Source organism: Ambystoma mexicanum, chromosome 7p (genome assembly GCF_040938575.1).
Source record: "Ambystoma mexicanum isolate Mex_15411 chromosome 7p, UKY_AmexF1_1, whole genome shotgun sequence".
In the NCBI taxonomy this organism is placed as follows: Eukaryota; Metazoa; Chordata; class Amphibia; order Caudata; family Ambystomatidae; genus Ambystoma; species Ambystoma mexicanum.
The window spans coordinates 271,418,190-271,490,278 of record NC_090939.1 but is presented as its reverse complement, the minus strand read 5'-3'; the positions used below and the strand labels follow the sequence as shown (position 1 = coordinate 271,490,278).

Below are 72,089 nucleotides of genomic sequence, written 5' to 3'. Positions count from 1 at the left end.
TGATGTATTCTCTGATTGTATGTGTGTCACTGGTACTAAAAGTCAAAGTCTTGGTCGTTGTAGTACAGAAGATTCTGAAGAGACATTGGCATATCTTATCAATGGATGAAGATATCAAGGCATGGATCCCATACAAGCCAATCCTAACCTATACCAAGGCCAGAACACTCAAAAACATCCTTAGCCCATCATTCATGGTGCCTATTCCAAAAACTGATGGTAACTGGCTCACCAGCAACAAACCAGTGGGCTTCTACAAGTGTGGAAACTGCTCCATGTGCAAATTCGCTACAACGACCAAGACTTTGACTTTTAGTACCAGTGACACACATACAATCAGAGAATACATCAACTGTAGATCCAAATTTGCGGTTTATGCTATTAACTTTGTATGTAATCTCAAATATATTGGGAGTACTAAAAGAGAACTCAGAACAAGGATCAGGGAACATCTCAATTCCCTACATTCCCAGGACACCAGATAGCCACTGGCATTACACTGGGAGGAAGAACACCAGTGGGACAACAAGGAAGACATCACCTTCGTGGGACTGGAGAAAATATCAACCAACATAAGGGGCGGAGATAGAGAACTACAACTACGCCAGAAAGAAGCAAAGCTGATATGCAAATATCCGCCGTTACTTTTGGATTAAATAGTGACCATGATTTCCATGTTTTCCTGTAATCAGTCGTACATAAACCTGTGAGAGTTTCTGCCTACACATGCATTATGGACGCAACTGTCGTAACTTCATTCCATGTACCAATCCTGATCAGGCTCGTTCTGGGCAATTCCCCTATAGTTCTAAACTTCGCCCCTGTGACGCAAACCATGACAGGTTCCCAACCCGCGGGGCGGCCTTCTCAGACCAATCACACCGCTCGATGAACCAACCAATCCGCGCCATGCTCTTATAAATTCCCGAACGTAGGGCTGATCCACAGCACACGGATTTCCGAGAACGCTCGCACGCAACGAACTCGCCGGACCCGGCCAATGGTAAGCCTCCCATCAGACGTCCCCTCATAGACGTCCCTCCCCGGCCTCCTGCCCAATTGCTACACCCTAGCACCCTTACCTCTCTCGCTTAATATCTATTTAACATCGGCCACTCGTCCATGGGTCCCATCCCTGCTGAGAACCCTTTCTATCTACTTTTCAGATCGGCTATCCAGCCCCCCTGGTGCCCTTATCTGTGAGGACCAGCTTACAGCATTTTGAAGTCCACCCCTTAACTCAATTGGGTAAGACTCTGCCTCTTCTACATTCCTTCAACAGGCTGTCATACCAAATTCTTTTGGCCCTTGACTCAACTAATTGACTCTCCTTTTCCTTTGTCTCCCTTGGTACATTGTCTCTTACTCTGTCTCAATTTTACTTCAACTGTAACTATACATCTCGTCATGCCTAAATGTAACTATCAATTGTTATATGCTCTGCACTGTTATTCACCCCGTCACCACCACTAACGATCACAGGTTTTGCTAATTACCAATCTGTTGCCACAATGTGCTTCCGTTCCTCATTACTGAAACTATTTATTAAATACATGCATATTGAATGGAATATATATGTTATAAATGACAATGGGTATCACTATGTCACTTCACGGTGCACATCACAACATCACCAAATTACAGCCTTGAAAAAGACTTAGGTTGAAACGCGCGTCGGCTGTGTAGCGAGTTACCATGTCAAAAAATTGTCATTCATTTCTACAATGATGTTTTCTTTGGTGCTAACTAACCAAAAATAAACAAATTAATGACTATGACCTGACTGGACCATATAATTGATCAAATCGCTCAACAGCGACCATTGGACCACCATATCCTACCAGCGCCCAACTGATCCAGAGTTTGTCATCCCCACAATTCTTACGTCCCATTGCGTGTTTGTTGTAGTATTTTTCTCCTGGGGAATGTTATGTAATTCAAACGCAAAGGAACCGAAACGTGTTGAGAAGAGATCAAGCAACATACTATAGATTTACAGACCACATTTGCTTCAATGCCGCTATATTGAAATCCTTGGAACAAAAATATGCACTTTTGAACCTTCCTGAGATAGTGATGGGGGATACAAGGCAGGAAAATAATGTGACATCTTCCACAGCACACTTTACAAGTGCACTGGAAGGCCTGACACCTGAATCTGAATGTTTCCGCCACTCTAGCCAACTTGGCTCATTTAATGATGCTGCAGAGGGCCCCCTGTATTTATTTGGACAATGTGGATTCTGAGACCTCTTTTCCTGGGATACTCTATACGTATCTTTCACTTCAGTGATATTTTCCATTTTCCTCCTTTCAGCCTTGTCACGCGGGCTCTCTCTTATCAGGCACCTGCAATCAATATAAAGGAATCACATCGCTCAACTCCTCCAGTCACACACCCTCACACCAGTAAACATTAATTTACTCCAGACTGTGGTACAGACAGTAGGTCAGCGAAAACATCTAAAAACCCAGACGATTTGGAAGGAAAATCAGAGAGATTAAGGAGGGACATTACCCCAAGGTGAGGGGGAGGTTAAGAGGGGGAAGTGTGTGGGAAGGGAAGAGTGAAAAAGGGGACACAAGATTTTCAGTGACAGCCCGTACTATACTGTCACATTCCCAGCTACATTCGTCCTGCCACCTCCCTGCTACAACTCAGGAAACTCCTTAAGATCTGGCTATTTAAATCCATATTGAGGAATTTGCCTGCTAGACCTATCTCTACACATGACTTTTTCCTCTTGCCTAGGTCCTGGTTTAAAATATTGTTATTTATTTATCGGTCCTTTATAATGCGCTAAATACTAGCAAGTGATTTCTAAGCGCAGGATCGGGATTCGAACCAGTGTTGCACCACATTGTCTTGCTTCCAAGACAAACGCGTTGCTCCTGAGCTATCCTTCCTCCCCAGGCACAGAAAGATAGCATCCTTCCTCTTTGAAAGATAGGTGATGAGCTGGCACAACGCAGTGAGTATCAAAATAGTTAGGTCTATTGATACAGGAGCCAGAGAGCAGCAGGCCCTCCTGCCCAGGCTATCCTTCAACTACTCTGTGTTGCAGAACCCTCTCCGGATCTTAAGGAGATCAGGCTCAAGACGAAAGGGTGGCAGGGAGGCTGTTCCAGAGAGATGCACCTGCTGAGGATAAGGATCTCCCTCCAAATCTCTGCTTGGAGAACCGGCTCACTTGCAGAAGGTTGTAGGTCGATGAGCGGCTTGTGAGGGACAGTATTAAGGGAAGCAGCATTGCAAGTAAGTAGATCCCGAGCCTCAGAAAGCCTTGTGGACAATGCAGAGGGTCTTGAACTTGATCCTTGCAGCCACGGGAGCCAGTGAAGGGATTTCAGTGCTGGAGAGATGCAGTCCCTGGGCTTGAGGCCAAGGATAAGTCTTACGGTTCTGTTCTGGGTGAGTTGCAAAGGGTGCAGGGTAGGAGCAGGGAGGTTGAGGAAGAGACTGTTGCAGTAATCCAGCCTAGAGAGAACCAGGGCTCTAATGACAGTGAGCCACTGGGGGAAGGTGAGAAAAGGTAGAGTACCCGTATGGAGGTGTAGCTGATAGTTAGACTTTTTAGAGATGTCCGAAATGTGAGAGGAGAAGGAGAGAGTGGAGTCAAAGATGACCCCAAGGATTTTATCCTCGCAGGTGGGTCGGGCGCAGGGCCAAGGGAGGCCGGCCAGAGTGAGAGTGGGGAAAGCGGGAGCAGTGGTCCCAATGTGAACAATCTCATTCTTACTGGCGCTGAGGCAGAGGTCGTTTGCAGCACACCATGAATGAACAGCGGACAGACAGTCAGATATGAGCGTGGAGGAGGAAACGGCTGAGGGTAGCCTGAAAGATAGTTGGGTGTCATCCACGTAGCACTGGATGTTAGAGGTGAAGTGGCAATCACACGTGCCAAGGCAGCCATATAGACATTGAAGAACCAGGGGGATAGGTTAGATCCCTGGGGAACGCCGCAGGTTGATTTGAGCGATAGTCGAGAGAAAGGCTCTGAGTTCCACCTGGGATGGGCGATAAAAGATAAAGGAGGTTAGCCATGCCAGAGCCTGACCTGTGATTCCCAGGGTGTCACAGAGATGTGCAATCAGGATGTAGTGGTTGACCGTGTGAAAGGCAGAGGAGAGGTCGAGGAGAATGAGGACAGAGGGAGTGTTAGTGTCATGGTTTCAGAGCAGGTCTTCACAGGTGTTCAGGAGAGCAGTTTCCATACCTCTGGATGCTCTAAAGCCAGACTATTGGTCGTGGAAGCAACCAATAGATTCAGTGTGGAGGATCAGCTGAGCGATAACCAACTTTTCCAGGAGTTTGCCCAGGAAAGGAGTGATAGAAATAGGGTGGTAGTTTGCCGGAAAGAAGGAGTCGGCAGAGGGTTTCTTGAGCAGAGGGTGCACAAGGGAGTGTTTAAGAGCAGTTGGGAAAATTCCAGTGGAAAAGGAGAGATTGCAGAGATCCGCCAGGTCTGGGGCGAGAGAGTCAATATTGTCCTAAATGGTTTTGGAGGTACAGCGGTCCACCTGTTTGGATGAAACCTTCATAGACCGGACCTGTCTACAGACCTCATCGGGTGCGATGGGTGAGAGAGAAGAGAAGAGGGGTGGTGGGGGGCCGAGGGAGGCTCCGGTGTTGGTGTGTGCTGTGGTGTGGAAGAGAGGGAGGAGAGAGGGTGTCTTTGGTTTTTGTGGTGAAATGTGCAGGCAGGGCCGTGCAAAGGTCCTGGGTGGGTGTGATAGAAGAAGAGGCTGCTGTAGGAGTGGCCAGTTCCTTACAGACTTTGAAATGTTTGGCCGTGTTGCTTGATGGCGTGGAAATGCAGGCTTGAATATAGACTCTTTTTTGGAGCGGATGCAGAGTCGGTATTGCCTTTGAAGGAGGCGGCAGGCCAGTTTGTCAGATGGTTCACCTGACAAATTCCATTTCCACTAAGCTGCCCTATATTTGCGTTTAAAGGCAGCCAGATCGGAGTCGTACCAAGAGTTGCACTTTTTGGAAGGCATCAGACACACCCTCATGACAGGGGCAAGAGTGTTGAGGATGTTGAACAGATTGAGGTTAGCGGCGGCTGTGTCAGGGTGGGAGTCAGTCGCAGGAGTGGGAGGAGGAGAGAGTAGGTGGAGGCAAAGGCAGCCACTGTCACTTTTTTCACTGGTCTGGTGACTTTGAAGCCGAGTGGCCGTGCAGGGTGTGCCACTGCAAGAAGAGAGGAGAGCTTCAGGTGTGTTGAGAGAAGAGAGTGGTCAGTCCAAGAGAGAGAGGTAGTGAGAGGGATAGAGAGAGGGATGTCAGTAGAGATGAGAGCATCCAAAGTGTGGCCCGCGGTGTGCGTGGAGCCAGAGAGTAAGCTAGAGAGGGAGAGAGAGAGTTGCAAAGGTTGCGGAAAGTATCTGAGGAGACAGGGCAGTTAGGATGTATGTTGAGATCACCCGTCAGGATGAGTTGAGAGGAGGAGGAGAGTAGAGAGGAGGCCAGGTCAGCCCATTCCGAGAGGAAGAGAGTCGAGTGTCCTGATAATGAGAGAAGATTTAGGGGAGAATGAGAGTCTGCAAACTAGGCACTCGAAGGAGGAGTAGGCATGAGTAGGGATGACACAGGTATCCATTCTGAGAAAATAAGTGCCACTCCCCCACCTGTCATCTTAGGCCTGGGCACAGAGAGGATTTTGTAGCCTTCAGGGAGGAATGTGTCAAAGCTTGTGATGGAGTTCTCCTTGAACCATGTCTATGTGATGGCGAGCACATCAAGATCCATGGGTTCAAGGGGGTTGCAGATGTCAGATGAGTGTTTGCTCAATGTGGAGCAGCTTGCCATCTTTGAAGGTCTTCCTCGGGGGGTGGGGGGAGTACAGGGGACAGTGGTCCCACCCAAGGGTAGCAAGAGGCCAGAGGGATAGTGGAGGATGGCGAAAGGAGCCCAGGCCGACAAGGGAGCCAGGACAGTACAACAAGGCGAGTGTGCCTGTACAGAGGAGGAGGAAGGCACAGTGGGCAAGGGAGCCTGTGCAGAGGAGGAGGAAGGCACAGTGGGAAAGGGAGCCTGTGCAGATGAGGGGGAAGGCACAGACAGCAAGGGAGCTTGTGCAGAGGAGGAGGAGGGCACAGTGGGCAAGGGGGCCTGTGCAGAAGAGGATGAAGGCACAGTGGGCAAGGGGGCCTGTGCAGAGGAGGAGGAAGGCACAGAGGGGCAAGGGGGCCTGTGCAGAGGAAGAGGAAGGCACAGTGGGCAAGGGGCCTGTGCAGAGGAGGAGGAACACACTGAGGGCAAGGGAACCTGGCCGGAGGGAGAGGTGAGGAGAGGAAGGCACAGATGGGCAAGGGGGCCTTTGCAGAGGAGGAGGAAGGCACAGAGAGGCAAGGGGGTTTGTGCAGAGGAAGAGGAAGGCACAGTGGGCAAGGGGGCCTGTGCAGAGGAGGAGGAACGCACTGAGGGCAAGGGAACCTGGACAGAGGGAGAGGTGAGGTTAGAGAGGCGAGGGAGGAGCCGGTCAAAGAGAAGAAGGTTAGGTTGAGGAACCTGAACCATGATGTTTCCATTGAAATAGATTTGATGTCTTCACCCAGAGCCAGGATGGGACCCATTAAGTCCACTGCTAACTTCTGCCACTGCTCTTCAGGTACTCGCACTGGATGAAGTGGCATCTCCCTCACTACCACTACTTAACTCTTATCGCTCGCTAGACAAACATCACACTCTCTTATTTTCCTATCCACTCTGCTATCCATAGCTAGCCACCAGTAACTGTGCCTTAACATCCTTTTTGTACTGTCCATTCCACAATGCCGTTGATGGGCAATATCTATTAGTTTGTCCCTAATACCTTCAGGGGGAATTATCTTCTGCCCCCCATGAGCCTTCCTCCAGACAAAGATAAACACGATTTATTCCTCACCTCATAAAATCAATCACATTCTTGTTCTACTTCCTGCCTACAAGGCCGACCTTCAACAGTCCACTCCTTCACTTTGCCAAGTACTGTGTCATCTCCCTCAGCTACCTTCCATGCCTCCTCGTTCAAGGCACCTTGCTCAATATTGGCAACAATCAATTCATCTTCCTGTTCCTTCCCTACAACTTCACTTTCACTGTCCACTGGAAGCCTCGAGAGATAATCCGCCACCACATTCTCTTTGCCAGGGACATAACACATGTGAAATTCATAGTTCTGCAATCCTAAGACCCATTTTGAAATCCTGAGCGCCCCTTTGGGCCAAACCCCTTCAGCTAACATCTGCACAAATGGGCTGTGGTCCGTCCTTACTATAAATCGTTGGCCCCACAAGAAAAATGTAAAATGCATGACAGCCCAAAACACAGCTAATGCTTCTTTCTCCACAACTGAATAATTCTTCTCTGCACCCCTTAATGGTCTAGATGCAAATGCAATCACATGCTCCTCCATCCCACAGTCCAATTGCGACAAAGATGCCCCCAGACGCAACAGGCTAGCATCGACCGTCAACAATGTCCTTCTTCCGCTTACAAACCCCCCCTAAACAAGGTGCATTGGAGATTCCTTCATTTATCTCCTGAAAAGCTTCCCTACACTCATCTGACCACAGGAAGGTCACTCCCTTCTTTAACAACGCTCTTAACGGTGTTGAAATTACAGCAAAATTGTTGACAAACTTGTGATAGAACTCAGCCATTCCCATGAATTACCTCAATTGACCCTTATCTTGTGGTGCTGGGGCCTTAATAATACTTTCTACCAGACTGTGCTTGGGAGAAATTCCTTGAGCCGAGATCTTGTGCCTTAAATACTCCACCTCACGCACTCCAATTTTACACTGACTGCACTGTACTGTCAAACCAGCCTCACATAATTTCTCCAACACACACCTGTTGTTCCATGCAATTAGTGAAAATGAGGATGTCGTCCTGGAACACAATCACATTATTGACACCCTAACACCTTTTCCATCACCCGCTGAAAAACCACTAGACCCGATGACAAGCCGAAAGGCATCCTAAGGTATTTGAAAGTTCCTTCCGGCGTGATAAATGCTGTGACATCTTGACACTCTTGAGACAACGGTACTTGGTGATAAACTGCTGACAGACCAAGGAACGTGAACCAACTTGAGTCTTCCACCACAGACATTACTTCCGATATGACTGGTAAGGGATGCTTTTCCACCAAGATGTTTTTATTAAGCTCTCTCAAGTCAACACGCAAACAAATCTTCCCATTATTCTTTGTAACTAGGACCACTGGAGATAGCCTTTCCGTACCATGCACTCGCTCTATCACACCTCTCTGTAGTAACCCATCCAATTCCTCATGCAATTGTTTCTTCATATTGTGGGGGACTGGTCGCACCTTTTGCATCACAGGCCGAGAACTTCTCTTCACTTTGATACAATGGTCAAAGTCCTTTAACTTTCCCAGATTCTCAAGAAAGACCTTGGGAAATTTTGCAGCCCATTTATCGTCCACTTCCACTATTGTTACTGGAATGGGTGCATTAGCTTGAATGCGAACCCCTACGTTTCTTTGCTCTTCCCATCCCAGCAAGGATGATCCTTTCTTTGCCACTAGGATGTTCACTAGACATTCGCTGCCTTTGTAGCCGATGAGCCCTTGAAACTTCACTAGCAACTCGATTTCACTCTCACCGTAGCCACATGATTGAACTTGAGACAGCAATAATTCCTGTAGATTTCTCGACAAGGTGCTTGTGAAGGTGTCCTCCGATACAATAGTCCAGGGAGAGGCGCTGTCTACCTTCATAGTTAACCTTCAACCATCAATTTGAAACATGTCCACAGGACCTTCCATTCCCACAGACACTGAAGATATTTCAAATATATGTGGAGGCTTCATTTCCCCACTTTGGGGAGATGGGACACTTTCTTGTTCACAGTGGTTTTGCTTGTGCTCCACAGCATTAATGGTAGTTTCCTTGCACATGCGTGCAAAATGCCCCTTGCGTCTGCATTTGATGCACTCTGCATTTCTAGCTGGGTAGAACACACTGGTTGCTGAATGTTTAGGGTTGCCACATCTGAAACATTTGTGTCCCATCCACTTATTCCTTGTTCCAAATGATCTTCTTTGGCTCATTGTGTGCACTTCTTGACAATTTCTTTCTATTTTAATTTCTTTCATGAATTGTGTCGTTTGCTCAATGCTCCTCGTTTGATCCACTGCCTGTTCCAGAGTCATGTCCTTTGCCAGTAGTTTTCTTGCACCCTGGGATTGTGGGTGCATCTCAACAGTTGATCATGAATCAATGAGTTTGTTAGGGCACCAAACTCACAAGTATGGCGCAACGTTCTCAACACAGCCACGTAACCTTCTACTGAAGCCAACAAGTCTTGAGTACTTTGAAAAAATGTGTATCTTTTTCGAAGGTCACATTTTTCCTAGGTTCAAAGTGCTCCTCTATTCTTTTTACAGCCAAAGTGAACTCATGTAGGTCACCTGCCCCTTCGCCTTGTGGTTCTGGGAGACCATCAAAAACATTGTGCCCCTCTGGGCCCAGATTGTGCAGCAAAAGTGCTTGTTTCCTGGAGAGGTCAAATTTGTCCCTGCCCGTGGCTATAATGTAAGTCTCAAACATTTTTTTCCTCCTCTCCCATCTTATTGGTGGAGTTCCCGTTTCCGCCAGGAATGGAGGTGGAGAAGATATCGCTGCAGCAGCCATGATTTCACTTGACAAATGATTCCCCTTTCTTGCTTCTTTATTACTCTGCACCTCAAAGTATATGAACTGGTAGCACTATGTGTCAATTTCTTAATGGTGGTTTTAAAGCGTGTTAATTTACATAGAAAAATGCTCTATTTTCTTTCCTGGTTCCTTTAACCAGGGTATCTTCAAGTACCCAGGGTGTTGTAAACCTTTCTCCCCTCTAGAGCTTTGCGCGTTGCCTGCTTCCACTGTAGAAATATTTATATGTGTTCTCTTCCTTGGAAGCCCGTCACAATACTGGCCGGGAGCTTTTGTTGATGCTGTGACGTGTTGCTTAGTAACGTGTTACAATGCTGGTAGAGATGGGAGGCGTTTGCAACCTAATGTTGCACGTGATCCTGGCAGAGGGGTGGCGCTCGCGAGCACGTTGCTTGCGAACAAGCATTCCTTCCAGAGTGTCCTTCCTTTCAGTTTGTTATTTTTTTTAATAGTTGTCCGCCACCATCCGCCTCTCTGTGACAGAGATTGCCTCCCTCTCACCTTATCGCTGGGCGGATGTTCTACCTCCTTGCAGAGGCAGTTCCTGCTGCTGCATGGAGGGGCCTCTGCACTTCTTCTTCTTCCCCCCCCCCGATCGCCACTGATGAGTCGGCACAACTCGGTGAGTATCAAACAGTTACATTTATTGAGACAGGAGCCAGAGAGCAGCATGTACCCCTGCCCAGGATATCCTTCAACTACTCTGTGTTCCAGAACCCCCTGTGGTTCTGGAACACTACAAATCATAACAATAGGCTTTCAAAGAGGATCTAAATTAGGTGGTAGTGGGTGCAGAGCGTATAGAGAAAGCGGGGGAATTCCACAGTTTAGGAGCAAGAAGAGAAATGTAATGGAAACGAGACTGAGCCCAGGCAGGGCAGGGAACAGCCAGAATAAAAGGGGGTGAAGAAATGAGCATGTGACTAGGACACTAGACAGGAGTAAGGGAGGACAGATAAGGGGCCGCAAGACCATGGCAACATTTAAAGACAATACATAAAAAGTGAAAGAGGAAGCAGGCAAGAAAAAAGAGGCAATGAAGAACAGAAGGGAGGAGAGATGCTTGAGCAAGGGGATAAGACGAGAGAGAAGATAAATAGCAGAGTTAAAGAAAGACTGAAGAGAGGAAATTGAATTTGCTGGAATGCCAAAGAGGGTGATAGAGCAATAACCTAGGTGGGAGAAAACCAGTGTGAGTATAAGAATTTTAGTAGAAAAAAGAGCAGTGCTTAATTTGTGAGGGTGTTTTCCAGGGCCGAACCCTGGCACTTATTTTCCCAGACTCATTTTTAATAATGATGTGCTGTTTTAAAAAACATTATTACTTTAACGTTCAATCAGTAGGAGTCACAAAACAAGCAACGACAGGTCACATGTCTCTGCACCCTAAGCTGGCTCAATATTTTTTATTGTATTGTTTTTTGGTGTTAAGAAATTAGTTTAATGTTTTTAAGGGTCAAGAAAAGAAATGTACATTGGTCGTGTACCTCACTTAGTCATTAACAAAGACTCTGGGACCATTTGACTTGTCACAATTTCCACTCTACATCTAGGACTTAAACTCTTAAGTTGTGTCTCAATACTGGAAAACGGAGTTCAAGTCTCTAGTGGAAAGCGCCTGTACGATGAACACCTGCGTGGCATGAAGAGGACTGAAGCTGTACACGATGTTAAATTAAATTGTATCGGACATTTGGGTGGGCAGTCCACAACCTCAACAAAGATCACTCAACGAAATGTAACACCTGCTGAGCACCAACGAGAATCTTTGAAATCAACCAGTGCTCACCCTGCAGATGCAGGAGCTCAACGCTGGCTCATTGTAACTCATGAGCATGATGGCCCACACTGGAGCGGCAGTGCTAGTTAATAATATGAATTACTACCAATGAGGTGGAAAGTGACAATGCCATGCCTGTGCACCGGTCCAGTCAGCCTGCATAACATTGATGCAGCTCCACTACTGTAATTACTAGCAGCAATGCCACAGCAGGGTTGGTTGACAACCGGAAAGCTAGCAAAGCTAGCAGTACCAACTTGAGGGCAATACCAGGGAAAAGGTCATTGCTGAGGCTGAGTGCCAACCTACACAATAAAATCTTGTTGCAGTATTTGACAGAAGGGTTCATTTGAGGTTTTGCTTGCATTTGTACATCAATTAACCATAGGAGGAAAGCATGTTTGCTGTTTTCTGTGGCTAGACAGTCAATAAGTTCATTTTACCACCTAAAGAATCATTGCAAGATGTGAACCATGATAATGTTTTTAATCATGTGTCTCATTTCAAGACATAACTAGCATGTGATATTTCTTGCTGATTTGTATTTGTAAATCACATATCTTCCATAGTCAGTGCATCAACAATGTGCCGGCGTGACATGCAGCTTTAACACCCAAATATGACGATACTGTGGGGGGCAGCTGTGGTGGTGGCCACAATGGCACAGAGCAGCAAGCCCCAATGTGGCACAGTCATGCTAGAAAACGCGTGGGCCCTGGCACTTATTTGTTTGCAAATTAAGCACTGAGAAAGAGTGAACAAAGGTCGGATTTGACAGCTATTATAGACTTGATACGAGCAATCAAACAAAGATTTCTAAACAATTGTTTGGAAAAATAGCATTTTTAATGGATGAAGAAAAGAAGCCTGAAGCTTAAAAAAGCTGAGAGGGTGCAAGGAGGAGGGGAAGACAGAGATGGAGAGAGAAACAAGAATGATAAGCAAAGATTGTCAATGTTAAAGGTAAAGTAAGAAGCAAAGTCAGAAGCAGAAAGAAGAATTCAAAGTCGGGTGGTGCTGAAGGGTAATTAGATGATGATGATGAGGAGGCGAAAGAGATGTAAAAAGAGCTTGATACTCGAACTACTTAAACCAAAATTCAGTTTTTAATATATTTTAAATGTGTTTACACTGATTGGACGCAATGTTTATTGTTTCAAATTTAACATGCTATCACTTTAATTTGCACATTTGCTATTTTGCAGAAACGGATTCGAGAAACAAAACTGTGATTTATTTGTGTGTTTTTAGGGTTTTTAAGTGCTATAATCAGTTATACGAATACAATGCAATGAGGTATTGTTCTTATACAATGTTTGTAAAGGTTTGTGTATAAACCGTAAACAATAAAAAATAAATAAAAAAATAACCCAAAATAACGCACGGTCAAAGGAGCTGGGAAGAGAAGAAAGAGCAGCCTGATCAGAGGGAGAATTACATCTCTTCCAGCGCCTTTACGTGCAATTGTAAAATATACATGGGATGATGTGCCTAACACACAATGATGCATTTCACGTATGTGCCACGCCTGGGTGTACTATGGCTGTGCTTTGCACACAATGCTAGACGCAGGCATAGGCTGACTGCAGATGGGTGTATTTGGCACCAACACAAACTGGGCTGCACCCATCGGAAGATGTCAATAGCTCACCATACGAGGCAGTGCTTACTATATGATGGCAGCAGTTGCACATCTGGGGTTATCCTTTGTCTCACAACGGCTATAGTTGGGCTTATGAAACTGCGAGTGGCATTCAATGAAGCCAGAACTGCAGGCTTTAGCAATGCGTGCCTAAGCAATGCTTTGTAAAACCCCGTTTTATCCCAAATACCCTCCTCACCTGCAAATGGCTGATTCCATCAGCAGTGATGTAGCCAGGATTTCTCAGCAGAATGGACCTCCGCCACGAAGCCCTACGATTGATTATATGCCAATCTATGGCCTGCCACAATGGAGGATTGCGTCCTGTCAAAAAGAGGGCGGCCTTGCACAGCCTGCCGCACCCATGCCACTCTATATTGTGCATGAAGTAGCAGAATGAGAAGTAAAAGATAGGCAAAATCGCCTTTCCTCTCCATGTTTCCACCACCTTAGTGGAAAAGTCTAAGTGCTCTTTGCTGGCGGCATTTACAATAGATTCCAATGGAATCTACCTGCTTTTACCAGGTAGTAATTTGAAGCAGATACCGTAGGGACCCATTGCATTTACACCCGCATCACTCATATATAAATATACCAATATGACAAATTGCCAACAATTATAAAATACTTTTCATAAAACTGAACTAAACTGTACTAAAATCAAATCATTAAGGTATACTGTAACTCTCATCAACATGTATTTCAACCAATTTGTAGCATGCAGTGCTCCTGCATTCTGTGGGTCTATTTTACAATCCCCATCGATAGGATTTCTTATCCAGTTATGTCCCTCCTACCCCAACCAGTTCACGCATAAAATCTTTACAAGAAGGGGCACTATCTAGGAAACGATTTTTTGCCACATCCTAAACAAGGCCATGTGTAAATGAGAATTATTTGCCATTGAACATACTCAAATTAACAAGCTGGGTCATGGGAGTCCCTCTGCCAGACATTTGTCCTGGTTATGAGAGACTTAACCAGAGCCTTTAGCTCACTATCTTTCACAGAGAAGAAATATCCCAAACATATCAGTCTTTGGCCTGCCCTGGGGCAGTCCAGCACCGAAATGCTACGCAATTCTCCTCTAGGGGAATCCAGACGTGGACCCCTTGCTCACTATTCTTAGAGAGGCACAGATCCACCCTACTGATGAGGTCCAACCAGACCGAAACACGTGTCTGGGGTTTCTGTTGGTACTCTTGTTCAGAGGAGAATTGCCTAGCATTTCGGTGCTGGACTGCCCCACGGCAGGACAAAGACTGATATTTTTGGGATATTTCTTCTCTGTGAAAGATAGTGAGCTACAGACTCTGGGTAAGTCTCTCGTAACCTGGACTAATGTCTGGCAGAGGGACTCCCAGGACTCCCTCCCCTTGTTAATTTGCATATTTAAGTAACTTTGGGTCTCACCCTAAGTTACTAGGGGAATCCAGACGTGGACCCCTTGCTCACTATTCTCAGAGAGGCACAGATCCACCCTACTGATGAGGTCCAACCAGACCGAATCACCGTGTCTGGGGTTTCTGTTGGTACTCTTGTTCAGAGGAGAATTGCCTAGCATTTCAGTGCTGGACTGCCCATGGACAGGACAAAGACTGATATGTTTGGGCTATTTCTTCTCTGTGAAAGATAGTGAGCTACAGACTCTGGGTAAGTATCTCGTAACCTGGACTAATCTCTGGCAGAGACACTCCCAGGACCCCCTCCCCTTGTTAATTTGCATATTTAAGTAACTTTGGGTCTCACCCTAAGTTACTAGGGGAATCCAGACGTGGACCCCTTGCTCACTATTCTCAGAGAGGCACAGATCCACCCTACTGATGAGGTCCAACCAGACCGAATCACTGTGTCTGGGGTTTCTGTTGGTACTCTTGTTCAGAGGAGAATTGCCTAGCATTTCGGTGCTGGACTGCCCCAGGGCAGGACAAAGACTGATATTTATGGGATATTTCTTCTCTGTGAAAGATAGTGAGCTACAGACTCTGGGTAAGTCTCTCGTAACCTGGACTAATGTCTGGCAGAGGGACTCCCAGGACCCCCCCTTGTTAATTTGCATTGAACATACTCTCCATAAGGACTAGGTTTTGATATAACCCAGATCATGGACGAATTCCCCATGGGCGTCATTCTAGGGGACCTGGAGGAACAAGGGTATCTTCCCCCCAACCTTCATGGCACACCATTTTCTCCCCCTCATTTGGCAGTGGTCCCTTTCCTTTAGATGTGGATTTCCCCCAAGAATGCCGTCCAAACAGAACCAATCGAGCTGCACCTCTCCAGGGCAAGTCTGTCTGATTCTATTCCATATCTACATTTGCATAACCTACTCCATCTCGCCTCACTGGGAATCCCCATTCTGGGACCTCTTACCCCAAGCGTAGGTCATTGATTACGGCACATCAATAAAACAAATCTTCTCAACATAGGCGAAGAACGAAGCACCACTTTTTTTGTGGGTGCAAATATGTGTTTTGTTACCCTACATAGACTTTGTATGTTATTAATTTAAATAAATGGTCATGGTTACACCTTCAATCCCAATCTATTAACATTTTACTAAATTATTTTATTAGCTCATGGAGGCCCACGTGCCAATTCGCCTTTCCAAACCTCTTAAGCACTTCTTTGTTTAGCTTTTCAAACTCGTTTAGGCACATCCATTCGGGTCCAAATTATGTCCGCCCCCAGACCCAAACTCAGCCATACAAATGCACTAAAATGGGGCCGATCAGAAAAAATGGTGGTAATGCCATTTACTGACTTTTTTCCCGATCAGATTTACCAAAGAGACATCATGGCAAAAACAAGGCTCACAGTCCTTACCTGCCCATTTATTTGGGGGGTGTTTCAGTTGTCAGTCAATGTAAGCCTGACAACTTTTGGGCTCTTATTTCATCTGCTGTTTCGGAATAGAAGTCGCAAGTATTGCACTGCATGCAAAGCAGGTTATTGATGAAGCTCATTAAATAGAATGGCGGGGGCGTGGCCTGGAGCTCATGGCGAGTGGTAGCTGAGTCGCCGTGCTCCGGCCTAGATGCCGTATCTCAATCCTTTTGCCTGCCTGAAATTGCACCTGAGACGGAAAGAACCGGTTCCGAGGGAATGGGGACTGACCCCAAACACGATACTGTGGTCTTCTCCTGGATTCGGACCTCCAAACCCACGGATTCTTCCCGATAAAAGTCCCCTCTGTTGGCGGGACACAAGATGGCGGCCATCTTTTGAAGCCGATCCCGGAGGAAAACGCTAGCCGCCTTCGCAGCGAAGCCGATCCATAAGCTGCTGCCACGACTGAAACAAGGAAGAGGAGCCTCCCCCTCCACCCGGGTCCGAACCTCTGCTGCGACAGCTACCGACCGGGGAGCCAACCGGGAGCTCCCGCCCGGGGAGACTGGGCCCGGGCCCTGGACTACGGCACCGTGAGTGGCTACACCGACCCCCCGGTGCGGGGAGCCCCGCCATCGACAGCAGAAGAAGGTAGAGGTGAGGAGAGCACTGGGTGAGGGCATAAACCAATCGAACATGTGCTGTTGTATATCCCTCCGAGAACTTGAACACTGACCCCACGTAAAACGGACCACCCCACCTCCGGAACCATAAGCCCCCCAGCCCACACACCAAAATCACTGGGCTGGTGGGGGCATTGCTGAGGAAACGACGCCCACCACCATCTACCCCCACACAACCGAGTGGCGTCTCCGAACGTCCCTCACCATGGTGGCCAGGAACAAGACAAAGACAAGCACCATGGACACGTATGTGTCTGCTAAAGCGAAAACTCCTCCGCAGCCATGCACTTCCACTCCCGAACCTCCCCGAGCAAAACCGACGGAGTCTCCCGAAAATCAAGCTCAGGTACTGGAGGCAATTGCATCACTGCGCACATTTATAGATTCCAGAACTGGGGAGTTCAAATCCGAGCTACAACTCATGCGCCAGGATGCCCGCAATCTAACAGAAAGAGTAACCACCGCCGAAGCAACCATAAAAGAGACGTCGGACGATACAGCAGAGCTGAAAGCTAAGGTACTGGACCTGGAACGGAAGGTGTTCACACTCGAAGCCAGGGCTGAGGAGGCCGAGGGCCGGGCCAGATGCGCCAACATCAGAATACTGGGGGTACCGGAGGGAAGTGAGGGCCTGAATCTGACGGCCTATATAGAATCCCTGATACAACAGGAGGTGGGCGCTGGAAGGCTAACGCAAGGATTCTCGATCGAAAGGGCGCACAGATCACTTCAGAAGAGACCCCCGCCGGGCTCACACCCTCGCCCTATAATCGCTAAAGTACTCAACTTCCAGGATAGAGAGACCATCCTCCGGCACTCCATAGAGGAGGGCCCCATTGAACGCGGGAGTTCGAAGATCACGATCTACCCCGATTACACCCCGAAAGTCCAACGGGAGAGGAACTCATTTGTGCCGATTAAAGCCCGACTCAGGCAACTGAACCTGAAGTACATGCTGTTATACCCCTCCAGACTGAAAGTGATTTACAAGGGGAGGGCGATCTTCTTGGAATCCCCGGTTGCTGCAAACATGTGGCTGGAAGACACAATAAAGCCGCAGACAAGGACCCTCAACCCACAGAAAACTGAAGAATCCCCTGCGCCTGAGGCATGGACGAAGCCATGACTCATAAAGCCAACTCGGACGCAAGGCAAATGACCTAAGAGAAAGTAAAATCACCCAACAGTTAGCAACGAAGATGCGGCCCTCGCTCGGCCCACGCCAAGCACAGAGCCCTACCCCCACGAACAGTACAGGACAGGCCAGTTGCCTGACCGACCTCCCTCGTGCCCGACACCCGGATGGGTCCTGACGGTACGAGAGCGCCTGAGCACCAGCAGGAACTTATCGTTGCTGGGCGCACCAGTTCTAGTTGTGTTAATTGTTTTGTTCACACCACAGTCCTCGAAATATTAGCGGAGCGGAAACATGGGACCGGAGGCCCTTGGGGGCCGAGGAAGAGAAAACACCAGAACCCAGAGGGAGAGCCTCACCACCTGGAGAAGGACCGCCCCGTGAAAACGGGGGAGACCGGAAAGATGAAACCAAGACACAAACCCAATGGCACTCCAACTTAAGGTGATGACGTGGAATGTGAGGGGCATGGGCATGTACTTGAGAAGGAATCGGATCCACTCTTACCTGCGCAGGAAAAAGGTGTCGGTAGCGATGCTTCAAGAAACTCACCTCACGGAAGAAACCACGGCCAAATTATCCAAAAGATGGGGAGGGATCGGGAAAGGGGCGCCATACTCCAAATTCGCCAGAGGAGTGTTTACGTGGGTGAGCCCGACTGTGCCCTTCCAGCTACTGGGCTATGAAGCCGACAAAGAGGGCAGATACCTAATAATATGGGGTACCATTGAATCCACGCCAGTCTGCCTGGTGAACTCATACTTTCCGCAACACGGAATACCTTCACACCTCGAAATGCTCAGTGCTAAAATGATTCTTCGCAGAGAGAGTGCCTTCATATGGGGTGGCGACTTCAACTGCATCAGGAACGGAGCTGTGGACAGATCAGACCCCCCCGTCATTCAAATAACCCTGCATCTAACGCACTAAACACCGCAATAGAACAGCTCGACCTAGTAGACATCTGGAGGGAACAACATCGCACCGAGAGGTGCTATTCTTGTTACTCGGCCCCGCACAAGGTCCACACGAGAATAGACTATCTGTTCATAGATCGTGAGCTGGCTCAACAAGTGGACGGCACATTGTATCTAGGCAGAACCATATCCGATCACTCACCGCTGACCATGCAATGGGCTCCTAGAGGACCCAGACCCCCAATCCCGCTATGGAGAATGCCACCTGCAGCACTCACAGACCACACATTTAAGGAGGAACTTGGTACCAAACTTGAGGAATACCTAGAATTTAACACAGGCTCAGTGTCCAGCTGGAGCACACTATGGGAGGCCATGAAGGTTGTAACACGGGGAGAAGTTATATCAGGTGCAGGTGGCATCCGTAAGCACCTGAAGCTGGAACTGGAGGAACTGGAGAACAAGATCACGCACCTGGAATCCGAAATCGACATCATGCCGGACGCTGAAACAGAACTGAAGGGCACCCGGGAGGAGTGCCTTTTGGCCTGGAATAGACTGTCTAAATTCGACTACACGACCTACATAGCCAGGGCACACAAATAAGCAGATAAACCTGGTAGAATGTTGGCCTGGCTATGCAAACGCGAGTTACCAAGACACCTCCGAACTGAAATAACTGATGAAAGGGGGATAACCCACAGGACGCAACAAGACATTAACTCAGCATTTGCGGCCTTCTACTCCAGATTGTACGGCCACGACACCAAAATACCAGTTCTAGGACATAAGGGCCACACTGGCTGAGATTGAGCTCCCAAGACTGACGGAGGCCCAAAGAGAGCTACTGGACGCGGAAATCACTCCAGGGGACGTGACGGAGGCGATTAAATCGCTAACCACCTGCAAGACCCCCAGGAGTGACGGGTTTCCACCAGAATTCTACAAAGCGTATGAAGCGACCCTTGCCCCAACACTCCACAAGGTGTATATGGAGGCATACGAAAACGGAAACCTACCAAACTCCATGAAAGAAACAATTATCATCCCTATACTTAAACCCAACAAACCTGTCCACAACTGTGAATCATACCGCCCAATCGCCATGCTAAACTATGACTGCAAGATCCTGATCACAATCCTGGCTAAGAGGCTGGCGAGGGTGATAGGAACCCTGATTCACGAGGACCAGAATGGTTTTGTACCAGGACGCAACACCACCGTGAACCTGAGGAGGCTCCAACACATCATGGCAGAGACCTATGATCGAGACGAGGACCTAGCAGTGCTATCCCTGGACGCTATAAAAGCCTTCGATTCCATCTACTGGGAGTGGCTGATCGAAGTGCTAAGGGAATTCGGCTTTGGTGAGAGCTTTGTAAAGTGGGTCGAGGTATTGTATAATACACCGACAGCGAGAGTGAAGACTGGAGGGACGGTGTCCGAAGCCTGGCCGATACAGCGGGGCACGTGGCAAGGATGCCCGTTGTCCCCGATGCTATACATACTGGGCCTGGAGCCAGTGGCTGCCTACTTCAGGAAACAACACTTTGACGCGGGCATTGGGCTGGGCAGTGATCACGCCATAATATCCATGAATGCAGATGACGTCCTCCTGTATTTGAATAACCCTCAGCTCAATGCACAAGTCGCGTTGGACATCCTCGACAACTATGCCCGATACTCTGGGATAAAATTTAGCAAACTAAAGTCGTGTGTGTTCCCACTGGCCAGACTCAGGGGTCTGGATACGTCCGACCTTCCAGACGTCGGGATACAATGGCAACCAGAGCAGTTTAAGTACTTGGGAATCGAAGTGTGTCATACCCCTGCGCTCACGCATGAACACAACACAGAAAAAGCAGTAAGAGCCCTCCGCAAATCTATGAACTTTTGGTCGAAGCTACCACTGGCAGTAATGGGCAGAGCGGCAATAGTCAAGATGATAGTTCTCCCCCGTTTCTTATATCACTTCACGAACGTATGCTTCTACATCAGACCTCCCTTCTTCAAAAAACTAGACTCTCTAATCAAGGACTTCATATGGGGGTCGTCCAGACACAAGCTCTCTTTGCCTACACTCACGCTCCCGTACAAAGAAGGAGGGATACAACTACCCGATCTGCAAAGGTACTACCTAGCTGCGCAGCTCAGCCACGCGACGAAATGGCTCTCTGATGATCTGTCAGCTGAAGTGGGGCTCCTGCGACATCCGACCTCCAAGCTATTCCCTAAAGAAATGCTTTGGAACCCGACGAAACAAACTTCTGAAGTTCCCATGATTGTTACCCTGGGCAGGCAGATATGGGCCAGAATTGGCTTCCTTCGACAACTGAAACATCCCTACAATCCCAATACCCCCATCCTGGCGGATGTATGCAAAACTCAGGCAGACTTAGCGACAACCAGGAAATGGGAGAGAGCCGGAATCTACACATGGGGAGACCTGTTTGAAGACGGCATGTTCAGAGAACTTGAATCGCTACAAGCTAATGAAGGCATCTCGAACACCCAATTCCTGTGGTACCACCGCCTCAAGCGGACAGCCAGGGCACAGTGGCCTGTCTGGCCAGAGGAACCCCCACCGGACCCCCTCCTTCAGGAGATGTACAATTTAGCAGACGGTTGGAAGCCGGTCTCCCGCTTATACACAAAACTAAATGATAGACCCAATCCAAAAAGCGCATCCCTGAGACAAAAATGGGAAACCGAATTAGGGACCACACTAGCTGACAGTGAATGGGAACAAATACTACTATACCCCAAAGAGGTGTCGAGGAACATTAGATTCAAACAAGTTCAATTGAATGTGCTATACAGAACTTACATGACCCCATTAAGAGTTGCTACCTTTAACAAACAAGCACCACCGAACTGCCCATGGTGAGGAAATGATAAAGCGGACATGATCCACATGTTCTGGACCTTCACCAAAACGGCGAAATTCTGGTCCATGGTGGAAAGCACCTGCACCAAAGCGGGACTCACGAGATATGAGTGGAACCCAAAGGAATGCTTACTGGGAGCCCATCCCAGACTCAGCAAATACAAACACCTGGTCAAACTAATGGACCTAGCCTGCATCCTCGCAAAAAGGTCCATAGCTATGGCATGGAAATCACCCGGGGGCCCGAGGCACGGACGTTGGCTTAAGGACCTGGAAAAGTGGACGGAGGCAGAGACCAGAGCCTGGCAGGATGGAATCCACTCAAACGATGAAGACTCCAATGACACCCTAGAATCATGGAAGGCCCTGGTGCGCGACATCCAATATGCCTCGGACCACAAACCCCCCTGAGCTCTCACCCTAGAGACTTGCCTGAGGCTTACCCCGAAGAATGGACAACCCGAAAACCCATCCCCCGTGACCTTGGGTACGCCGACTATCGACCCCTCTCCCCCCCGCTACAATTATGAACAACATATTGAGCTACGAAGACTGTGGTAGTTAATTAGTTGTAGTTTGTTTGTTATGTTACCGTTTGATGGTTGTTATGTACTTATATAAATGACAATAAAATACTTTTAAAAAAAAATTTAATAGAATGGCAAACAGCTTCAGTCAGCGCACAGCACTGACGTGTGGATAAGGTGTCTGGAATCCCAGCGGTTTGTATCATTCTTACCTCGGGGGCCTTCATCCTTAATTGCAGCCATAATGCCAATCGCTTGTCGACACTCAAAGTCTTGAAAGCAGAATTTCTTTTTCGATTTGTTCTACTGTTAAAATGTTCTTAATCCATATCAAGTTAAACAAAGTTAGCCGGAGCCCGGGGACAATTCCAGGTGTTTTAATCAATCCCACTTTGCATGATGGCACTTGTAATCTCATACTTATGATGGAAAACTCTTAACTACAAGTTGCGGTATGTAAAAAGCTCCTGGCTACAGAACTCGCAGTGAATAACATGATCCTTATGAAATATATAAACACTGGAATGCCTTACCACCTTCCCTCAGGGCCGCGGCATCATTCTGAACTTTCTGCAAACGCCTGAAAACTCGACTTTTCACACCAGAGTAACATACTCAGCCCTACTAAACTCTCTGACAGCCTACACATCCTTCCTGTGACCTCATACGCTGACACATGTAATGTCCTTCTTGAATGTATGAGTTTTCTACTGCTCCCTATAACATGTCATGTGTGTGTAACAAGTAACCTGTAACATGCAACCGTCTAAGATTATCAGCGCCCAGATGCCCCAGGGTAAGGTGCACTTTACAAATGCCAAAATAAATAGAAATTTGTGCCAAATCCAATTTAGGAAATGCATGAAATAACACCGAGGAATTCTCATATGTGCTCCAACAGGATCGGGATTCCAGAGGGCTGTTTGGAGGGTTTGCATACTATAAAATATGTAACCCAATTGAATTGGGTGAACGGACAGATTAGGTGGGAGTACAGGTTACCTGCTTTCCAAACCCATGCTATGACTTCTTATTGGCTTCACTGTCTCAGATGTTATTACACAATTGAATTGGGTGAAAAGGCAGATTAGGTGGGAGTACAGGTGACCTGCCTTCAAAACCCATGCTATGATTTCCCCTTGGGCTCACTGTCTCGGATGTGGAGCGAGCGGGCACCAGAGTATGTGGACAGCTAGAACACAGCTCCCAAGTTGTCTCGTAGCATTTATTAGTTGACCATCCACTTCTGGATTTCTTTGCCTACTGCTTCTTGCATTTTACTAGCTGGCATAAGACCACTGATGTGCATTATGAAACTTGGGTAATTATATCGCATGACAAAATATCTGTATCTCGTGTAGTTTTCCCTGTGCAGGAGCGGCATAAAGTACCAGGCACTGTTTCAGTGATGTAGCACACAATGTATATGTCTATTGTGTGCACGCAGTGCTTCTATTGTCCCACAATGTTCCTAGTGTGCACACATTTGCTGTGTAATGATATTCATATGTATTATGGCAGACCTGCCATCTCAAGTTTTACAATATCTCATGTTCTCCTTCAGAACCGACTGTAAAGCCAACAGACTATCAGATTTCTTTAGAAAATTGTATTATGACGAAAGAAAAATATGAATGTATTACTTTAATAATTTGAGTTAAGCTGCCCTCTCCCCCTCAAAACCTACTGCATTTGGTGGGCTCCATCTCCCAGAGATAGTGCAAGGGTTCTTATGGAATAACAACTAGGGTGCTAGGGCTGCCTCTCCCTTTCCTGTCTAGAAGTAGTTCTACACCCTAACCCCGGTGTCCCTGTGTTAGCATATGTAGACTACTTATCCTTACTGTCTATTCTCTAGGCTAGTTGGTTGGAATAATCTAAAGGCAATGATATTCTCTAGTGCCTTTCAGACACTCTGCCCCACTCAGTCTTCTTCCACTCACTTCCTGATGTTCTTCTCCCTGAATCAATATACTAGTCTCTACTCTCCAACTCCACCCACCTTCACTTTCTACAACCTGCATCTTCCTCCTATGTCCCACTGATGTCTCACTGCTTTCCTCCAACCATCAATGTTACTACTCTCTCCTTCGCACTACTACTCTGTACTCTACATTACTAACACTGCACCCCATCTTTTACCCGGTCACACACTGTTCACTCTCCCTCCCAATCACTTCCCACTTTCTCTACATTCCCAATCTCACTTACTATTACTTGCTGTTACCAACCAATATGTCACCTCCGCCACAAATCGCATACACACTCCAATCCACCGTTCTTCCTCCATCTGGTCTTGTGGTCGGCTACCTCTTCCTCCTCTAACAACATCCGAACATCCCACAACTTCCTGTTACCTCGCGTATCCTCCACATTCCCGGATGGGTTTTCTGACCCTGGCCAATATGGCCTTGTCTCCCCGCATGGCAGGGATCATAATCAGGCTAAATTACAAAGAGTGGGTTAAGCCTCTCCCCTTTTCTCCACTAGCAGAAAGCCGTGCTGCTGCAAAAATGGCAGCCCATGCTGCAAAGTGTCCGAGTTCATGATAGGGGGCCCTGGCGCAGTTCCCCTCAAGGCAAGTGTAATTCTGTTGGGGGGTCCGATCTACTTAAAAGTCTGTCCCTGGTGGTCATGGGTGGCCACAGCTGGTTTGCTTCCATGCGTGGTCCAGCCTGGGAGCAGTGCTTGGCATCTGGAAAAGCTGCATAGGAGCTCTTGCGCCTTTTTCAATTGTTCTCTCTACCCAGGTTGCTTCTAAAAGTGATCACATAGGGCCTGAAAAGCCATGTAAGAGCTCCAGCTCCCCTTTCATTTATTCTCTCTATCCAGGTTGCATCTGCAAGTGATCACATGGGGCCTGGAAAGCTGTGTAGGAGCTCCGGCTACCTTTTCGTTGGTTCTCTCTCTTTGGCTTGGATCTGTAAATGGATTGCGTGGGGCACTTTCCTGTGGTTAGTCTTCTCGACCAAGTTATTGCCTGTCTGGCAGTTCTAGACAATAAAGTGAGAGCTTGGGCAGCATTGTTGTACAGAGGTGCACAGAGGTGTGGGGCATTGCAAGTTGGTACTGCAGATGTTAAGACTGGCACTTGGGGAGGGGACAGGAAATGGGGACTTCTCGGCTGCCACTGTCCCCCTCTGGGGTAGGACCAGCCCATTGCTTCCACATTGGTAGGTCTCCCACCCCAGACTGAGAGGGGTTCCTATCCTAGTCACACTGGTATGCACACCACAATGATTTGAAGGTTAACTAGCCAAGACTAACTATAGGCACATAAAAGTCTTCACCCTGAAGAGAGTGGAGTGGAAATAAGGCGAGGCATCAGTAGAAAGAGAAGAAATGTGGGGTTGTGGAGATCATGCTAAAGCAAGGTGAAGGATGAATCCGAAGAGACTGGACATTAGCTTGTGTTAAGGAGATTTATCATTGTCATGCTTCATGCCCTCTCCTAGTGAGACACCCAGCACTTTTTGCTGGACTTCTGGACCTTTTTCTTTCAATCCTGAATGAGTGGAGCATTTTTCCACTCATTCATTCTTGTGGGCCCTGTCTTTTGGAACTCTATTCTTCATATTCTACCTGTACTATGGAGTTTGCCTGCTCCATGGCTCTTAACGGCATTTGTGTTTTACTACTGCAGCACACTGCTCCTTATGGGCAGTGTTGCTGGGGACCCTTACGGTCTTCCTTTAAGATTATTTTTTTATACCCTCAAGTAACTACAGTTCTTGAAGATAGAGAGATAACTCTACAGTTTGAGAGATTGGCACACGCCACCTTCAGTGGAGTGCCAAAGGGATACTTAGTACTTCTCGGCTCCTGTGACTTTTTAGTCACATAGACAATCACCTAGTTATTGCTGGTGGCAGTGGACGTGTTCTACCAACTATTGTGTATTTATTAAACCGCAGGCTATGCCAATAGCTTCACTAGTGCACAATAGGTGCATCCGAGTACCAACTAGGGGCCTCCCTTCTTTTTTCGCCATTACTAGTGTGTTTGTTCTTTGTTAGACCTTCTTCTAACATTCTGGGAAGGGGAGTTGCATGTGTGGATTTTACCTTTGGCGGGAACCAGTAGGTATCCCTGCCTGGACTCCAGAGTGTCTGGGCAGGAAGTGGGGGAGGGGTCTTCCAACGCTACTGTCCTTTGTCTGCCTGAGTGCCTGAATAGGTCCAGCTCCCACAGGGGGTCTGGCTGTCCTGACTGGACAGCCAAACTCCCCTTTCTGTAAAATGCTGTGAGAGATTGCAGAGAAGTGTGTGCAGGAGCTGTATAAAAGGTGAGGCTTCTGGAGTGTAAAGCAAGTTGACAACAGAAAACAGAATTAACCGAAGAAGACGACCAGAGACGCCTGCAGACCCTTTGCAAGACTGTGAAGCGACCACTGCTGTCCTGACCCCGTTTTCTATGCGACAGGGGAGCTCCGAAGAGGACGACTCCTTCCCTCAGGCTGGTGGGAACAACCAGTCCCAAGACAAACTTTGAAACAAGCCATCTCCCGAGGTCCTAGGAGATTCCAGAGCTGCTGAACCCCAATACCAGGAGAACTACTACCCATTTTGAGAGCATCGTTGTGGAAAGGCTGAATATGTCCACATTTATGCTGAGCATGTAAGGACACTCCAGAGATCTGATCTAACTCGCCCAGAACCCCTCACCAGAATGTGGAGCTGCAGGAAGCTAAGAAGATTGACTGGGCGATCCGTGTCCTTTGCTGGTGCTGCTGAAAAGGCGCCAAACCACAGAGTGAACCAAGAAGCTGCTGAAAGTCGTGCTACGGGTCCTCCCTCGAGACTGCTGCTGAGCGACTCTGTCCATTGTCCTGCCTTTCGTCATCAGACCAAGGAATCTGGAGGTCGGGTCCAGAGCTGCCACATTGCAGAGAGGCCAACACAAACACTTTCTTCAAACCAAAGGTACTGTGGGGAAAAGGGCATTGCTTACCTGATCCCAAGAAGTCTCTCCAGGGTGTTGGAGTGCATGTAGAGGTGTCCAGGGCAACCCCCTCTTACCTGACCCAAGCTGCTGCTTGTGTCCCCTTCCCAAGTCCGTTTTAGGTCTCCTTTGTTAGTTGCTAACTTCCTGCTTCAATAACTTTAGACAGTAGAAGAAATATGCAGGAACTCTTCACAATTTCACACTGTTTGTCAAGACTTCAAGCTCTCTTCAAACTGCCTTTAGCTAGGATTGTGTTTCAGACTCAAAAGACTTGCCTGGCAAAGAAACCGTCTCTAGAACCCTGAACTAAGCTCATGTTGCACTACCACTTATTTTTCTCCATTTAAGTAACTTTTCTATATGTGTTTGCAGAGTAAATGCATTACTGTATAACCTGTTGAAAACCGCAGGAGTGTGTAAAACCGATAATACGATAACATTGTCTTTTCCTTTCTAACGTTGCTACAAATGTAACCGTGAACAAACACAAAAGTGAAAGTGCCCTTTGAAGTGTATTATCTAGTATTCCGAAGTGTTGCATCGTAAACATCTGAAGTATTTAAAGTGATTCTGGTGTAAATATAATAAATATATATCTTTAATATAAATATATGTGTAATTGCGTCTTTGTTGTGTCTGTCTAGCTAAAATTCAGCGTACTAACCTACAACTCACATTTTCCTCTTAAGATAAGCTTGACTGCTCTTCCACACTACCAAGGTACTGAGCTAGTACAGACTGATACTAAGAGTTGGGGATCTACAAACCACTGGGATAGCTTACTAAAGTCTTACTGCCAATAGGACTTTAGGAAAACTCCCCTTACAGCTTGGGATCAAAGATTATTTTGAAACTCACAAAGCAGCTAAATATCAATCATAGGGTTGCTTACTTGTTTTGTTTACCATGGTAAAACCAGCGATTGCTGGCCCTTGGGTAATATGGCTGGGAATGTGAAAAGAAACTGCGCTGATCCTTTTAAGAGGTGAACGCATCAGTGTCCAGTCAAAAAGTCGAATGAAATAAGTTGACTTGCAAAAACATCGAGAAAAAAAAATGTCGAAAAAAAAAAACAAATGGGGTTTTTTTTCATGTGTTTTTTGGATTTAGCTGGTAAAAATAAACAGGGGGTTGGGGTGGAACCCCCCATTAAAAAAAATACATTTTTGTAATTCGATGTTTTTCATTCTACTTTTTGACTATAAACGAACGCATCATATAACAATTATGTTTTAGCGATTAGCTAGGGATCATTTTCATTGATCAGAAGAAGCTCTTGTTACAGAAAAGGTTGGAGACTCCTGCTTTAGACCCACTTGCTTTAACACCAGCATGCTGTATTGTCTGCACGTTTGCAATTGTTCTTAGTTTCAAACTCCAATGTAGCATCACCCAAGCATGGCTCAGACTTATGCTATAGGAATATGCAGTGGAAAAATACATCCCGTTTTGTTTTTAGTGTCGATCTGGCGCAAACCAGATTCTGCAGACAGGGGAGCCAAATATTGGTGGAACCCAAATGAACAGTTCTGAAAGTGAACATAAAATGAAGGACTGAACCTGGAGGGGCGGGACAAACATTGACATGCAATTCTAATATATTTTGGACAATTCATAGTAGTTTGAATTATTACTAAATTTGAACCATACATTTGTAATGCATTCATAAACAATCTCGATATATTTAAGGTATGATTCACAAATAAATCAGGCAACTCAAAAAACGTGCATATGATGCATCTTATTGAGTTGCCCGCATCTTGAAAATGCACACAAACACATTCACAAAGGTGACCTGCCGTTTCTGGGAGCTTTTCTCAGAGTGGCATGGCATCATTCAAATCTAAAATCTGCCACCAGGTAGGAGTGGAAGAAGATTGTCACAGTCCTGCTCTCCCTCTGTCCTGCATAGCTCCCCCTCCACACACATGGACATCAGCATGCAATGAATTTGTTGCATAGAATGTGCACCTGCCCATTAGAAGACAATTCCTGACAAATTATGTGAATATCTAGGCATTTGCTGGCAGTGTGGCAAATGGGGCCAATACCTGGACCACATATGTGTTTACTTGGCCTAATGATGGCAATGCGTGGCAACTATTCATGAAAAGTGTGGCAATACCTGGAAAATTATGGGAAAAGCTTGCATATTGGATCGGCAGCTGGGCAAATTATGGCAAAACCTGGCATGTAGGAATGTACGTGCAAAGCTTGGCAAATGGTACTCGACGCATGATATATTATTACATGTGAAATGACTGGAACAGCTGGGAGTATGTTTGCACAACATGGCATATGATCGGAGAAGCACCTAGGCATAGGACAGTAAAAAACTAGCAAACAATGGGAATACCTTTGTAATAACACCAATAATTCAGAAAATGGTGGAAGCATTTACCAAACTGATGGTGCACTTGGGTATATGCCAATACCCGGCAAGTTGTGAGCATACCTGAGCACCCATTTGGACCCAAGAGCTGCATTCTGCCCTCTATTTATGGGACACAGTAACTGCAGTCGAGGTCAGACAAGGCTGAATTTTGCAGATTATCTCCCTAAAGAGCCCAGCTGCAGCCCAAGAGGTGTCCTTTCTTCACAAACCTCTATAACTATCCCCAATATGTTCCCATGAGGCCTTGTCCACAACTTTGCTGCCAGGGTTCAAATCTCACCCTCAAAGTGCCCATAATTCCTGCCAGCTTTCCTTTCTTTAGAACCTAGCCTTTCATGGTCACGTGGGGCCCGAGAGAGTGAGTAAAAAAGGTAAGTAGAAGTGCCTAACTTTCCTGTTTTTTGTGCATGGTTTCAGCACCTCCCGGCTCACAATGACAACCTGGCCCTGTGGACCAAGACGGCTGCTGAGCCAAAGACGTACCCATGTCCTATATCATTTTGCACCTAAGGATAAACATAGGCACTCGAGAGATTATGATGGAGGCGAATGAGTAGTATAAAAATTTTTTAACAAACACAAAAACTATTCTCCCAAAATTCAAATGTTGCTCATTCAGGAAGTCGCGAAAATGGCAAATTCACATGTGTGACACAAAGCTACTCCAGACGGTTACTAAAAGTGTTTCTAGGTGCAGAAGCTGCCCATATCACCATTTTTTTCCTGCGAGTCCGTTTTGAAGCCCAATCACTACTCCTTCACGTCCATTCACTCTACTTTGGCTCCCTCGCAGAGGGGCCCTTCGGTGCTGAATTTTGGGTGTACTGATGTTCACGTTATTGGCTCTCAGCCTGAAAAATTCCCCCTCGGTCCCATCATGTGGCCTTACTGTGGCATAAAGCGCTGTACAGGTGGCAAGCATTTTATTGCCCTATGATAACAATTCCAATCTTAAACCTAACATAAAATAACAGAAGGGTGCCAGATTGTCACTGCATACAGAAGGGTAGCTAGAAAGCAGGCTTTCCTTTCCCTACCGCACTGCTAGTCACACAACCACCTCCACCTTTCACAATCTAACGTGCATGGCCTCCTTAGTATATCATCTCACTGTAGAAGCTACATATTACTGTACTTTGATAGCCTACTCCCAAGTAAGGAAGAGCCCTGCCTCATCATGAACTAAAATAAAGTCAAGCGTGACATGACACAAACTCTTAATAAGAATCTTTTCCACATGAAGGTGCCATACGTTTTCTATTTTACTGTACTAGCTGGGTCACTCAATTCCCTTTCTGCTACCGTCTTAAATGTGCCTCTCTTCACTCAGGCTTGGCAGTAAAAGCAGAAACATTTTGGAGTTTGTCCTGGGGTGAAACATATAGTGATACCCAAGGAAAATAAGCCTGCAAACTTCGAGGATTGCCACCCAGCCCCCCGCCCCCATGCATACATTACATTGTGTATTCAGTTGCAGTTCTCCAAAACTACTTTGGAGACAAAGCCCCATTTTCACAACACTTTAGTTTGACATATATGCGTCCTCCTTTTTGCAGAACTGTGGTTTTCCCAACAAGAATGGCAAGCACCTATGCCATCACAAAACACCGCCCCCCCCTCCCCAATGGCATCCCTCCCTTCTTGCGTTTTTAGAATCCATCTCTGGCTTTCCAATCCCCTTCACGTCTGGATATTCCTGCTGGGGTACAGTATGCGAAGTCTAGGTGCTCTTAAACTACATTGGCGACTTGGTGCAATATAGAAGCATACTAAAATAACATTTTATGGCAATGTGTGAAAAATGATATGAGAGTAATAATGACATCCCATTTTATATAGTGTTTCATTCTGGATGCCTTCCACTTCCAAGTGCTGTAAAAGGAGCTGCCATTATCACTCAATGTAATGGTACTCAGGGCACATGATGAGCACAGCTAGCAATCAGAGTACCGAGGAATATTATGCCAATATCTGGCAAACTGAGTACCATTGCCCTCAATAACGACTAGGCCGGGAGGATAGCTCAGGGGCAACGAGTTTGTCTTGGAAGCAAAACAATGCATACATTCGAATCCCGGCCTCGCGCTTAGAAACCGTCCCCGGTATTAAGCGTGTAATAAAAGAATAATTATAACTATAATATAACTGTTGGTAAACAATGTTAAGTACCTTACCAGCGAATGGCAAAAGCTAACAAATGGTGGAAGAACCTAGATATAGGATGGCAATATCAGAGGCATGGTGAACGCGAGTATGTTATCAGACAAAAGTGAAAATATAATACCAGTACTGGACGAATGATACAGTACTTATCATATTGTGTAGGGTTCCATGTCATTTTTCTGACAGTGATTACCCCTACCACAAGCCTCTCCACCGCTTTTAATCCGCTAACCCACAACCCCTATATAATGCAAAGTGTTGCTGAAGTAATTACTTCTAAGTAAATTCCTTTGAAGTAATTACTGTCGGAAGAACCACGGGATCCGAACTCCTATGCAGGGTGCTGTGCCCTGCCCACTTAAGAGTTCTGGATAGATCACTGATCTGCCCACAATTTGGAGTATCTAGGCAGGATTTGGGAATACTGCATGCCCAATTGTTAACATATAACAGGATCATGGAACACAGTTGGCAGTGCCTGAGCATATGATGACAATTCCTGGCAGATGGGGTGCCTGGCCATTGCATGGCAATACAGGCTGGTGGGGCGGACCCTGGCACGTGATAGCAAAACTGGTAATGGTGGCATTACCTTTCAAATGGTGCAAGTACCTATGCACTTGCTGGAAATGCTCTGAGAATCGAGGTGTACAACAGGGATTCGGATACCTTCCATGGGTTGCAAGCATCAGAACATAGCGTGGGAAACGATGATGATACCTAAGCAGCCGTTACCAGGAGCTGGCAAAAGATGCAAGTAACTGCAACGAATCTGCACAGTATCCAAATAGGTTAAGTGCCTACATATATAAAGGGAAATATCAAGTAATGGTGAAACCATTTTAACTATACAAAAGTCAAAACTGTCACCACTACTAGGGCTTGTTTTATTAGAAACTAAGGTTGTAGGCTTAAAGCTAATACTTGTACCATTGGTGATTTTAATTGTAGCTATTCGTAAAAAGCACGTATTATAACAAAATCGTGGCTTCCCTCACCTTCCTAGAACTGCAGTTCAAAAACATGGGCCCCCTATAGTAGTATAACTAGGAAAGAAGAGACTGAATAGAGCAGGGAAGGCGCTGATTAGACAGAAGGAATGGAAGAGAAATAGAGACAGAAGATGAGTGCAGTGGGAACAAAGATTCAAAAGTGGAGAGCGGGACATGGGGAGAATCAGGAGCTAAGAAGAGGCAAGGAACTGGAGAGTGACAGGTGGACTAGGGAAGGCAGGAGACTAAGAAATAAAGATGTGATGTTAAGGAGTAACCGTAGAGAGGGTACAGCTGAGGATGATAACAGTGGCTGAAAAGAGAGATTAAATAGTCGGCCGAGATGGGACCATGGAACTACATAAGGAGAGGGGGACTGATGAGAAACAGAAAGGTATTCCTGACGACACAGGGAAACAGGAGAAACCGAAAAGGAAAATATTAACGCCAGTTGAAATTGGAGCTGAAACGTTGGATGACAGGATTCAGTGAGGAAATGAGGTGAGAAAGTGGGGCCTGATGGTAATGTGTCGGATGTGTAGGAGACAGAGAGGGTGCGAGCCCAACGGGAAAAATAACAAGGCCATTTGAAAAGATAGAACTGAGAAAAATTAGAGGTGAAATGGGGAAATGTAGAGAGGCTGATGTGAGCACGGGCTAAACAGATGAAGAGACAAGACAGATAGGTTTCTGAAAAGACCCACGAGGACTAAGGAGTAGACAGGAAGCTAAGTAACAAAGAAGAAAATGAGCTGGAGCTGAAGCTAAAGAGCGACAGCAGAGGTCCGACGTGAGGGACTGAAGAGATTTTAGATGGCATAGGCTAGAGGGCAACAGCAGGAGCACAAAAGAGACAGGCATGGCAAGAAAGTGGAGGAAGCTCAGAAAAGGCAGATGGAACTAAGAACTAACAAGGCAGGCAAGGGACAAGCATACTGTTGAGAAAATAAAAGACCAAATAAAGGCATGGGAGGACAAAGAGATGAGGGGGTTGATTTATTTGGGATAAGAAAAGATGCAGAATTGAGCAAAGTTGGAGGAAAATTGTAAGGCAGGATGAATGTGGAATGGGCCTTAGCTAATACAGGAAGGCTAAAGAGAGACCGTGGAGTGGCAGAGGAGATTAGTGTCAGAGGCTAGAAAGAGGTCCTGGTAGAACAAGGGGTCTAAAAATAGAGAGGAGCAAAGAAGTGGGTGGGGTTTAAGAGACAAGAGGGCCAAATAAAACAGGAGGAAGGCCAAGAAACGAACAGATCCGAGGAGAGACTAAGATCTCTGAAGAAAGGCAGGGGAGCTGAAAAGAGAAAGAAGGGGCTGGAGAGATGCTGAAATGGGATGATATTAAATAGGTGGCAAGGTAGAGCAGAGTAAGGCAAGAAAAGTCAAAAAGGGACTAATGGTTCAGGGGTGATGAGGGACACAGACTGAAGGTAAGGAGAAAATTGAAACTGAGGGGCAAAATGGCCAACATGCTGGCAAGACAAAAATGAAGGATAAAGAGAAATATTAGAAGACGGGAGAAGGTGAGAGAGAGAAAAAGTTCAGAAGAAACAGAAAACAAAGGGAACGGAATAGTAGAGAACGGGTAAGATGGAGATGGACTGAATGGACTATGGAGTGGCTGGGGGACCCAGAATGGAGCTACGCCGAGATAGGGATCAAATTGGCTAAAGTGGCAGGAAGTGGCTGGGGACACAGACCGGAGCCAAGCTGACAAATGTCTGAGATGGGGCAGAAAATCGGAAGGCACATACTTGGAGTACACAGAAGTGGGCTAAAGATTGACAGAGGGGCTGAGGAGTTGCACATAGCAAAGCTAGAGGTGTATAGTAGGAGCTGAAAAGCTAGAGACAGGGAAGTGCTGCAAGAAAAAAAGGGGGGGCAATGTGAGACAGAGATTATTTAGCTATTAGTTGGTGGGGGGGTTAAAGACCATCATTTGGACTGAGGAGGGGGTTAGTCGAATAAAGATGGGGGCTGTGAAGAGACACAGGAGATGCAGGGTGGATTGAAGAGGGATGAGCAAACGCAGAAATTCTGAGGAAAGGCAAGAGACAGACTAGAGAAGATGACAGATGGAGAACGGAAGATTATAAATACATGAAAAACAAATCTATTCCATGTCTTTTCTATGCACCCCTCCTGCAGCTTTGAAGTAATTGATGGCACAGTAACAACCCCCATAGCTTTAAAGATGCAGCAGTTCTTTAAACCTATTACCGTTGCCGTTGGTTAAAAAATCCTAGTTATGTCAGTGATTGTAAAGTCCACTGCCACCCTCAAAAAAAATTCTGGGGAGATTAGTCCTTTGGCTTCCTAGAAACAATCTCCTCTTAGATAATACAGTCATTTATTTAACAGAGGCATTACACTGCTCATCCTTTCCATATCCTTCAGGGTATCCTGCCCAGAAACGTTTAACTGATGGGGTGTGATGGAAAAGCCCTGGCCAAGAAACAAGTGCAGAAACTAGTCTATCACAACAGTGCAAAGAGCCTGAGCGCACAATTGTCTCTTTGTTTAAGACAGCATTAACAGTGGTAATGCGTTTGTGTTTAATAGAGCATTAAATACTGGTACCCTCCCTGTACGTGTTACCACCTTTAGCAGATAAGGAATGCAAAGTTCAAGGAGGTAGATTGTTTTGCTAGAATCATACAATTTTGGTCAAGCACTCAAGCAAGGGGCAAAAGTCACTTCTGATCTCACAGGCGCCAATGTGCCAAAGAGACCACAGCTCTTCTGCCAATCCATTAAGAGGTTTACCTTCTCAATTGGCCAACTGCGCCACGTGTTGAGAAGGGTGGTCGGGATGTTGAACTGGTCGAGCCCTCCCGGTGAGACACCAGCCTTTTAGGTGGTGATTCGTGTTTAAACTTACTCGGCTCCCTTTCTCGAGGAGTCGTGTTGCTAAGCCTCTTTTGCGAGATGGCCTAGGGCAGCAACTTAAAGCCTCTCGTTTTGGCCACCCTTCTCTTTCTCTGCGCCAACGCCAGCATGAGCCTCGTGTATTCATAGCGCGAACAACTGTAACAGAATGGTATCAACTGAATGTAATCGGAGGCTCTCTGCCAGTATTGCGGTGCCAGGCTCCTTCAAATCCTTCAAATACAGATCCGGTGCACGACGTACAAGTGGCTGCTGCTTCCTCACAACCCACCAGCCCTCTTCCAAAATTCCTGTTTCCACAAAGGTAAAAGAGTAAAATATAAGTGGAAATGTTCCATCTCCAGGTAATTTTGATCAAAAGAAACCAAAGGAAAAATATCGAGTATAAAAAACATGTCCACCAGCAGGCACCATCCACAAATTACACGCATTTTAACAAAGGAATTACAATGGTTTTATTCCACGTACCGCGCAGGGTCACATCCCAGTGTAAACCCTTGCGTGCTTCCGTTTACATTGCCAGTTGAAGATGATAAAAGTTGTGAAATGAATGTAAATACAATTAAAATTACACGAACAATCTTTGGTATTGCTAAATGTTATGTATTATAAATTATGTACCAGGATATTTTTCGTTGATGACAATTCGGTATGTGTCGTGCACTGAAAAATACACATTTGGAACAAAATACACATTAGGTGGAAAGAGGCAACTATGATCGTTCCTTCGGTCTTAAACATTTCCTATATTGTTTTTTGAAAACACAACACTTTTTATGGCAGTACCAAACAAAATTGGTAATAGTTAAGTAAACAATTCGAGTCACTCAAAAATGAAATTATTTCCTAACCCACTATCAGTACAACTGTTCCGCTAAAGAAAAGCATACGACTAATTTCTGTACTGCGTCTAAGATTTACTGAAAATGGTCTGTCTGCATTTTGGTCTCAATAGTCTAATATGGAACATAAAGAAATTAAGCGAGCCTGTCGCGTTTGCACACACTTGTCTGAGGCAACAGAGACCGAAGACAACATTTTGATTTAAAAAATGTACATGTTTTGAGAACAGCGTAATACAAATAATTATCGCACATCAAATTGACAACAACTCCCAGAAGAAAGCCTTACAGTGTATAAAAATAGATACGTAAAAAAAAAAATGTACAAAGACAGCAAACCAATAGACATTTCAGTGCAGACGTTATCATAAAAATGTAACCACAACAGGGTAACCCGTAATTAAGTTCTGTGGGAATTTTAATTATGGCTGTCAGAATATGCTCGTTGATCTATTACCAAAGAGCTTGTGAGAATGATTGACTATCTTATTTCGAGGGTTCTGAAACTTGGGTCAGAGAGAAGTTAGGGCTACAGAAAGCTTCCAGTCACACAATGTATTCCGAAAACCCCAATTCAGCAAAATGCCACTTTTCGCGAACTTTCTACGTTTCTGCATATTTTTTTTTTTTTAAAGTGTCTTAGCTGTGTTATGGCCATTTTTGCAGTGGCGAATATGGCATTAGTCACAAAAACGTTTCAGCAACCCTGCTCAGTAAAATACTTAAAGCATGAGCAGTTCCTGGTTTCCTTGAAGATGCATTAAATACATTCGAGCGCGTGAAAGATCATGTATACAGCACACACTGTTGAACAAACCTTCTTGTTGCGCCGGTCAACTGCTGTTGGAGGGGTTTAGATATTAAAAATAAATGAGGGCAGATTTTTTTTTACTGAAGTTTTTGTTCTCTATGTGTATACTACGGGGAGTTGCCGGGCTCGAGGACCCAAACTCCACACAAACACTTCACGTTCCTGGTGCTCCTTGGGGGAACCCATGGACTTTTCCCCTCTTATGCTTCCGATTTGTGGTTGTTCTCTTCCAGTGTTTTCGTTTCCTCTACGGTGCCTAACTCTTTGTCATTGCGCTTGGCCCCGGTCTTGGCTTTCTTGGAGTAGAACCAGTAGGCCACACCGGCAACGAGAGCTGCCAGCAGCAGGCCAACCACAATGCCTACAATCAGCTTGGCATGGTCATTGACCCGCTCGTCACGTTCTTCGTTTTCATCTTCTGGATCTTCTGGTTCTGGGATGTTAATGGCAGACACATTCAGGCTCAAAGAGGTCCTCTCCACCTTGTTTTCAGCTATGCATGTCAAAGTTGAATTCTCTAAAGGCGTGATGGTGAGTTTGCTTGAAAACTTCCAGTTTGCGTAGTCAGTCTCCTGGGTTTGGTTAACAAGGATGCTGTCGTCTGAGCTGACCCAGTGCACTATTGGTTTGGGGAAACCTTCCACCTGACAGGTCACAGTCTTCGCCTTGCCATCTTTGGTGGCCAACTTGGTCAATTTTAGTCGTGGCTTGCCCTCCACATTGAGGGTTAGCGTTTGCCTCTTCATCACGCCTTTGGCTGCAAGGTTGCTCTCACAGGTGTACTTCCCAGCATCCTGATACTGTATACTTGTAAATGGTGGTGCAGAGGGCAATTTTACCCCGTCCTTCATCCACACCACAGGCACGTTTTCACTTGCGGTTGGGGTGCATGTGACCTGCAAGGCTTCACCCACCAGCTTGGTGACATCTCCAATGGGGACCATCAACAGGTCTAAATAGTGCACAACAATGGCGGTGGTAGGCGAAGTAGCAGTTCCATCAGACAGGCCACACTTATAGTCCCCTGATGCATTTCGTTTCACATCTGCCATTGTGAAAACATTTGAACTGAGAGTACCCTCGTCTTGTCCTGGATGGTAAAACAGAAACTTTTCAGGAGGTGGATTGCCATCAGCTGTACATCGCAGGGTGATGTTGTCCCCTTCTCTGAAGCTATGGGTCGGCGAAAGGATGTCTATGGTCAGCTGTTCAGTAGGGAAATGCACATCGAAGGATGCCGGCTCCGAGGAGATAGTCTCCACCTTGTCCAGAGCCTGGTAGGTGACAGAGCAGGTGAACTGGTCACCCACGGTCTCTCTCGAGGCCTGATAACTCAGAAGGGACCTCAAGGTGTACAGGCGGCTGGCCGGGTCCTGCTCGCTGCTAGACTCGACAAGCACAGCGCCCTCGGCGGGCTCCAGGGGCTGCCCGTTCTTGTACCACGTCAAGTTGCCCACCGGGTAGCTGTCCCGGGCCAAGCACTCCCCCAGCAGGGCCTGCTCCCCGGCTGGTAGGAAGGCCGCTCGGCTCTCGATCTCGGGCCTAGTGGGAGCTTTGAAGACCACCAGGCTCGTGGCCTCCTCGAAGACGTTCTCGTCGGTGACCATGACGCACACGAGGCGGCGCGCGTCCGTCACCCTGGCGGCGTCGACGTCGAGCGTGTAGTCCTCGCGGAGGCGCAGGCGGCCCGCGAACTCGGCCACGCTCTCGAACTTGACCGTCGCGTTCTTCCGGTAGGCCAGAAACACCGGCGAGCCGTCCGGCTTCTCGTACTTCCACTTGACGAAGAGCAGCCCCGGCGGCGGGGTGTCCCGGCCGCATGGGACGGCGATGGTCTCGTTGTACCAGCCCCGGACGGTGCGGGACGCCAGGCCCGGCCCCGCTGCCAGCAGCGCGCAGAGCCCGCACAGCACGGCCGCCACCAGTGACGACATGGCCCAAGAGCAGTGGTCGCTTCAATGCCGGACAACAGCCGCAGCCCTCCGCGCCGGCTCTCCTCGCCTCTTTCCGGCCCTCGCACACCTGAGTGGACCGGCCTGGGCCAGGAAACGGTCTCAGTCGCTGAACATATCTGTCCCGGGCGGCGGCCACGCACGCTCCCCTGACGAGACTTGTTCTGCTGCTTCTCCCCAACTTAGTCAGTGGACTGGCGTTTCCTCCACCTCGCCGCCAGAATGAAACAACAGAGATACAAAGATAAGAAGTTCCCGCTGCGGCTCAGGTGGGGGAGGAGGCAGCAGCACCCGCAGGCGGGGAAAGCACAATGGCCTGGCGGGCGCCCTGTGATGCTCTGCTGAACATTACACCGGCTCCTCCGCAGAGGTGTCTGCTTCCCCCGCCTCCTCCTGCCCTCCAGCGGTCTGTGCCAGTTGGGCAGAAAGTGGTTCCTCCGGTTTGTCAGACTTCAGGCGCTGCACGAGGGGGAGGTGAGGCTGGGAGGAATGCCATCGGAACCGTGGACGCTTTGGGAAAAGCAAATAGCCTTCGGCCCTTCAGGGTGTGCTCTACTTGCTGGCCTCACATACCCCCACTCTGCGCCTCATAACCACAACCCTTCCCTCGCATACTCGAGTCTCCCCTGATACCTGCCGTTCCCACATACCTACCCCTCCCGCCCCTGTATATCCAACTCTACTCTAAATAACACATGTTTCGCTGTGCAGATATATTTTCCCTGCACAACCCACTTTCCCAAACAAAATTGCATGTCTCGCTGCCCTATGTAAACTCCACCCTCCCAAGCATACCTCCCTCCACACGTCCTCAGACAAAGACATCTGTATTCCTCCCTCAGCCCCCACTACAGCCTCTCACACCTCTCTACGTTCCCACGGTTAACAATGAGGGCCATTCAGAGTCCAGTGCCCCCTGCAGAACACCTGCTTTCCCAGTATAACCATCTGTATCCTCGTAGCTATCCGTACGGCTGTATGTCGACCCTGCTTTTCAAACAATCTCTTATACTTGTCAAGCTGTCATACATGTATACATTGGAATAGAAACCAGCGCTTTCCCTAAACAGCTTCTGCGTTTCACACCTGCTTACGTTCTCACGACTAACACTTCACAGCCCACTGCAGAGCACTGACGTTACCAAACACAAACCCCTGTAATCACAAGCCCTGGATCAACATCTTGCGTTCTCTGGATGTGCAAACGGAGTTTTCACACCCCTACTTTACAAACGCTGCCACTGGTACTGAACAACTCTGCCTCATCATTCCGCCCTCACTGTAGCGCTCCCCATTATTCAAATAACGGCCATGAGTTCACTCGCAGACCTCGCTTTGCCAAACTAACACAGGCTGTCAATTCCCCATGCTACCACCACAACCCTATCCCGGAGACCTTAAATTGTCCCCGAAAATATATGGGTAGCTCACCCGTCCTGTCTTTTCCTTTTGTATTCCGTTATTTAATTTTGAAATAATGATGGAAAAGCAAAATTTAAAGTTCTGCAATGCAAATAAAAACGTAGGTCTGAATAAACAACTTGCACCTGTATGGTTTAGTATAGTATCTGTTACACGTTCTGCCAGAAGACACCCTGCAGCGCTCAGTCTCCCAGCACAACCTCTTCTTATAGACACAGCCCATTGTATCCAAATAACCTCACAACACACACCTGTTTTCGTTGTTACAGGTTCTATTTTGTCTGTTCACGTATTTTCCCCAGCCACATTATCACCCCATCCACCTTTCCGACAACATCTGGAATTATCTACATAGCGGGCGATCTTCCACTCTGCCCCCGCACATAATAGCGAAAGCAATGAGACCAGGGTCTATTCAGCTCAGAATATGCACACAGAAACAGTTGCAAAGTTTGGAAACACAAAGATCACAGTTTATTGGAACACAGAAATCTGGGGCAGTCTCAGCAACATCAGGAATGAGATTATAATCCAAGGGGTGACCCGTGCCCTGTTTGCCTCTTGCAAAGAGTGGCCATCCGCTTCTGGTTTCCATGACTGCCAGTTGGTCTTTCTCTGGACCACTGACTTCAGGTGACAGTCTCGGCTGACCCTAGGGGGAGTCAGTGGCTGTGGACCGGCTTTTGCTCGAGTGCAGCCCTTCCAGAGCCGCTTATGGGCGCAACCACAGCATCAAAGTTCTCCTCTCCGGCTAGGACCGTCCCACCACTCCGCCTGCAACAGTAAAAAGATCTTAGCACATACATATACAATCATATTAGTGAAACATTACATATTACACGAGTACCATTGATATTCCAAATTACACTACAGGACCTGAAACGGCAAAGTTATTCCCAAATGTACACTTCTGGTCCTGAAACGGAAAAGTTATTAATCACCATGCACGCATTGCATTATAACAATCCCACATCCTAAAACACAATAGAACCCCATTAGGCACCTAACAGCCCCTGGGTCAATACCTCCACCTATACCCTCTGCAGTCACCATGTACGCGTTGCATTATAACAATCCCACATCATAAAACACAATAGAACCCCATTAGGCACCTAACAGCCCCTGGGTCAATACCTCCACCTATACCCTCTGCAGGTGCTACTAAAGGGAGAGGGAGGGTGGGACTTCAAGTCGGGGGGGGGGGGGCTGCAGAAAAAAAAGTGGATGAGCAACTGCAGCCCCGGCCTCGTGACTGCTCCCCGGGCCTGAGGCCAGATGTGTCGGACCCAGGGATGCCCACTTCCTCCTCCAGGTGGGAGGAGGTTGGGTGTCCCCTGGAGGGGTGTCCAGAGAGGTAGCTCGCTATGTAGGCTGTCCTCTAGCGCCCCCTCTGGGGACTGGCCAGCCTCTTAGTGAGCGCTTTAAGACTACACTCAACCAGTTACACGTTTTACAAATGCTGCATTAGATAAGTCTAGACTGTCCCCAAAACAGGCACATTTCTAGGGTTGGGCAAACCGGGCAATGGCCCTGCGCACTACAGACAGCCTGTTAAATATCCCATCTGGCAGTGCAAGATACCATCACATTTAACATCATTTAGTACTACACTTAGGCAGGGGACAAAAGCCTGCCCTGCCCTTGTCTATCTACCTCATATGGTGCAGCAAATGGCGTAATACTCTGCTGAGAGTTTTAAAAAAAAATCCTACCACCCAAATTAGCATCTCTTTGTGAAAGAAATCAATCTTATACGGTGTCATCATTTCTGCATAGGGTTGTCTTACCAGAATGGAGAGTTGGGCTTTTATGGCGGACCTTAAGGGCTGCTTTATTATTAGAATTTAAATCATGCACTATCACACTGACAAGAATGTAACCTGAATACACAACCAACATGTGTTTCAACCTACAAGGTCTTTTTCCAGGTGTTTTATAGAGATTGACTGGATCCTTGCAACCAAGGGGGGTCAGAAGCGAGCAGTTAACTCATCCGCATATAGTTACATATCAGATTTGCAGCGCAGATCTTGGAAACTGTACCTGGTTACTTTTTGTTCTAAAGGTGTCTGCAATTTGATCCTGTCAATCTCTATAAAACGCCTGGAAAAAGACCTTGTAAGTCGAAATACGCGTCGGCTGTGTGTTCGGATTAATTTCTTGTCAATTAGCGCAGTGTGATAGTGCATGATTCAAATTCTAAAAAACACACACAAGGTTTCTTGAATAAACAATTATTAATTTATCAGTCAGTTAGAATAAGCCTTCTCCAGAAAGGAGCAATATAAAACCAAAAAACAAAAACACTTCAAAACTACACACTCTTACTTTCTAAATCAGTAAAGACCCTTTTGGGATGGCCGACAGTCATAACCTACACCCTCAGGTGACTTCAATAGCTAGGGTACTGGGGACATTAATATCTTATTGTTTGCATTCAGAATATTTTTAGAACTTGGTCAAAGGAAAAGGTTATTAGAAAAAACAAGAGACCACACATATTCTTAAGCAGGCAAATACTTTTGGATCCCCTCGGTAGAGTCATTCAGTATAACAGGTTAAGCCAAAGTCAATGGGAAAAAGTTTATACGAGCTGAAGCACCTTTGGTAGGCAAGTAGAAACGTCTTGGCACAATGTTTTTGAAGTCTGTGAAGAAAACAAGAATCGATCCTTCTAGAACAGCCTCCCTGACACTCTTAAACTTGAGGAGAACCATCTCCGGTTCCGGAAGCACCTCAAGACCGTCCTCTTTTCTTCTGCCTTCGTGCCCCCTCTGCCCTGCTGATCTGTTCTCTCTTGGCACCGTGCACCTGGCCACCCTCTGTCCTCTGGGCCCAGGTAGCTGCTCACCCTGCCACCCTCCCGCACTGCCTCCGGGCCACCCCTTGAACTGGGGTCTGTTTCTGTACCCATACAGCCCCCCCTTTTTCTCCCTGCACTTATCAGACCTACCCTGTCTGCTGCCTTAAACCTAGCACTGGCAAATTGCTGGCTGCACTACCACTGTTTGTTGCCTTTATTATTTATTTATTGTTATTTATCTGTTTCTCCTCTGCTTCGCACTTTCCACTTCTCCCTTCCATGCACTTTTCCCCTCCCCTTCTCCCATGCACTTGCGCGTTCTCAATGTCACTGGGTCTAGTAAGATCACTGTTTTGTTCTCTCCTGTTCCCCTCCTTTGCCTTGTCACGCTCTGAAACACTTGTGTACGAGCGCGATAGAAATAAATCAATATCAATGTAGTGCCACAAGCTGTTTAGGCTTGTGAGTAGTAGAAGATGCGAGCAACCCTACAATAAGAGGTACGTTCTCTCAGACTTTACAGTACCTTTGGATTGAAGAAAAAGTGCAGCAGATGACTTCTGTTCCTGTGCAGCTCTGCAGATCTCACTGTTCCTGGGCCTCCGTCGTGGGGACAAGAGGGAGGACTTCTAGGGACTCCTGCACTGCAATGGGGCGGTCACCGCTCGCAACCGGCAATCTTCAAACAAGTGGCACTTAAGTGTTTCAGCTCCTCGTGACTACTGCAAATAGCAACACCGCGGTTTCTGTCTGTCGAGATGGACTTTCCTTGCTTATGGGGTCCGTCACTCTGTTGAGGGGGCTCAGGCTCGGTCAGTCCTGCTTCCTGGGATTCCGGAGGATCTTCCTGGAGCTCTTGGCCAACTTAAAAGCAACGCACATAATCTGGTGTTCCTCTCCTTGGCGTTTCAGTTTCCAGCAGCAACTCTGTGGAAATGCAACCAGCTCTTAGAGAATGTCCAGTTGGCTTACTTCGGAGTTCATTGGTCCCACCAACTCAAAGGGAGAAGTCATCCTTGCAGGGGCTTCTCTGTCGATACGAATTTGGAGTTTCAGCACAGCAGCAGGGCTTCACTGGGCAAACCAGAGTGCATTTGGGTCTCCTAGGAGACTAAACACAGGGAGTTTCGGGCACCTCCCTCACTTCCTCCCCCCACCAGACACCCTGGAGCCAGAGGCGGGCTTCACGCGTGAATCCCGCCAATGGCAAAGCGAACAAAGTGACGAAACCTGGTTTGGCACGCAAATCTAAAGAAGGACCTTTCCACAAATAAATGGCGAAAAAAAAAGACCGGGGCCGGTTTGACAAAAATGGCACCCCTGGGTGCTTTGCTGCAGCTGCGAACGCAGCCCGCGGTATATGCACACTTAGTTAAAAGTAAACCACTGCCACCAGCCATTCAGTGAGGAAGGGGTAACATAACATTGTTACTTGAGAATCTAGGCAAAGGGGATACTAAGTAAACCCTCCAGCACCCTATGGTAAGATAGGGTATGCTGGATCTAAAAAGGTACAAATGTAAGTAAAGTCAATTTCATTTTACTGCTCTGGGAAACAGTAGTTTATCCCAGAGAAGGTATTTAAACCTTTGGGAAATCTGCAATACTTCCCTGTGCCACAGCACTGAAGGTGCTGTGTGATACAATGTAAAAGATGTCTATGGAGTTTGTCATGCTCCACAAACAAAAGAAACAGTGTTAAAAAATTACATTAAAATAGATGAGAGAGTGGGAAAAAGGCTCTCACTCTCTCCAGGTTAAAAAAATAAAGTCCTCAAAATCCAGCAAAATTGCTGGGGGTCTCTAGTTGGAGGGAATTGTCACATGTCTGAGAATTCTCCCTAACATCTGGGAACAACTTTAAGAACAAATACAATGTCAATGTTTGAGAGCCTAAACAAAGGTCAATGCTAATCTAAAAAAGTATGTGTGCTCAGAAATGAAAGACGCAATGTCAATGGTGATTACACTACCAACAATAACAATCTGCTGTCGGTCTACCACACCATATAGGCATGGATGAATTCCACCTTCTTTGCCTCAACAGCGACAAGACAAAACTGCTCATGGTATGCTCCCAAATATCACTCAACAAGGTCAACCTTGTAAGTTATTCTTATCCGGCACACACCCAAGTCAATCCCTAGCATTTAATGGACAACTGAAATCCTTATTTATTTTTGTCTAGAAGTTCTTTATTCTGAATGATACACCATTCATATCACGCACCTCTCCTGGAATCCCCTCCGCCCCCCAGTCACACTGAACCAGGAATCAGGCTGGTTTGCAAAGTTAAAATATTTATTTATTTATTTACAATTTAATACCACTATATTTTAATGGGTACACAATAATCACCAATGGGGTGATCGAACACAGAATAATCTCTTTAATACACACAGAGTAATAGTGAGCAAAACAATTCAGCATAGAAATGATACTTTTGTGTGTGTGTGTTCAGATCAAATAGCACTGTGGTTAAAGGTTCCCCCTGCACACCCCTCAACCTCTAATAGGCAATCTAAGGAGATAGGAGAGAACAGGTTTTCAGGAGTGGCAGAATTCACACAGAATATCAATCCCACTCTCCCCCAGCAAACCCAAGCAAAAAACAGAATTGCCTGTCAAACTGTCAGTATGGCTTTTAAAGTTATCCTTAGAATAGACTGGGCAAAAACACTAAATATGATCTAAATTGCTGAAATTGTTATAAATTCTTATGGGAGCCGCTTTGGATAGTTGCACACACACAAGCAATGAATTAATACCAAGAAACAATTTGAAATCTTAAAATTCAAGTCCGAAGCAATCAAAAGCTGTTTTACACATGTCAGAATTTCCCAAAAATGAAATTTGTGGCAAACTTTTCACTGCGCGATCATTTCGATAATAGGAGAACTGTATGGATTTGGGATGCAGTTTTAAATGTGATTTAAAGCTGTTGATGTTAGCTGCAAGCAGAAGTTGAAATTTTGTTTCTACCACAAAAACGGGGGAAGTTATGGATGTTTTAGTGGAGGCAGTTTTTTCGGGATCGGCGCAAGAATGGAAAACAGGAATGCACTTTTAAAATGACAAATTGATTTCTTACACTAGAGGACGACTATGAAAAAAACTAATACCACACAGGGACACAGCCACTTAATCAGAATGACTGCCTGCTAAGGACTCGCCTTCTTCAGATGGGAAAAGATCAGCGCAAAGATAGTTTTAGCAATACTATTACAGGAGGAAGATAGAATGGTTTGGAAAGAGTTCAGATAATTCAAAAGTACTCCTAACAATACAGGTTCTGAATACAAGATAGGATGGGGTGAATATAGGGATACAGACTATGTAAAATACATATGCAAGTGACACAATTCTTTCTATAGATACTCATTGGATATGTTTTTAAATGGAACCGTCAATTCTGGTCAGGGGATAGGATCTGGTTGTAGAATTTGAGGCATAGCTGAAAATGGTTCAGCTATGCAATTCTGCTTTCCCAAGTTTATGGAGTCTGTAGCAATGAAGCTGTAGAGTTCAGCAGCAGGGTGCTCCGCCAGTATCAGGATAGTGAGTGAATCTGTCTGTCTTTTTGAGTGGTGAGCTGTCTCTATTTATGCTATGATAAGGGGGTGTGTGTGCTGTTTTATCCTGACAGGTGATTGGGTCTGAGTCTCCTCTCTGCCTTGATAGGAGAGCAACAGTGTGTCACCTTTATGGTGTGATTTTATGAGGCAGAGAATCCACCCCTAGCCCCTTGAACACAATCTACTTTTGGCACCATACATATTTACACATGTGCAACCTCTATAACAATCATATATACCGATTACATATTTTATATAGCAGCTATCCCTCAAAACCCCGTAGCTGTGGGATCTTGTCTCGGCTTTTCACAGAATTTTGCCCCTTTCATCAGGAACACAATGTCCAATATATAAGCACATTTCTACAGGTGTGCGCGTTTAACATGGGCATAAGTGTATAAAGTTTCAGACTTCTAGTGAAAATACATTTTGTGTAAAATCACATTTTCTGCCATTTCTTTCCAGAACCTGTCACACGATTTTGCCGCCTCTTGAAACGTGCAGCCAAAATTTAGATTCACAAATCTGTTATTCTTATATTTTGTACAATTTTCACTGGAAAATTGTAAGTCTTTTAAGAAAATGTTCTTTGTGAAGGTTCAGCCACAGATGGTTGTTTTAGCTCCACCCCTTGGTCTGTCGCTGGAATCCAGAAGCAGTCTCCTCCCTGTTTTCTCTTGGTAGAGGCCATTTACGACGGTCCTCACACCCTGCATTTCCTTAGCAGCAGCTGTCCATTGTTCCCTTTTGCCTCTGTAGATCAAGTTCTTTCCAAACCCTATAATTACCGCTTGGGTGTGATTTCCTGGTGGGGGAAAAGACCATCCTTCTGTGGAGAAACCTGATATTCCAGTTTGGTAGCTTTTAGCCACGCTTGATTTAATAGTTAATTCTGTTGCATTTTGCCTTAGTTTAAAACAAACTTGTGATTTCAAAATAGCAGCTAGAATTCTGATTCAAGATTTTAAACCATGGAATCAAAACAATTACAACATAGATTACTCTACAGGCCTCTTAGATTGCAAACGATTTCAGTTGATCCATGTTTAAAGTTTAATCAGGCAGGCTCTTAACAGCTGTCATCTTAGCAGTCCACTGCTGCACAGAGATTTTTTTAAATCCACAGACAGGCCACTTTTGCTGTGGAAATACCTTTATGCTTTCAGCTTTTCAGGGACTTGCAAGTTCACAATGATTTCTTAACCTAAGTGAATTGGAGCACCCAGCAAGAATTTTGGATGTTTGAAGTTGTTTTGTACCGGCATTCTGCAGTCTCAGCAACAAAGAAAAAAAGATTTAAGGCAAGATTTTGGGGTTTCATTTAGCAACACTGCTTTTTCCTTCTGTACTCCATATTTACGTGTTGTGGAGCCCAGTGACATATTCCAGTAGTGAGATCTCTGTTCCACCACTGACAGCATGCATGGCAGATTGGGCAGCCATCTTTTTGTGCTTTGCAAAGCGCGATTTTCAGAGATTTTGGCGCACACAAGGGTTTTGCGGTCATTTTGCTTTTTCTGGCCCCATCATAACACAGTGCTGCAGCATATCAGAGCAGAAGTGGGTTAAAACATCTCACAACCTGTCATACAAGTAATTCACCATAGAGGGCAACACCATCCAAGTGTCCAGCAATGTCAAGACTTTAGGCGTATACCTTGATGAGACCCTATCCTCTTCTAGGCAGGTCAATGCGATTGCCTCTTCCACGGCACACACCTCTCGACCCATCAATGCATGCAGACCCTTCCTGTTCCCCAACAACTGCATCACTATTGCAAGAGTGCTTATTGGCTCTAGACTGGATTATTGCAATGTCCTATTTACAGTCACATCCTTACTCAACATTAACAAACTGCAAATTAAACAAAACAATGCCCTCAGGGGTGCTCTCAACATCCCAAAGCTAGAACACATTTCTGCAGCAAGAAGAAAAGTACACTGACTCCCAATTTGTGAGTGCGTCATGTTAAAAACTTTAGCAATAATGCACAAATGCCTCTCCAAATCGGCACTAATGTACCTCTCACAAAAACTCTCCAAAGCCAAAACTTCTAGGCGCACATGTTCTCTTCATTCTCTCCAACTCACCATCCCACGCTTCAGATGCAAGATAGCTGGGGGCTGGGTCCAGTTTCCCGGCCATAACATCCAAGGACTGGAATGCCTTGCCTTTGACATTAAGATCTGACCAATCATACCGTGTGTACTGGAAACAACTTAAAACTTTACTCTTTTCATTGAACGCTTCTCTGGTATGATCTCTTTGACTCTACCTGCATTTGTTCCCTTTCATTGATTGTATCTATTTGTACTGAACTGGAGTTCCCAGCCCTTTTAAGATGATGTAGCAATACCCTTGAGATGGATGGTGGATGCAGAAATTATTCAAACATCAATAATAGAAACGACTCAGGTAGTTGGCAAAAGGATAACTGTTTTAATATCAATTATCTAAAATGGAGTACAACGGACATCATCGGACATCCGCTTGATCTTCTCACTCAATGCATTTCATAAAAAAAGCTTCTTTATATAACGTTAACCCATGTACTACTAATATCATCTTATATGGCAAACTACAAGAACCTAGTGTCAAGTGTCATAGGGTCCAACAGGATCATCTAAGTATATAATCCATACTTGTCCACAGTGGAATGTAGTGATTCTCCTTCCTCATATGAGGTGGGGCAACTAAGCCCTCCCCTTAACTAGGTCACTATGAACATCACTAAATACACAACGTCCCATTGGCTATACAGCTATAGGACCTTTAATCGTGCGGTCCTCTACTATTGGTTGGCTTCTAACCTCAGTCAGTACCTTCCCACCTACGTATAGCAGCACACAGGCTGGGCGTCCAGGTGCTGGTGAGCTCGTCTTAACCATAGCTTCCCACCAATGGACATATCCATCCATCATCACCTCAGTGTTCTGCTGTCAATTAGGACTTTGAACTTGTCCTTGGAAATGTTTCTTGCTCTGGAGAATTCAGGGGAGTGAAGGCATGCTCTGCCCTCACGCGTAGGTGTGACCATCATGCTCGTCCAACTTCTCCCCACGTGACTGAAGACCACAAAATCGAGCTTCTAGTGTATTAAAATACTATTTTCCTAATAGACCTCTGACGTCTTTCTTGTTTTTATCCACTCCTCCTGAACAGGAGCTTCATTCTTTCACACAATTTGTATCCAATGTTAGCTCACCCCAGCCTGATAAAGCCTTGGCTTCTTGGCTCATCCAGCCTTCCCTTTCTGAGATTTGCTTGTAATTCACTTGTTTTCTAACTGTGACATACTGGAAAAGCGGCCTTACTTCTTTTGCTCAGCTCTGCTATTGCTCGTAGGAGAAACATCCATTCTTTACTGACTCCAATATATTCATATATACATGTTGACCCACGCCACAATCTATTCACTATAAAGGTAGCCTCAAGCATACTTTGTCTGCTTGCGTTTCTTTGCATATGTATACTTGTAAAACAGCTTAATATCTTCATCTATCTCATAGCATAAGCTTCTTCATCTTGATCTCAAAATTTCTTCGATCTCTGATACCTTCTTAATGCCTTATAGAATTGCCTGTATTCTATCGCTCTGCATCTCTTCTATGCAAGTCAGTCTTGCTTTGTGTGATGTAACCATTCATCTTCGCCATTCATTTGTCCTGTTTATTCTGGAATTTCATTCAAATGGCCATCATATTGTCTCATATGCAGGAATGGACTTCTCAATGGGAACCTTGCTTCCCAGATTCTCTGAGGTATCAGTATTTTCATTGGTACTGCACATGTGTCACGCTCTGGCTCCCAACATATAGGTACTATGGGCGAGGTGATTGAGGTGGGGGTACTTGACTCCTCCTCTAGACTCCCCCCCTCTGGGCGATGACCACTCTCCCAACATTCTTCACATCTAGACATCCTTGTCTAAAGAAATGCTTCTTAGGGAACCATATCTTTATCACTCCTTTACGCATCCAGCTGATTTCACATGCTCATCCTTGTTCCAAGTAGCAAGCATGCACTGTCAACTTGGACTGCAATCGATCCATCTTCCCACATACCTCTTATGGTTCTTTGGATACAGGAATTTCATTCCCTCAGGTGCATGGATACTGACCTTCACAAAGTCTCTGATATCTTCATCTGTCAGATCTCTGACCTTCCATCCTGATTCAACATTGATCATGATTTTCATCCCTATAGCTTTCATTGTTGTCTTCTTGCACTGTGTGAATATTATCTTGATCACACAGAATCCCAGCAACACTAACCTGATCAGAGCTCCATCCATTGTGGAACCGAAGAAAAAAGTGATCCAAACCAGCTGTCATCAGCAATGTCTTCTACTTTGTCTATCATCTGGACCTGTAGCTTCCTTAGCATCTCTATGGTCTGTCAAGGTTCCGTTTTCGTCATCGTGAGAAGGTATGAATGTTCAACATAATTTTCTGATTTTTGCACGAACACCTCCATCCATAGCTGTGATCATGTTCAGGACATATCTTTTCTGAAGAGTCATCAGTCGTATGGCTCTCAGCTCTTCTCTGATGGCATTGAATCCCTTTATGGTTGTGTTGATCGTTTGTAGCAATTCCCACCTGGTAATCTGCAGCCATTTGGTTTTGCTCCAACCTGGATACTCGGCATGAAGATCAATGTGAATACTGACAAAGTCTGGCTGAGCAGTCCTATGTTCATATACAGGATAGAGTCGAAAGCTTCTATTGACTTGGCAGAGAAATAGTTCTCCCTCTTCATTCGATTAATCAACTCCACAGATCTCTTCTTCCTCAAGTGAGCATCTGCTTTCGGGAAACTGTCAAGGTTCAAATCACTTTTAGGAATCACCAACGCAGGAACATGAAAATTCACCAAGGTGCATATACCTCCCTAGTCTTTGGGCAGCTTCATATATGTGTTGGATCCACAAGCCCAATAATGATCCATGATTACTGCTGTCCCAATTATCATTCCTAGTACATCAAAGATACAACCACAGTTCTTATTCTCTCTGACGTTTCTTGTGCAATTGTTTCCGAAGCACAGCTTTGAACTTTTCAAAGGCACTATCTGGAAGTGTCCTCCTCTGTCTTCGACCCAGGTCAGTAGTTTAGCAAGTCTCTGCTCTAATGGCTTGCATCCATTCTATACTATGTCAATGGTTTGCTTGGAATGACCAATGACTACCCAGGCTCTGCAGATAACCACTCCTTCTTCCCAGCCATCTGGTGATAGAACGGATCCCCAAATCTGCATCTGGGCTCTGTTTTTCCATCTATGAATTTCTTCTGTAGATTTTCCTGCAACACTCAAGTTTTCTGTTTGCTTCTCGTCTGATTTCAGCTCCTTTCACTCCAGGCTTTTCGTATCTGATCACAAGATTCTTAGGCTGCACCTTATTTCTTGTTTTTGTATCCTGCATGTAATCATCTTGATCTGGATTGTCCATTCAGTTGCCCAATTGAGGTAGGCATCTCAGCCCGTGAACTGGCCTCTAGTTCTGCAGTGCTATGTGTGACAGACAATGTTCTGTCTGAACGTGTCATGCCTGCGCCATGGGCGCATCCATTTACGCTCAATATGGACTATTTGTTTATCATTTATTTACAACAGACTCTTGGATCCATCTATATTTACTTTGGGAATTTTATTTCCCATTTGCGAGACTTTGGTGCCTTATTATTTTTGCCAACAAACTACGCATACCATAATGCACTTGGCTACAAGCATCGATTCCTGGCTGTTCCTATTGGTCATCAGAGGAACTACACCCCCCAGAAGCCCTAGGGATTTGCTCTGCTTCCACCAGCCCAGGAACAGAAAGGGAGGTGGCCGATTGCCTGCAGGTGTGCTTAGCCAGGTGCAACCAATTAGCCTGCCTCTGTGCTGGGCTAGGCAGTATAAAAGGCTGCTGCCTGCAGTGGCTCAGCCTCTTGCATCTGAGAGTCCTTCCTCCACCTTTCGTGTCTTCCTACGGATCTTGTATGCTGTTTACCTTCACTCCTGCTTGGACCCTGCCTTGTTGCTTGCTCCACCCTGCTGCCTCCAGCCATAGCCTTCCAGGCTCCCTGCCTCACTGCCCTGCCCGGCTCTCCACATTGCAGCCGATCACGCTCTGCTGCCTTCCAGCCTCTGCCCTTGCCCTGCCGGGATCTCCACATTGCAGCCGATCACGCTCTGCTGCTTTCCAGCCTCCGCCCTTGCCCTGCCGGGCTCTCCACATTGCAGCCGATCACGCTCTGCTGCCTTCCAGCCTCCGCCCTTGCCCTGCCGGGCTCTCCACATTGCAGCCGATCACGCTCTGCTGCCTTCCAGCCTCCGCCCTTGCCCTACCGGGCTCTCCACATTTGCAACCGATCACGCTCTGCTGCCTTCCAGCCTCCGCCCTTGCCCTACCGGGCTCTCCACATTTGCAGCCGATCACGCTCTGCTGCCTTCCAGCCTCCGCCCTTGCCCTGCCGGGCTCTCCACATTGCAGCCGATCACGCTCTGCTGCCTTCCAGCCTCCGCCCTTGCCCTGCCGGGCTCTCCACATTGCAGCCGATCACGCTCTGCTGCCTTCCAGCCTCCGCCCTTGCCATGCGGGCTCTCTACATTGCAGCTGATCACGCTCTGCTGCTTTCCAGCCTCAGCCCTTGTCCTCTGGCCTCCCTGCTCTGAAGCCTGCCTCACGCCGGCTGCCTTCAGCCCTTGTCTTCTGGGCTCCCTGCTCTGCAGCCTGCTTCACTCCGGCTGCCTTAGCCCTTGTCCTCTGGGCTCCCTGCTCTGCAGCCTACCTCACTCTGGCTACCTACAGCCCTTGTCCTCTGGGCCTTCCTACTTTGCAGCTTATCACACTCCGCTGCCTACTACCTACCTTTTCCGCTGGGTTCTCGGCCTAGCAGCCCTCTACAGTCCTCTGCTACCTTCTACGTTCAGCGGCCCTGTCCCTCAGGGTTCACTCCTTACTGCCCGGCCCTTATGGGATCCTTGCCGTGCAGTCTGCTTTACTCTGCTGCCCTAAGCCCTTTTCCTCTGGGCTTTCTACCTTACAGTCCTACTCCTGTGGGCTTACTCATTGCTTTCCTGCTCCTCTGAGCTCTCAACCTTGTTCCTTACTGTCCTCTGCTATCCTATTACACGACTTTCCCTTCATTTCCTTCTGCTAGTTTGCTATCACCTCCTTTCCTGGATTTTTCTGTAGTATCTTCTCTTGTACAGTTTGTAGACCCTTTTGTACAGAGCTTGACTGTTGGTTCCCATCAGTCAACCTCTGCCCCTTCCCTTGTCTCGTTTCTACATTACAGACACCCATAGCTGCTGTTCCAAGTCATGAGCAAACAGCGTGGGCCTCTATTATAGCAAACTGTGCAGAAGGCTAGAGTATTTCCAACGTTCGTGGAATACTCTTTTCCTATATCTGCATACACCCCAAGAGGGTATTCATTCTGTATCTTTTCCCTTGCTACTCTTGCCTACTCTTCGTTCTCTTTCCTTTCCGCTGTGTGTGTTCTTATCTGTCCACTTTATTTGGCACAACCACCCAAACCCTTTCTGGGTGTCCTGTGCCACTCTTAATAGAGTGCCATCCCTGACAGAACGCCTATTTCAATAGCTATGAAGATCTTAGACTTCCCCATGCTGTAAGGCAAGAGTACACACACAAAGCATTCCTCCTTCGAGGGTCTCCTTCCCGCTTCCTTCATATGCTGATACCAAATGTCATTCCCCAAATGTGCTATACTGTCCAGGTAATCATTTAGCTCATGATCTTCCTCCCTAGCACTTCTTGAGTCTCTTTCTTTTCTTCCGAGCTTCTTTAACCATCTCATGAAGTATGTCAGCATGGTTTCTTCTTACTGGACCAATCATAGAAACACTCATCAGTGGACTGGGTGTATTTACGTGTGCTTCCTGTGTAGGAGAAAGTTCTAGAAGTTTCATCCTATCCAACTGTCTTTTTCTAGCAACAGCAAATGATGGCCATAGAGAGTCTACTATAACCTCCATGCGTCACCTCACTCCAAAAGGTAGCCATGGTTCATTTATCATAGGAACAGGTGTATTTCTAGAGTAGGAACAATCACATAAGGTCTCGACTGCCTAGTAGTTGCCACATTTGTACCCTTCTATTGCACGGGGGATACACAGGTATCTTTACTTCATGTGTGTCCACATAATAAGCTGTGCGTACTGTAAGTCAGAGTAATACTATTATGAACACAATGCAAGTGAAGATGACACAGAAGTAGGACCGCTTGCAGTAAGAACTTTTTGCATATCGTGGATGTCTCTCATGATCTGCCATTATGAAGTTGCTACTGATGCTGACCCTGTTTACTTTTAAGGAAGGAAAAAATCATCTTTAATGGGGAACATCATGCACTATTTATGGAATCTGCTAAATCGGCTCAAAAGGTTCCTCAATCAGTTTCAACTAGCTGATTTATTTGATGATGAACACAAATTCCCAATGGATGCCACATCATGATGATTTTCTTTCAGCATGAAACAAAAGTTCTCAATCGATAGGCTTTGGATTTTCTTCCTTGAAAGTCTCATTCAATTCTCAGCATTCTCTCAGAGTACCCATTAACTTGAAATATAATATCTCTCAATATTTGATTGAGGACTGCGTTGTTTCTCGAGTCTCTCAGAAAAGTTCTGACATCAGTTTGTCTCCCAAAAAGATGTGGAACTTCTTTTATCAAGTAGTTGAATACCAAACTGACCAGTCTATGTGCATTATCCGGTGACAGGGGCATCTGTGTTTCCCACACTGAACTCATGAAGCTTAGGATCTTGCGGGAAAAGATGAATGTCAGCAGTTCTCCCCACCAGCGCAGGATAAGCGCGCAAGATAAACACAATTGGGCACCACCACAGGCACCACCGTAAAGAAAGTCGGTAAGAAAGGAATCGCGCTACTGCTCACTCTTCCAGTCGTCGAACAGAAACTCTAAATCTGGCATACTCTCCCTTTTCAATCAAGACTTAAGCATGTCCCAGTCCAATGTCAACAAACTCCTTTGGCTCAAGAATAACTATCGTCCCATAACTCCTTTTTTAGTAACTTAAAAGATTGTCCCGAAATAAGCCACAGTCCAATATACTCTTTATCTTTATTCAACAGCTTTTGCGTCCTTCTTCCTCACCCTAGATCTAGTCTGCACGTGCTGTGGTTCTTCCCCGATGCTTGCTTCCGATGGGTGTGGGTGTGCTGAGGATTCTTCAGTATAAATCTATACGTCACCAAAGAATATCCAAGTGCGTCTGCCCTGAACCTTAACTGCAAACGGTGTAGTGTTCTTCACTAAGAAGGGGCCTTTGAAATGAAGCGTGTGCACCTTCTAACAAAGTTTGCGAATTATGACCATATCTCCGGGAAAAAGTTTGGAAATACAAAGCTGATCATCTCCGGTTGTTGTAGCATCTCCTTCTGTGTTTTGCGCTGCCCCACACCCTTGTCGCTTGAGCTGATCTGAAATGACAGAGATACTTGAAGTCATACACGTAAGTTAATCACGTAGCTCCTTTCCTAACAATTCTACTGTTGGCTGGGCATCACTTCTAATATTAGATGGACATGTGAGAAGTGGCCACATTCGCCTCTTTGTCATTCTCTTGTGCAATAAAATGGTGTTCTGAATCTGGCTGATTTCTTAACGCACACAATGCCTGCAATAGGCAATGCACCCATCCCTTCTTCAGGGTCACTTTCAATTCAACTGCTCTCTTTAAGCAAGCTGTTGGCTCTTTCACAAACCTTGTTCGCCTGCTGGTGATATGTCAATGAAAACCTGTGCTTTTAGCAACAAGGTTATGTATCCACAGACTCTTTTTAAACACAAACTAAAGATCATTACCTAATTACAATAATTCCCATATCCTCCATCTTGGAAATACCTTTCATACTAAAAATGTTGCTGCACTGGTGGTGTCTGGGTGTGTATACAGTCCAGTTTTAATCCACATTGAAAAGGGACATACTACTTTAATCATATATCTGTATCAATTACAGACTTGCAGCATGTTGATTTTTATCAATATGCAAATGCTAAAAGAGACCATTAAGTCTTGGAATAGCTCCTCTAATCGTGCGCAAGGTGTGCCCAACAGTAAACCTTTAACAGACGGTACACTTTACTATACAAAATGCAATGTATTCTACTATTATGTGAAACAAACCAATCCTCTGCACTCGCTTGCGGGGAGGTTCTCTCTAGTAACATACGCAGGGTAGTATAGCTATTCCAACACCACCCTTAATAAGGCTACAGGCATCATCGGTTTACCAGTGCTGTCTTGTCGCCACAATGCCTTAGAGGGGTTTAAAGAACACCCTCTCTGCGTCCAAGTCTTTCTTATCTTGGGGCACTACCCTTTAAATCTCACCTCATTAATTTCTAAACAAAAACAATATTTACAACAGTTTAAACGCATTCATCATTACCATCATACTTTCATTCATACTACGCATATCAAATAATATAATCACTTCTATATAGACAACACATTTTTACTTCCTCTTCTGCATTTTGATTTCGACATAAAATAAAATCTGCTCTTTTATTGTGAGCTGCGTATTTTAGCTACCGTAATGGCTACTGGGGGTTGTGGTGCTTCAATGAGCCTGTCCAATAAGACTGCGTATTGCACCAAAGTGCCATCCGCTCTGAGGTAGTCCCTCCTTCTCCAATGTGCTAGCCCTGCGTGCACCATCGATGTCACAGAGGCGGGGTCACTATACACCATTACTTCCTGGTCTGCATAATTCTGAAGCTGTCATGATGCCTACCCCCAGGCATCCGGACCAAGCCCATCAGCCCCGGGAGCAGGCATCTAGACATTTAGTAAAACCTCAGCAGCCCCGGCTAGGGGCTATCAGGGTTCAGTCCTGGCGCCTTAGGCGCCAGGCTCATAGTAGGAATCAGTCCTGGCGCCTAAGGCGCCAGGCTCATAGTCATTACTTACCTCAGGCAGACCATGACTCCAATCCAACATGAAGCCTGAAAGTGACTATTTTTCTACAGGAACTATTTTTTACTCGGGTGTGGTTCTAGGGACTTCTTACCTGGGACTACTTTTGAGGCTATTTAAACCACGCCCGACCAGCAACACATGCTTCGCGTTATTCTGCATCCAGCAGAGTAACACTCACCGTGCCTGCAGCCTGCATCGAGTCTTCTGCCACACCCGCCTCGGATCCAGAGCTCTTAAAACAAAGAGGAAAGAAAGGGACAAGGTTAGAAAACAAACTTATTTCTATTCCACACCTGATTCTGGATCCATCTTGTCTCCGGACCTGTAAAGAACATCATTTCTGCACGCGCCGCACCTCCAGCTGCAGCACTGCGCCATACTCACCAGTCTTCACAGCATCCTTCGGATCGGCGCTGCCTCCATCATTTCTTCGCCGAACTTCGGCACCTAGGAGACAAAAGAAAACCACAAGGTGAGCTGAGGGAACCAACAAATATAATTCTTACCACCATAGACTTACCTGATTTACCACCGGAGGCATCCTTTTGTGACTCTCCATATTTTCACATGCCGCATCTGTAAAGAGAGACAAAACAACATGTTTTCCTCATGCAACATTTACCGGACAGCGCCGGGTAATACAGACTCCTACCTGAGCACCACCAGCTGCCACAAGAGCATCTTTTCACGAGCCAGCTGCAAGACAAGAAAGGAAGGGGGGAACAAGAGTGAACATCGGACATATTGAACTCTATGAACTTAATACTTACTGGTCCTCACCAGGAACCTCAGAGTCAATACTCTCCAGAACTCTCCCGAGCCTTCAAACTAGTAAAGTAACTGGAATCAACGCACCCCTGCAAATCCACGCAGGATGGAGAGCTCATCTTTCAAGAATATAAGGTCAGATTGCTGTGAGGGCATTTCGGAGGTGATTAGTTGGGGGGGACTGTGGGGGTGCCATCACTTCAATCCACAAGTGGCTAAATCCATCTCTCCACTTGCAGAAGAATATTTCTATGGGTTAAGCAGACAAGATTAGGAGGGCAGATCCAGTCAGTCATCGCTGCACTACGCATCACGTGGGTGGAGACCGCAGCTGTCCGGGTCCGACCGACGCCCCTGTGGGAGCCAGGTGAGCGTAAGAGAAGCGCGATAATCGGCGCCACTAATTCTGCAGACTGTGCCGAAAAATGAGACTGTGGTCGTGCACTTATCAGTACTTCAACTCTCCACGGGCCATGTGATTTACCACAGTGGCACCTGTATATCTTTGTTCATCATTTTCATCGATTCTAGAAGAACCGTCAATAAAGAAAATCCCAGCTGCCAATGCATTTTCCTTCACCCATGGGAGCTCATCATAGAACTCCTCATAGTTCGAACAATCATGTGCGTGCTCACCCTCTGCCAGTGGCTCCGATACAAACATGGCAGGATTCACTATTCTGCATCTGACTATTTTAATCGTCGGATTTGATATGACCACCTCATAGGCAGAAGCCCTCTGAGCTGTCAATGTGCCTTTAGGTTCTTCCAACATGGCAAATAATACATACTTGTCAAATAACGTCATAGAGCATCCCTTTATTATACTCAGTCTTTTTAACAGTGACCACAGCGGCTGCCAGAACTGTTCACAATGAGCATGACCCCTTACTACTGGATCCAGAATCCCTTTATTCTATGCAAGGGGTTTGTACCCCACTCTTCATTAGACCATCCCTCCTGTAAATGCCATAAGAGGTTCATTCTAATTTAAATAATGCATTCCTGGTGTTTGTGCCCATTATGCCTTCATCAGTAAAAGAAATCATTGCACTCAATTTGGTCCTTGAATCGTGACCCAATATGTGGACATATGTCTGCCTTAAACATAACAATGATGGCTCAGACATGTCCCACTCCTTTAGAGACTTTGCATTACGTCAGTATAGGGAACTCTGCTTATAACTCCTGTAAAAACCTGAGCATCTATGGCACTTTTCCAAACAATGAATTTTGTTTCCCTCTCATATACATGGGTGTGAGCTGGGTGTTCCCAAACAGCCCTTTGAAATGAGCAGCAATACCCTGGAGATGGATGGGGATGCAGATTTTATTCATACATCAATAATCAAGACGACACAAATAGTTTGGCAAAGTTTGTCTGTTTTAATGTCAAGTATCTAAAACAGGGAGTACAACGAACATCAGCAATCGCGCGATACTCTGACTCTACTTACTTCATAAACAATTGGGCTTTTATACCTAATATTGATCATCACTGATGTTTTGACCTGCGTCATTACCAACGTCATCCTACATGGAAAACTGCAAAAACCTAACAGGAGGTGGAATTGGTTCTAAGTGAATAACTAAGCAGAGGTTCCATACCTCTATACGGTAACGGAGAGAGATAATTGGATAGTTAACATCAGGTAGGGTAACTAAGCCCTCCCCTTAAATTGGCCATTATGAACGTCACTAAATGTACGACATCCCATTGGCTACACAGGCTATAGGACCCCCAACTACGTGGTCCCCTACAATTGGTTGGCTTCTGAACAGACTGAACAACGAGGTACGGGTGAGCTCATCTTAGCACCCGCTTCCCACCAATTAGCATATCATCCATCATCACTTCAATGGTCCATTGTCAATTAGTGATTTGAAGTTGGCCTTGAGTTTGTACTGCGCTCTAAGAATTTTTAGAGTATGGGCACCAGCCCACCTCCATGCGTAGATGTGATCATCTAGCTCGTCCAACTTCCTTCTATCAGGTGAGTGGACACCATGAAATTGAGCTTTTTCGTGTATTTGAATTTATTATTCAATAGTCCTCTGACGTCTTTTGTTTTTGCTTGACTAAAGAACTGTTTTACATCCTTAAGGAACTTGAATTCCCCATCATCGCCCCTGAAATCTGTACCAAGGACAAAACATGGTGCTCTGACATACACGAGGCCCACTCTAACAAAGTGGCCACCCTTCAAAATAAAATATCTAAAAAAAAAAATCCCTTAACCTCCTACCTAACCAAAGTACTCTGAATGGCCTCCCAAAGGTAATATCGGCAAATTCAACCCCCCGATTCAATTTCACCAAAATTTCCACTCTTGAGGCTGAGAAAGTCATTCTCTCACTCGAGGTGCCAGGGAGACCTCTGCCCTCCCCAGCTCATAAAAGACGCTGCAAGAGATCTGGCCCCCTTCATAGCCAAACTTATTAATGCCTCATTCACATCCGGCACTGTCCCTTCCAACCTTAAACAATCATGGGTGCTCCCACTACTGAAAAAACAATCGCTAGATCCTCTCATTCCTACCAATTACCGCCCCATCACAACTGTGCCCTTCCTGCTCAAGATCCTTGATAAAGTCGCTTATCTCCAAATCCGAAAAATATCTGGAATCTCACAAACTTCTAGGTGCTCGCCAATCGGGCTTCCGCTCCCAACATGGAACTGAGACTGCCCTCATTGATTTAAAGGCTCAGGTCGATGAACTGAGAGACAAAGGGAAAACAGCCCTCCTCCTACTTCTCGACCTCTCAGCTGCATTCGGCCTTGTGGAGCACAAGGTCCTATGCAGACACCTGGACTCAGCTGCCAACTTCTCAAGAGAGGCCATACTATAGACTCAGTCCTTTTTAAGCGAAAGAACCATGAGGTTCTTCTCACCCTTAGCGGCAGCCGACCCGATTCCCACCACATGCGGTGTCCCCCAAGGTTCCTGTGTCTCCCCCATGCTATACAACATATTTACTAAGCCCCACGTTGATGATCTGGCCCTTCTTGGTATCACCTACACTAATTATGCAGATGATACCCAGATTCTCCTCCCACTTTCCGGGAATTATCATGAGGATTTGTCCTTGGTGAATAGGGTGTATCTCATCTTCCAGGCATGGATGGCTACTCATGGTCTATGCCTGAATGATGACAAAACTGAGCTTATCATCCTAGGAGAACACACCAACCTGAAAAAACTAGGACAGGATTACTCATCCTTTATCATTGACGGTAACCTCATCAAGGTGGGCAAGGAGGTAAAAACACTCAGTTTTTACCTCGACTCCACCCTTTCTCTAGCCAAACAAGTAAACTATTTGGCTTCTGCCACTGCCTACACATGTAAGCTAATTAGATCGGCCAAACTCTTCCTCTCGGACAATAATTGCATTACCTCTACCCTTAAAAAGATTCAACTAAAAACAGCCTCTCCTACACATAAGGCTCGGAACAATGCTGCCCCCAGCTATCTCACCAACAGGTTCCAAAGAAGGTCCTCCATTAGACCCTCAAGACTTATCAATACCAACTGCATCACCATCCCCAGATTTAGGGCCCTCAAGGTGGGTGGGAATAGCTTCCACGCCAAAGCTGCCCAATTATGGAACTCCCTACCACATTAGAGAAGACCAATCCTACCCTAGGTTCCAGCAAAGCTACATCAACTGGCTCAAGTCGAATGACATCTAACTGCCCCCCTCCACTTACCCCTAGTCTGGATCCTACTCCAGTACCACCTACCTCCTCTTGTATATATGCTGACATGTATCACACCTATTCGCTGGTATTGGCACCATGTAAGATACTGTAACTAGCTTGTATATATTGTATATCTTTTATTGTGTATTCCTCATTTATACTGTTATGCTAAATATGTAACCTGTCAAACAAGCTTCGCATTTTCTGTAATTGCTGCGCCCTGTTACCCTTGGGTCTGGTGCGCATTACAAATGAATAAACTAAACTAACTTAACTAAACCTCTCTGAACAAGAGCTTCTGTTCTTTCACGTTAATTGTATCCAATGTCTGCCAATTTCCAGTTTTATAACACCTTGGCTTTCTTGGCTCAGTGAACTCCTTAGCTGAACTTTTATTCTGTTTAATTCAATTGCTTTTCTCAACTACGGCACTGAAATGAGGCCTTCTTGCTTTGTTCAGTACTGCTTATATGCGTAGTGGAAACATCCATCCTTTATTTGTCCATATGTTTCTGTAGAGGTACATATGTATATATATTTGGCGCATGCCGCAGTCTAACTATTTAAAAGCATGTGGCTAGCTTCATGATTGCTTTGCTGCTTGCGTTTCATTGGATCTGTACACGTTTAAACTAACTAAGTATATTCATCAGGTTTGTGGCATAAGTTTCTTCATCTTGTTCCCAAGATGTCACTCATCCTTGGTACTTCTTTGCTTTATAAATCGTCTGCCTCTCTGGTCCGGTTATCTTTCTATATGGGTGTCGATTCAACTTTGTATGATGTCACCATTCATCTTTACCATTTAGTTTCTCTGCTTCTTCAGGAATCTCGTTCAAATGGCCATCATATTGTCTTGTATGCACGTATGGTTTCCTCAATGGGTACCTTACCTCCCATATTCTCTTGGGTATAGGTATTTTTATGAGTACTGCACAGAGCCCACGCTCTTCTCTTTGCTGGTTTAACTGTTCAGTATATGTCACATACTTTGGTTCATACTTTTCAGGTAATGTAGGTGGGGCAGTTGGAGTGGGTGTACTTGGCTCCTTGTCTACAGGTGTGTTACACCTGTGGCTATTAAATGCAAAAAGATTTGCCTCCTATGTTATCAACCCTCAGTTCCCTCATGAGGATTGTTGGGCGTCTCCAGTATCATGGATCATATTAAAATCTCTCATGGCGCCATCTTATTTGTGGATACATTCTTATCACTGTATCTGTAAAAGGATTCCCTCAATCAATAGAGACTCCTCTTATTCTTTGAGTCATTACTTTCCTCGTGTTTGTGCTTTGCTACGTCTACATGAGTTACTGCTATGTTTGAAAGTCTTGCTACACTCTCTGCGCTTGTCTACTGCACTGTTTAATTCTGAGTGAACCCATTTCCACTCTTCTGTGAATATGCATGCAGATTTGAAGTCCCCCTCTCTTGAAAATGTGCCTAGTCTGCACAACTCTTTAACTTTTACACATGCACAAAGGTGCTCCATCATACCACCTGTCCACCATATAGGAGGAGGTCTTTTCATTTGCCCCTCCTGTATGCCTTGATTATCCTTCTGCATGTTCTGAAACCCACCTTGATTATTCTATAAGCATTCCTAATTATTCTGGAAGTCCCTGATTATTCTGAAAACCTCTTCTCGAAAACACTTCCCTGTGGTATAAGCCCATTATTAACTTGGTCAGACTGCCTCTGGTTATTCATCAGGGGCATGTTTGCTGATTGCTGTGGACCTGATCCATCTCCACTAGTCTTCATTGCCCCTTCAATGGCATACTTGGTTAGTTTTTCCTACACTAACCTTGTCTCTTCACCTTTCCCGATATCGTCCTTCTTTCGATTCGTTTCTTGCAAAAGCCTGCAATAGTGCGCAATGCTCAGCTGAATCTCCGTCCACAGTGTTGCTTCTATACCTATCAATTTCTTAAGCTGCAGCCCTTCGCACAAATATAGCTCCTATGTATGATATGTCCAGCTACAGCACTCTAAGCCCTTTCCAACCCGTCATCTTTAGTATAAAACGGCGCTCCATTATGAGTATAATTGTATTTTCTCCTGTCATTTTTTGCTAATTCATGTATCCATTTTCCAGCGCCAGAAGTTAAACTCAGGAGTTTGCATCTTAAATTATCCTTCTCCATTTGCGGCCAAAGTATATATTGTGGTCTGGCCCCTCTCTTCTCTAACAGAGGAAATGGTGAACTCCCAAACTCGCATTCGTCACCCCTCATTTGTCTATCAGTGTCAGGGACAATGGTTCTGTACTGCCTTCTACCTGGCAGTGACCTTAGCCTACTCATATATTATGGCAAGTCTCCCCTCTGACCCTGGGACTGCGCTTTAGGTCAATTTAGCCATGTCACTAATTCTAGCACCTGAGATATAAGGAGGTCTAAATCGACCGTCTTACTTTCTTACCCATTTGAAAAACACCCTTCAGGGCTACATGTATTACCTTCCTCTTCATGAATAGGTTCTTTATTCTCGTCTTACATATCCTGTCCCCAACATGTGTGACTTCTCTTTTCATCATCTCTATTCAGAGTCTAAAGACAGCTCCTTGGGTTTTAACACTGCATGAGGCTCCCTTTATGTTGTACAGCTGTGTACTTTTGAGTCGATCATTTTTACCCTTCCCCTGCTGTACTTTCTTAGTCTTCATATCACAATAGACTTTATCGATTGTGCCCCTAATGCTTCTAGAGTCAAACTAATCCTCCAGATTTGCTCTGGGCGGATCTGCTATTGGCTCATGTGTTGGGAAGAACTCTTCTAAATCTTCCCATGTCACTACTGGATTTAGGAGCCATTACTTCCTTTTGCATGCGATCAAGATCGCATGCTCTCCGTCTTCTTTCGTTCTAATTCATCGTCAAACTCTCTTCTTTTCCTTGCTTCCTCCCTTACCCTGTCTTCTCCTTTCTTTTCATATCCCTTCTCTCATTCGCCCTTTGTATATTCTCATCTTTGCGTCTCTCTTAATTTCTGTTCTTATCAATTTACCCCTTGCCTCACGTTCTCGATGCTTTTTACCATCACGTTTGAGCAAAATCTGACCACCCGTCCATTCGTTCTGTATAAACGCTTACTCATCAGTCTTATCTTTTTCTTCTTCTCATCCCTTTTATGTCCCATCCTATATCTCTGGATATAATTGGTTGTTTGTTTATCTTTTTATTGTATCTCTCCTTGTCCCTTGCGACCTCGAGATTACATCTCTCTCAATAATTTTCTCTGGGTCTCCGTCGCTGCTTTGTGCAGGCAACTCATATGCTGGGTTACTACACCCTGTTGCTGCCATGAGCTCCCTTAATACTATCACCGTCTGCTTCAGGCGCGGCAGGTGGAGCGGAAGGCTCCACACGCCCCTCTTTGCATATATTAAGTATCCAATCTACAGGAGGCGTGTCTTCTCTGTCCTCCTGACATGGTTTTTAGAGCACTAGCTTGCTAGTCGCTTGCCTACCCTTTTTTCTTTTCTCGTACATGCAGCATGCAAATATGTTGTCATATGCTGCAGAATTGCTTTTGATAACGATCCCTCTTGTGGCCATGGCATGATCATTTTGTCTGAGGTTCCTTTAACCCGTTCTGCACTGTACTGTCTAAGCTTGGGTGCATGTTTGCAGAAATGTATAAGCGGAGTAATATACTCCATTTTGACACGTCATTCTTTGACTGTCAATACTCACTGATTACTCTTTGCAAATTTCAATAATACTTTCAATGACAATAAAACAATCTCAGCGTGCACCAATCGACGCAGGCTCCAAACCTTCTATTACGTTTTTTACTTTAATCTGCTAAAAACACCATCAATAGAAGTTCATTAAATATACACTTAGTTCTTTAGCTCTCTCGTTTCTCCTTTTCACATTTATCAATCTCGTCTCTTATTTCATAATCGTTGGCCAATCACATAAGACAAACAGACAGACAAACACACTCGGCCACCTACATCTTAGCCTTTCTCATCAAGACTTCCTCTTTCTCTAAAAATACTTCTACAGAGTTTGAACAGCCCTCTTCAAACCCATCTTTAACCGGGTTCATCTCCTATGTCTTCCACTTCGGGATTTTAGGTGCTGTTCCTTATGTTACGTTCTTTAAAACGCAGGTATCTATGCGTACTCTTTTATCGTGGACTCTCCTCATGATACTTCTTAATTGTGTGGCCTCTCTTCAAGTCTATTTAACTCAATATTAAACGCTCATCGTTCTCGCGTTACATTATCCCCACCTCCCTCTGTTACTTATTTTTCCCTTATTGTTCTCGTCACCCACTGCCGATTTACACTTTTGCCACCTCACTCAGTTTTACTCACCATTCGTGTTTTTCAACTTCCGACTCTCAGGATTGTACGCCTCCTCAGTAGCCTCTCCAACCTTCCGTTTGTTCAGCTTTCTGTAGACGCTGGGAGGGGTTTCTGCCTGAAATAAGGAACCCCTATAACCTAGTTTGTACAAGACTTACTTTACACTAAACTGCTATATACAGGGAGCTTTACGTCCTTTCAGCCGAATGGCAGAGGTCGTGCGCTATTTACGGGACCCCATAGCTTACTTATCTCGATGGGTATCTAACCATCCTCTCAGCTACCACGTGAACTGGAGTTCCCAGCCCTTTAAGATGAGGTAGCAATACACTTGATGGATGGAGGATGCAGAAATTATTCAAACATCAATCATAGAAATGACTCTGGTAGTTGGGAAAAGGATAACTGTTTTAATATTACTTATCTAAAACAGGGAGTACAACAGACATCATCGGACATCCGCTCGATCTTCTCACTCAATGATTTCATAAAAAAGCTTGTTTATATAAAAGAAAATCATCATAGGTGACGTTGACCCACGTACTACTAATGTCATCCTACGTGGCAAACTACAAAAACCTAGTGGCAAGTGTGATAGGTTCTAACAGGATCATCAAAGTATATAATCCATACTCATCTAGGGCAGTGGAATAATGTGATTTGCTTCTTAATATCAGGTGGGACAACTAAGTCCTCCCCTTAAATGGGTCACTATGAACGTCACTAAATACACAACATCCCATTGGCTATACAACGATTGGACCCATAATCGTGCGGTCCTCTATTATTGGTTCGCTTCTAACCTCTATCAGTACCTTCCCACCTATGTATAGCAGCACACAGGCTGGGCTTCCAGGTGCTGGTGAGCTCGTCTTAACCATAGCTTCCCACCAATGAACATATCCATCATCACCTCAGTGGTCTGCTGTCAATTAGGACTTTGAACTTGTCCTTGGAAATGTTCCTTGCTCTGGAGAATTCAGGGGAGTAAAGGCACGCTCTGCCCTCACGCGTAAATGTGATCATCATGCTCGTCCAACTTCTTCTCCCCACATGACTGAAGACCACAAAATCGAGCTTCTAGTGTAATAAAATACTGTTTTCCTAATAGACCTCTCACGTCTTTCTTGTTTTTGTCCATGCCTCCTGAACAGGAGCTTCATTCTTTCACACAATTTGTATCCAATGTTAGCTCAGCCTGGCCTGATACGGCCTGGCTTCTTGGCTCATCCAGCCTTGCCTTTCTGAGATTCGCCTGTAATTCACTTGTTTTCTAACTGTGACATACTGGAAAAGCGGCCTTACTTTATTTGCTCAGCTCTGCTATTGTTTGTAGGGGAAACTTCCATTCTTTACTGACTACAATATATTAATATATACTTGTTGGCACATTCCACAATCTATAAAGCTAGCCTCATGAATACTTTGTCTGCTTGTGTTTCTTTGCTTATGTATACGTGTAATACAGCTTAATATCTTCATCTATCTCGTAGCATAAGCTTCTTTATCTTGATCCCAAAATGTTTTCTATCTTTGATACCTTTTTAATGCCTTATAAAATTGCCTGTATTCTCTCGTCTCTGCATCTCTTCTTTGCATGTCAGTCTTGCTTTGTGTGACCATTCATCTTCACCATTCATTTGTCCTGTTTCTTCCAAATTTCATTCAAGAGGCCATCGTATTGTCTTGTATGCAGGTATGGCTTTCTCAATGGGAACCTTGCTTCCCAGATTCTCCTAGGTATCGGGATTTTCACTGGTACTGCATGTGTCTCTCACTCTGGCTCCCAACATATAGACACTATGGGCGAGGTGATTGAGCTGGCAGTACTTGACTCCTTCTCTACTGTACTTGTTCATTGTCATTTCTGTCCCATTCGATGTAACCAGCACCTTGATGCCTCCGGGATTAGTGTGCTTTTTAAATGCAAAAATATATTGTGAACTATTAATCACTGGCTGAATTTGATAGATATATATGGAACGTCTAAAAGCATAAACTCCTCTCACAACGGCTCGCCCCACGGTGGGGGAATCACAGCCCTCCCTCACAACGGCTCGCACCACGGTAAGAGTGTCACAGCCTTCCTACCTTGTGGGTAATCGACAATAAATACACCACAGGGAGGTGATAAAATGCATGTTACAAAGTCTTATCTCATCAAGACCTGGGTTTGGTACCATCATACTTTGGACCGTTGCACAGAACACAATTCTTTTAGCATACAAAAATATATTCAGTTTTATCATATATTTTCACACACAATAATGTTTTTTTCACAAAAGAAATAATGGATAAAACCTTAATATGATACATAGATGTATTGAGAGTTCATTCAAAGCCCAACTCGTACAAGCTTCTGTTCTATGTGGGCAATTATTGCCGGACATTCATCAGCGGCATACATGTTCACTTGTGTGTGTCGCATAAAGGCTGATGGTGAGTTTCAACCTTCTATTGCCCTGGTCTTCCTGCAGGTCCCTGCACAGTCTGTCAGATTTAACTTCTAGAGACCATCTGCAACTAATATTGTTGCTGTCGCTGGTTTCCTTACTCTGAATATACCAGGGAATCTTCCTATTGCTATCCTCTCCAGTGTTGCTGGATGAGCCTCACTCAGAGTGTAATCTGACCCTTTTGTAAATTGCATGGGCGGAGCATTCAAACTCCTATTCCAAGTAAGAGGAAATTCGTTTATATGGGTGGGCAACTGATCACTATCCACAGCCAACTGGAAATCAGTGCTTAGTATTCTCACCATTATCTCTGTGATTAAAACATTGTGACATACACATCGAGAAGAATAGCATTAGTGTTTGAGTATCTTCAAACTGATATTAAACATAAAAAACACAAACGTGTGTAATCATGTCCCATCACCAAATGCAATACAAGTCTGTAAGCAGCAAGGTATATTCAGAAATAATAATGGCTGTTCATAATCCAGCCTATGGTTGTTGAGACTTTTTGGAGATTCTTTCGACATTTACACACCAATTGCATTGCAAAGATGTATAAAGAATTCAAATAATAAAAGACACTGCATTCAATGTATTCAAAGAATGGTGTTTTATGTAAAGCACCACCCCCACCAACCGATTATTCCCAGAAACCCTCTTTGACATATGTGCAAGCAAATCAAATATTCAACCACCTCTGTGTGTTGCATCAGACCAAAAGGTGCAACAAATAGATATTAAAATCACATTAAATATTAAATGTGCGGTGTTCTATTGGTATCGGGTAATAATGTCCATATATATATATATATATATATATATATATATATATATATATATATATATATATATATAGTCGGCGTACAAAATTTCGCCGGGAAAAGGTTGTGGCAACATTATATAGGTGACCATATATACAGGGACAGTGGGAGCGGAGGTGGGGTCCCCTGCTACACCTGGAAAAAAAAGTGTTTGGGCGGTTGCAGCGGTGTCCCTGCATGTTCATGTAATAATGTCGCCGCAAAAAACTTAAATTTTTCGGGGAATTTTTTGCATGGTGACATTTTTGCAGGGACATTATCACATGGAACCGTTCTATAACTCACATTTATTCCAGTGAAGGACACATATTCACATCACCTAGTCTCAAATAATCGATTGCAGAGTTCTTCAGCAGATAGCTAAAAAGGGGGCATTAGGTTCAGTAAATATAGAGAAGGCTCAGGCATAGAAACACACATATTACATAATAAACCACATGTCTATGTACTGTGCTAGCTTAGTTTGATATTACATTGTCGTGCTGGAAAGACACACGAGGTTGGGCACCTTGCTGCTGAGAAAGGCGACCCATGTCCAATACTAGAGGGTCTTGCACTTTGGTGGAACGCTAAGAGAACAGCCTATGACTCAACTACAGTTAGGATTGTATCGTTAGTTAAATTAAAGTCTATTGTGACGACATCATGGGCCTAATGAGTGTGCCTCTGCCACAATGGGAGAGGAGCACTTTCTAAGAAAAAAAGAAAACTGTGGCAGCGCGATCCTTATCGCCGTGCTCCTGAATGTCTACTCGACAGTGAAAACAGAACCTGCATTCCATGGCAGGATTTAAAGGGGAATCATCTTTGTCAGCGCCATCTTGGAATGGTGGCGCTCTGCGAACAACTGTACACACCTACAATGAGTCTGGATGCCATTGCAGCTTCAGACAGAGGAGAAACTTTGCTGAAAATGTTGGGGGGGACATGACATCTGATGAAAAGGTGCCCCAGCCAAATGAATGGGGACAAAATGGTGTGCCATGAAAGTTGGGGGGGACAAACACCCCTGCCCCCCCTAAAATTACACCCATGGCTTCAGACCAAAGTGATAAAACCGTTATAGATTAACAGATTGTTGTGCTTTGAAAGAACGTTAATTGGTGTGAGAAAGAAGTCCAGAATACGTTGGCAACTATGAATAAAAAAGCCCAGATGGTTTTGTGTTAGGAAATGAAGGGCCTTCTTTTATTGGTGGTGTCATATTGCGGTGGATGTCGGTAGCACATGCCATGTGGGAGTAACTGTGGATACAGACTTAACACACCGATATGGACACTGTATGACAATGAAGGATATTGCATTATAATTCATTGTCCAGTGTGAGGTCAAATGCTGATAGTGCCGATTACATGTAGATATCATGAGTGGTCTCCCGCGCTGTCCTACAAATATACACATCTCAAATTAAATGTGTATATCAGTGGGTGGTTCTTCTTATACAGTTCTATCGTGTATCATCACACCATTCCAGACATATACATTATTAACACATCTAAATGAACCGATTCACGCATAGATATATGTTGTTCCACGGATTGTTTAGTCATTACAACAGTGTCCAATTGTTGTTGTCATTGAGGCCAAATATATGGCTTTTGGTCTACAAAATCAGTTTCTGTTCAAGACGACACAGGAGATCATGTGGCATAAGGCATCTGTCATTCTTTTATACTCTGTGTTAAATAACTCAAGTTAGGTCAATATCGGAATGGCCCAGCTCCATGAAATGAGAAATCAGTGGTGCATTCAACGTCTTGGATCAAATTCTGACGCAGTGTTCGCCAGTTCTGATCGTACCCTTCCGACACGTCATGCCTATATAACTTTTATTGCAGGGGCATGTGGTCCTGTATATGCAATTTTTAGTTTGGCAATTGGTGAAGGTTTTAAATTGCCAAGTGAAATGTTCAAATATGACCTCTGTGTATTTTCTTATATATGTAAAAGAAACACAATTCCCACAGGGAAAATGTCCAATTATAGGAGTCATGCCCCTTGTGACTGTTATGCTTGGCTGGCAAACAGGTCATTTGCGTAATCCACAAATTAAATTGTCCTTGATATTCATTGCACGTTTGAATGCATGCAGAGGTTTTTCCCATTCAGGGAACTTAGTCTGTGCAAATTACCATGTCTTATTTATGATGTCCTTAATTTTAGTGCTCTACCTGTTGAAGGTGGACACA

The 72,089-nt window shown here is 45.5% G+C and overlaps 1 protein-coding gene across 1 annotated transcript; it reads right to left on the bottom strand.

Moving 5' to 3' along the window:
* Positions 1-35,885: 35,885 nt before the first annotated feature.
* On the bottom strand, positions 35,886-39,431 carry ALCAM (activated leukocyte cell adhesion molecule). The gene has a single exon (XM_069636342.1). It carries the CDS (start codon positions 39,040-39,042, stop codon positions 37,309-37,311), a length of 1,734 nt encoding a protein of 577 aa, XP_069492443.1. The 5' UTR covers positions 39,043-39,431; the 3' UTR covers positions 35,886-37,308.
* Between the last annotated feature and the right edge of the window lie 32,658 nt (positions 39,432-72,089).

Excerpts from the sequence above, each read along its gene's own strand:
- ALCAM (XM_069636342.1), bottom strand. The coding sequence starts at position 39,042 with ATGTCGTCACTGGTGGCGGCCGTGCTGTGCGGGCTCTGCGCGCTGCTG.